The sequence below is a fragment of the Apodemus sylvaticus genome, chromosome 2 (assembly GCF_947179515.1).
Source record: "Apodemus sylvaticus chromosome 2, mApoSyl1.1, whole genome shotgun sequence".
NCBI lineage: Eukaryota > Metazoa > Chordata > Mammalia > Rodentia > Muridae > Apodemus > Apodemus sylvaticus.
This window is the reverse complement of record NC_067473.1, coordinates 58,572,527-58,644,615: the sequence shown is the minus strand read 5'-3', so window position 1 is coordinate 58,644,615 and position 72,089 is coordinate 58,572,527. Positions and strand designations below refer to the sequence as shown.

General features: G+C 44.1%; 1 protein-coding gene across 1 annotated transcript; it reads right to left on the bottom strand.

Annotated features, from left to right (window-relative positions):
- Positions 1-29,403: 29,403 nt before the first annotated feature.
- Positions 29,404-62,498, bottom strand: Bpgm (bisphosphoglycerate mutase). The gene is made up of 3 exons (XM_052173412.1): positions 62,381-62,498; positions 49,434-50,094; positions 29,404-31,099 (listed from the first exon to the last, which is right to left on the bottom strand). The coding sequence occupies exons 2-3, from the start codon at positions 50,032-50,034 to the stop codon at positions 30,921-30,923; spliced, it is 780 nt and encodes a 259-aa protein (XP_052029372.1). The 5' UTR covers positions 50,035-50,094; positions 62,381-62,498; the 3' UTR covers positions 29,404-30,920.
- Positions 62,499-72,089: the final 9,591 nt, after the last annotated feature.

Genomic DNA, 72,089 nt, shown 5'->3' with positions numbered 1-72,089 from the left:
CTTTTTCTGTTTGCTTCTTTGTTTTGATTTCGATTTTCAAAAGACAAGAGTTTCTCCGTGTAGCCCTGGCTGGTCTGAAACTTGCTTTGAAGACCACGGTGGCTTCAAACTCAGAGATCCACTTGCTTCTGCCTCCAAAGTGCTGGGACTAAAGCTTGTGTTCCCACGCCCAACTTCTTCCTCCCTGATTAATCAGCCCTCTCAGTTCAAGATGTTTCTTTGTGTCTCCTGGAGTCATCTGAAAGACCAGTTTCTACTTATTTTCTTAAATTCACTAAAGTAGGCATGTCTTTTCCAAGCTGCTGCCCTAAGGACTATCTTTTCAAAAGGGGTCAAAGAACCCCATGTGGGATTAGTCTGAAGCAATACCAAAAATTAATGGCTTTCTTCACTGTAGGGAATTGAGACTTTTCCATGCTAAATTGGGATAGGAGAGATACCACCCCAGGAAAGATATATGTCATACTTACTACATTCCTTTAAGTTCAAAGTTTTCTGTTCTGTCTTGGTTTTGTTGCAGCATACCTGTTTACATCTCCTGAGGCTCTCATTCCATAAAAACTTGGAAATACTATAATGCATCTGCACATGCAAATGTGTATATCTATATTATATGTTTTATTATATACACCATGCATAATACACATGCTTAGTTATAATTTACCATCATTTCCACAGTCAGAAGGAATTAAATGTTGGGGAGACATTGCCAACTAAACTTCTTAAAAGGACATCTTCCTCCAGAGTTATTTCCCATGGTGTCATCCCAGTGATGAGAAGCAGAATCGGGGCAGGGTAATTAGAAATCAATAGAAAGAATAGACCTTAGGGAAGCACTAGGCAGAACTAGCAAAGGCGTAGTTCTGCAGAGTATCTAGGAAATGAGGAAGCCAGAGAGAGAGAGAGAGAGAGAGAGAGAGAGAGAGAGAGAGAGAGAGAGAGAGAGAGAGAGAGAAGACTGAAGGTAGGACCAAGGACCACTTGTCTCTCGGTGCTGCCCTGTTTGGAAATAATCATAGATGATTTCTAGAACTTCATTTATCAATGTGAAAGGTGGGCTCCTTCTACCCATTCTGCCTTTTCACAAAATATAAACTTGATCATCCTGTTTATTTTAAGCTGAATTTTGTGAGTGAGGGAGTGAGAAGAATTCAAGACAAACTGTAACGCAGGAAGCGTTTGCTTTCCTCGCCCCCAGGTCTCCATGCTTTTCCTCTTGTCACAGTCTCCACACTATGAAAACCTCACACTCAGACAAGCCTAGTCTGGTCTGAAAGTGCTTTCTTTTCCAACCCCAGAGGCAGTAATTTCAATAAAGGTCCCATCTTAGTCAGAAGATTGTCCCTCTGACTGGAAAGAAGGCAAGAAGAGTCTCTTGAACATCAAACTTCCCAGAGGGCTACAGTGGCATTGTAAGAGAGCTCTTTTCCAGAGTCTGAAAAGGAACAGCACTAACACTGTGAGTTGCTACCTCATCCCCTTCTGTTTCTATTTTTGTTCCAGAAGACCCGGCTAGGACTATCCTGAGGGAGATGCTTTCTCAGGGACGCATCCCTGGGACCCTAGACAAGAATGTGACTGTGTCGTGGGTGATTATGGTACATCCTAGGGATGGAAAGCAATATGACTAATCTAGTGAAACCTGGATGCGAGTCCTGGTGGCCAGGATGGAGCTGACTGGCAACCTGGGTATCAATCTTTCTGGTTCCTTCTCTCTCTCACTAATCCATTATCAAAGCAACACATTGTGGATGTGCCAAGGAAGAGTCTGACTTAATATTTTAAAAAGGAGATCTCATTGCTCAGGCATCAAAGTGACATAGATGAGAGAGGTGTCTTGTGAAGCAAAGAGTTTGGATGACATTGTAAAATACCTGTGTGTGTGTTGATTGTTTTAAATGTATGCCGAGAGGGAGCACTGTGCACTACCTCAAGGATTAGGAAAAGAAACTGACAACCAGAGCAGAGTCTTGCTTCAAATCTCTCTGGGAATTCCCTGTCTACATCCTCTTTCTTTCCTCCCCTCCCTTCTTCTCCTTTCTCTCTTTGGGTACTTACCCATCAGCAACTGTATTTGGGCTACAAAGATAAGGAAAGGTTAGTCCCTACTCTGAGTATATCCAGTAATCCCCTTCTCTTCCCTTTTTTCTCTCCTCTTCAGACTCCATGGGGGCATCTGTCTTCTCATTTGACATGTCTGCTTGTTTTTTCTGGATTTGTTATGACTTTCTGGACCAATCAGAGGTTTCTAGAGTCTCAGACCAATAGAAAATAATGTTCTGTCTGTCTGTCTGACTTACTGAGGGACTGACTGAACGACTGACTGTCTGTCTGTCTGACTGACTGTCTGCCTACCTCTCCATCTACCTGTTTGCTTGTATAAGGTTGATATTTCTTTTTCAGAGGTAGGCCATGTGAATGCAGAGGTTGCCAAGTTCAGTATCAGTAAAGCAGGCAGACAGTCTGGCATCCCAGAAGAGTTGACATCACTGCTCAAAGTCTGAAGTTAGTATGCTGATAAAATGTACTCCCCTTGGGAGGACATCAGGATTTTTCCCCCTCTTCATCAGCTGTCCACTGATTGAATGATGCTCGCTCACACTTTGGAGGATAATTTACTCAGAGTCTCAATGTCTGAAATGTTAGGTATCTAAGAAATACACAGTGGCGTCTAGACTGTTGTTTGGCCAAGTGTCTTGGCACCACTGACTGTTCTATTGATATGGCAAACAGAAGACTGCACCTCCTACCGGGATCGCCTTGATTTCTCCTTGTGACTCTTCTCAGGACTTAACACCACCTTGTTCCCTCATCGAGCTTTCCTCCCCACTCAGATACTGAAGAAACAATGATCCTAGCTGACATTCACTGGTCTCCACCCATTTGTCAGGCATTAAGACATTTTATAAGGGTTTCTTAGTCAGTTTCTATAGAACCTCTGTGAATATTCTATCTATAATTAGACCATCAGAATTCTATGCAGTCCTATCTTGCCTCAGCTGGCAAGGGTATGAATCCCAAGACTTATTTGGTGGTCTGTGATAGGATAACAGTTCGAATACAGCCAGCCTGACCTCAGAGCCTGGGATGCTCACTCTTGGACCAGACTGCCTCGCTTTGTATGCAGGATAACTCCAACCCCAAACAGCCTCCCTGATTTCCCTTGAAGACTAATTCGAGACTATAAAGGTCTTCAGTAATGAGACACTACAACTGCACATGTAGTGTAGCCCAGGAGCAGGACAGGGAACAGCAAGGCATGTCACCCCTCCATGGGATGCGCTCTCTAGAACACACATTCTCCAGAGCACAGAGTGGGCAGGCAAGTGTGGACTCCATGTGACTGGTGGAGGGCTTCCTTAACTCCCAAGAGAGCACAGCAAAACTCAGTATGAAAGCGTATTCTACAGTCACTAGAGGAAGACTGTTAAAGATGTGGAGAAATGCTTAGGATGTGCATTAAATTGACAGTTCCAGGCTGCAGAGATGGCTCTGTAGATAAGAAAGCACTTGCTATGAAACGTAAGGATAGGCATTTGAATCTCCAGAAGTCACATATAAAGCTGAGTGGGTATGGCCGCTGTCTGTCACTCCAGTCTTCAGAAACTGAGAGTGGATCTCTGGGGAAAGCTGGCTAATTAGACAAATCTATGTAAGCTCCAGGTTCAGTAAGAGACCCTGACTCGATAAATAAAGTGGAGAGTGGTCAATAAACATACCCATTGTCAACCTCTGACCTCCACATACATGTGCACGAGCCACATGTGAACAGGTGGCCACATACATGTATGTATACCACACATATACATGCAAGAAAAGACCATTCCTATCCACTTGTAAATATGAATTTATTGATCATGTATATTACATATATCACATATATGATACATAAATATATGTTTACAAATATATATTTGTATAAGTATATATACATATATATATATATATACCTACAAAATAGGCTCAATAGAGTATGAAGATGGGTAATTTTTATTTTGTTCTTTATGCTTTTCTTCATTGTTCGTTTTCTACAATAAATATGTAAGCATATTTTATAGAAAAATATACAATATGATTCTTTTGTGATTGAAATATGTAAACATATTTTTAATTAAACATACATGTATTCTACAGAAAGATACAAAATGTTATACTTCTGTATCTAGAACACAAGTTGAATATGAAGGCATGTAAGTGTTTGTGGGCAGTTTAATCTTATCGCAATCTAGTTTTTAATTTGATTTCTAGAAACCTACAGCTTGGAGAGATTACTATACCGAAAACCCTGGCTGCAGGTGGGTGTTGAGTCTTGGCCTTGCTGAGACAAGACCAAGCTGGGCTGCCTGTGAGGAACTTAATCCAGTAAAGGTGTTTGGCCTCATGACAAAACTTCATTGCAACAGGATTTTCCATTTTTTAATCAGAGACTAATCCTAAAGAAATTTCTGATGCCTGTCATGGTACTTTCCGTTTTAGATTTGCACCTCCCATCATTCCCAGCCTCAGTGGCATCCCTGTGCTTGTAGATGTCGAAGGAACAGCTAGAAACTACAAGGTCTTTGTCAAGTTGCCAGCATTTTCATGGATCCCTCCAATCGTAAGAGTGTGTCTCGGTGTTTAGCTAGCACTATAAGACAAATAAGAGCTATTTGCTTTGTGAAGACAAGACAGCTTATCCCAATTTTACATTCATGGCCCTGAACGTATTTAGAAATCTTTATTTGATCAGGCTATGTCTAATCCTTCAAATATCAATAATATGCAACCACACTGTGCACCGAGATTTTTATACATTGTTATCTCACTCCTTATCAGAAGAACCTGAGAGATCCAAATGACTTCTATGGCGTAAAGTAACTAAGGCCTGAGGAGGTACTTACCCAAGATCACATAGCTGGTGCAAAAAGAGAAGAAAGTCTGATCCTGTGTAGAGTCTTTATTCACCCCCCACATCTACCTCATTTTGAAGATAGTTTGAGTTATAGAAAAAGCTATAACCACTTAGACTAAAGTCTTATGTCTTTATGTGAAAGGGTCATTCAATCAATAGCCAAGTCATTGAAAAAGTACTCAATGGGTCTGGAGAGATGGCTCAGTAGTTAAGAGCACAGACTGCTCTTCCAGAGAACCTGGGCTCAATTCCCAGCATGGCAGCTCAAAACTGCCTGTAATTTCAGGATCCAATATTGTCATACAGAACACTGATGCATATAAAATAAAAACAAACAAAAATTTTAAAAGAGAAATGTACTGAATGGACTGTGTCCAAGTATAATATGGTATTCCCTAAAGGTTACCAGATGAATACCTAGTAGTCCCTATTATCACCAAATTATATTGATAATATTGGGAGTTTGTTTTACAAAAACAAAGTCACATTTAAAGATATTAGTGGGGGGGTGAGCAAACCTTTTCTGAGGACCACATTAGCAACTGGCTCCCTAAAGGTAACAAAAACTTTCTAAATGTCAGACAATGCATGAACCCTAATAAATTCATTGCTTTCCAAGGGGGGAGGGACTTAGGTGGAGTTGTACTTTTCTTTGTTTGGGGAATGCTATGAGTACAAATTTTCACAACAGATGATTTTGCAAAAGGAGACATGGTCAATCTTTTGTTAGCTTCCGCATCCCCAACTTGAAGAATGAAGCTATTCTGGCACATAAACTCTAGAAGGCTAGGTCCCTGGCTTACAGAACACTCAGATGGTGGCAGCTGCTTTTGCTGGATCTTGTGACTCACTTCTCAGAGGAACTACTGCCTCTGAATAGTACAATGTTTGGTATCAGGCACTCTAAAACTGTAAACTATTTTGTTTTATATTCTTTTCCAAAGAACTCCAACAGAGACGTAAGTGCAAGAGGACCAAGAACAACACCCCACCACCACCACCACGTTTTCCTCCTTCTGCTGACTATTAGGAATGATCACATCTTTCTGGCAGAAGTTTCCCAAGGGGGCCTAAGGATGCAGGGAAGTAGGAAGCACTGGCATTCAACATCCAATGCTGAGATTTCTGTAAACTCATACGTGCAGAGGCCTTCCTACCGATGTAACTGTGCTTAGCGGGAAGGAGCAGCAGTGGAGGAAGCGTTCCTGCTCACACTTTCACCAGTGCTGCAATCCTCCATGATCCTGAGCACTCTACCGTGCTCCTCTTCTGACTTCACAGAATTGTTCAGCCAAGGGCAGAGCTCCCGCTGGCCCAGGCTGCTGTGCATGGTAGCTGCTGAAAGATGGGCTCTGCTTCTGCCTTGGAAAATTGGCAAATGTTGGTAGAGGGGAGGTTGTCGTTTTTTTGTTTCAGATCCTTATTGTTTGCATGTCCAGGTCTACAGATTGCTTGACTGCTCCAAACATTCCTGGGCACTTCACTCTCTACTCTCTTGCAACCTCCCTTGAATGTAATTCTTAACATTTGTCAGTAGGCTTAGGAATTGGCAAGTCTCAGTGAGAGAAGTTGGTATTTTCAGTTCTCAGAGCTCATTGACTGTGTGTGTGTGTGTGTGTGTGTGTGTGTGTGTCTTGTGTGTGTGTATCTGTGTGTGTGTATTCTCCCACCCTCTCTCTGTACTCTTTACTAACCCACTTCTTTGTTTCCACTCTAACAATAAAAACCTCAGCTGTTGAGTGTTAGGAGTCTTCTACATTCAAGAAACGATGTTGGGAGCTCAGGGCTCCTGTTAACTCAGTACTGATCTGGACACTGTGAGTGGATGTGATTGGCCTTACAGATAGGGAATCAGAGGTTCTGAAGCATTCTTCAATAATCAAAGCATCATAGTACTTTCATGATTGCTCAAAGATGTTCCCTTGGCACTCACTGACATCACATACTAGTGTGGCTTTGGGGGTCTGGGAGGCATCCACTTGAACTCCAGTGCCACCAGATCACTTTAGTGAGACTTTGAATGAGTTGCTTAACTCTCCTAGGTCTGTTCCCTCGGTGCAGTATGTTCCAATGCAATCTCACTGGTGAGTACTGGGGCATAAGGGTTTTCAGGAGTCTGTCTGGTTCTCAGTCAGCTCTTTCACTATTACAGTGGTAAGATTGTTCTCAGTCTCACCAAAGTCTCCAAGAAGCCTTCTGTTAATCAACATTCTACCATCCTTAACAAAAGTGTGTGTGTGCGTGCATGCGTGTGTGTGTGTGTGTGTGTGTGTGTGTGTGTGTGTGTAGTTTGGAAGGTAATACATTGAAGGCAAAGAGCAATATTAGCTGTCTTCCTCTGATTCAGCTAGACTGGCTGGTAAGAAAGCTCATGGGATGCTCACACCTCCATCTCCCCAGGCACTGGGATTATGGGCTCATTCAACTACCCAGCTTTTTACTCCAGCGCTGAGGATCCAGTGAGGCTGCCATGTTCCGCAAGTGCCTTACCTACTGCTCGCTCCCTCCATCCCAAAGACAATCCATTTATTTGAGGGGGGGAAAGTTTATTTTGGCTCCCAGATTTGAAGTTTTCAGTCCATGGCCTATTGGCGCATGTGTTGAGCCTGTGGTGAGATAGACATCATGCTGGTGACATGGTGGTGACATGGTGGTGACAAACTGCTAACCTCAAGGCTGGGAATCAAAAGAGAGGAAGAAGAAAAGACCAGAGTCCCACAGTCCCTTTTAAGAATGTGTCCTGAATGACCTGAGGAATTTCTACTCTCAAAGATTCTATGGCTTCCTGAAAGCACTGTCGTGAGCACAAAGACTTTGACATATGGGTCTCTGGGATGCTTTCAATGTACTAACTAGAGAAAAGTTCTTATCAGGAACGGGCCTATCTTGGACTTTTTTAAAAGGACAGGGGTGTTTTGTAATTCCCAAAATAATTCACATTTCTGAACTACTTTCTAGAAGGGCTCTCCAGCAGCCACCTCAAACTAGGTGCTTAGGAGAGTGGTACATTGCAAAAGGTTGAGCCCTTCTCTCTGCTTTGCTGAGCAAAGGGGTCTCCTTACTGGGTAGTTACCACTGGGTTATAGGTATAGCCTGAGTGTTCAAAGCATTACCATACAGTGTTTGCTAAGTGGCCAAGAAAATCTAGCCAATATTTACAGACAGTGTGGAACAGCATCACAGGAAGGCTTAGTAAAGGGCTCTTTAATTTCCGTGCTTCAGAAAAGTCTCTAGAGAAAGGTTACTCCTGAAAGTTCCTTGGTTGTAAATATTTAAAGTTCCGAGCACACAGAATGCCAAATTTGTCTATCCACTCTGCAAATAAGTTGACCTATTACTTTGCTGTCTGGTGTTACATATTTCCTAATTTATACATGTTCCAAGTCAAGTTGACCGTGCCCTAGACAGGGGTCTGACTACTTCCAGGGTACCTAGGGCAAGCCAGCCACAGAGAAGGCTGCTCCTTTCATTTGCAATTCATTCTTAGTCCTTGACCTCAGAAAAAGGCTGTCTGGAGAGTCTGGACCTCTGCAGAGTTGTATGAGGCAGCTGCTTCTGGTAACTAAGCTGTTCAGCATCATCCTTGGGTGTGGAGGCACCTTCTAACCCACAGCATAGGACCTGTGAAGAGCCAGGCACCTCCTCTGCTACCTTCGTCCTTTACTAACACCCGAGTCTCCTTTCACACCAGCATTAACACAGTCTGCAAAAGGAAACCAGACAGGCTCGAGCCTGAGACCTGGAACACATGCACCCTCTCTTTCTCCAGTCTACTCTATGCTGACTTCCTGTCTTCCTGGGATGATGCCTCACCAGGCGGAGCGATGCTGGGCTTGGTTTCTTCTTACAGGGAACAGGTCCAACCTGGAATAAAGAAAGGAGAGCTAGTCCTTATTGTAAGCAAGAGGTTCTAAAACTCTTCCGAAGTGCTGATTAAGAACTCAACCCCTTGGTCCTTCCCCTAGAGACCTGGGTTCTTAAATTCAATTGGCTTCTGAAGTAGTGTTGAAGTGACCCTGGGGATCACTGGGTCCTCACCAGTTGATGCAGCCCGAGATTTCAGACCTTGTTGATGTCACTATTCCTGGTTTCTGCCTGAATACCTGATAGGAGTCTCCTTATCATGTTTTGATGAAACCTGGTCTGTGGCACTCGTCTACCTTAATAGCAACAATTCAGTGTTCCCGTGTTCCTCTTCTTCTGTGATCTGGCATTCCCAGAGCAAGGCCAGGAGAAACAAGAGGACAGGGCTTGCATCTGAGAGAAGTGGCTTTTCGGTCACTTCCTCACCACTGTGTGCTTATGGAGAGCTGGTTCAATCCCCTTAGTGTTTATAGAGAAAGCTATAAGATAGGTAAAGGAACTGTGATAGGTCTGGGTGCCACTGCTCTGACCCCGGCTCTCATGCCTGTAACTATGCCCTACAGTTATAGATTTAATGGGAAGGCCAGACATAAAGCATGGAGGGTAGACTGTAGAACAAAGGAAGACACGTGTCCATCTGGGCATCAAAGCACACCTTATGCTCTTCTTGTAATTTAGTTCTACAAAATCGTCAGCATTAGGGTAGAAAAAGAGGCAAAGCCATGTGCTATCCTGATGATGTGTGAGCACCAATTACATCACAGAGAGGATTAAAGCCCCAGTTGTGGATCACTTGGTGTCTCTCACTTCATTCTTGCCCATAACTCACAAGCAGAGGCAGGCCATGCAGGCAGGACAGCAGCCCCTTTCAATTCAGCAGCCTGCTTCCCAGCTGGGCGGGGCACATCACTTCCCTGGGTAGTAGTGCTTTGTCAACTGGGGCCACTTTTCACTGTGATTGCTAATGGTGATGGCCAGCAACTGAGTGGGGAGGAGAGTATTTTGCGTGGCTTTTTATGTCCCAGAGGATGAGGAATGGTCTGATGACTTATGCCAACATAGGATTGTCTTGGGTTGGTGCCTATGCCCACTTTCTGAGATGGAGAACCTCCACAGTTCTTGCCCTCCCCTAAGCATGCACAGCAGAGTTCTGCCTGTGTCAGAGTTCCATATTGTCACCTGGCTGCATGTGGGGACACGGCCACCTGGGGTCACCCGAGAGTATCGATAAGGCATCCATCCTTCTAGGAGTCTCTCCTCTTCTCTCCAAGAAACCATCAGAATTCAACAGGCAGAGCTCAGTGGCCCTGTAACCCTGTCATCTGACAGTGACAGAAGGCCATCTCTCTCTGACCCTTGGAGGCTGCTCCTCCTGACTCTTACAGATACCTGGTCGGAGGCAAAGTATCAGTCATTGCTTTGTCACTGGGTAGTCTGGGGCCCCTCTGGGTTTTCTTGATAAAACAGTGTCTTAAGATACATAATCCCTATTTGTGATAATAGGACTTTGTAACTATCAGTCTGTCCCATGTCTTCCATGGCACCATATTTACATCTTAGAGGGACTCATCCTTTTTACAGGTCAACTCTCGTCTCATAAAGCTATAGAACAGTCTCTAGAAACAGAGCCCATGACAACCATGTGAGGAGATGTCATACATTGCTGCATGGGAAAGACTTCTGGCCAGAGGTTCATCTTCCCAGGTAGATGTTATAACAACCAGACTTGGGAAAGCAAGGCATCCATACTCCAAGAAACTTCCGAAGGCTTTTGCCACCTGATAGCACAGAATGGTTCTCATCCAGTTTCAAAGGTCTGAACTTTGGCCAAGGCCATAATATTTATTAAGAATTAGTTGAGGCTAGGAAGATGGATCAATCAGTAAAATGTTTCAGAGGGCCAGGCAGTGGTAGTGCACACCTTTAATCCCAGCACTTGGGAGGCAGAGGCAGGTGGATTTCTGAGTTCGAGGTCAGCCTGGTCTACAGAGTGAGTTCCAGGACAGCCAAAGCTACACAGAGAAACCCTTTCTCGAAAAACAAACAAACAAACAAACAAACAAACAAAAAGTTTGAGAGGCCATGAGTTAGATCCCCTGCCACCACCCCCCAAAGTCCCACAAAAGTAGTTGTGGTGAGGTACACTTGTAAAGCTCACAATAGTGACCAGTTAGCTTAAATCTACTTGCAAGTTTCGGGCCAGTGAGAGATACTGGTGTGTGTGTGTGTGTGTGTGTGTGTGTGTGTGTGTGTGTGTGAGAGAGAGAGAGAGAGAGAGAGACAGAGACAGAGACAGAGACAGAGACAGAGAGACAGAGAGAGACAGAGAGACAGAGAGACAGAGAGAGACAGAGAGACAGAGAGAGATAGAGAGAGCCAGAGAGAGAGAGACTTAGAGAGACTGAGACTCGTTATTTTAAAACAAAAGAGAAAAAAGAAGGCAGTAGGTGGTGGGTATGGGTAGGTATGGGCACCACATGGTGAGAGAGATCATGTAGGGAATTCTGGGGAGAGAGAACAGGAGTGGGGGAGACTATGATACACTGTATACACGTATGAAATGGTTAAAAAGTAAAAAATTTAAAAGTTATTAAGGTGGACTGTGCCAAAGGAAAAACACCAGTGTGCTAACATACATGCATGCATGTGTCCAAGCATGTATACACACACACACATACACCAGCTCACTGAACCTCAGGCCTTCCTAAAGAAAGAAAGATTGAGGGAAAGATTAAAGGCAGAGGAGACAGCGCTTGGCTTAAGCAATAAAGGCAGGGAGAGAGCGGGGCAATGGGGAGAGCGCGCGGGCAACCAGCAAAGCACCTTGACGCCACCGCTTTTAAACTAATAGTTCCACACCGACTGTGCGCTTGGGTGCCCCATGTGCATGGAGATATTGCGGTGTAGTTAGGCTGCCTTAAATTTCAGAGACACCCATGTAAATATCAAACTTTAAGGTAATAGGATTAAGATATTGACAGGGGACTTAGTGTGACATAAAGCACACACAGGAAAGACCATTTCCAGTTTGAGAAGGATTCTCTGAAGCCTCTAGAGTCTTTAGATTGGATTATGTCCCTGGGATTTCTGAACCCTTAGGAGTCTTCAAACTATTCCCAGTGGTTTCTTAAAGGCCCACTGAAGCCGAGCTCTGCCTGCTAAGCCCGAGCAGGCTCACGAAAGTGCTAAGGCCTGCTCGCTTTGAGCTGCCACTCCATGAGGCCAGGCTGACAGCGCTAGCTCGCCCTGTCACTCAGTTTCCCTACTTGGTAAGATGAGCAGGTATCTTTGAACAATTGTCTTAAGATTATGGAAACATGGGCCGATGAATTAGCAGTTGGTAGCAAATTCTTACGAAGCAAGGAGAGCTCAAGCAAGCAATGGAAGGCGTCTGTGGTGAAGGGAAAGTGGGGCTTCCCACACTGAGCGCTGGGCCCTTCTAGAACAAAGAGCTCGGTAGACTCAATGCAATATTGTTTCCTTGCAAGACTAATGGTAGACAGATAATAGCCGGTAACTACGTCTGTGCCTAGACTGCAGCTCACTCACATGACTCATGACCCACAGGGAGAGCTTGGGGAGGCTGCTTCAGTGAGCCAGAGCTCTCAGGTCAGAGGCCTTCTGCTGGGACAGCCACCGCAGCAATGCCGTTCATATTATACTCCACCTGGAGGGTAGGGAGCCCGGCCTGGCCCAGATGACCTAGCTTTGAGTCCCAGTCCTGACTCTCATGCTTCTGACATCCTTGGGCCTCAGTTTCCTCATGATGAAAATAACAACTGTGTCCCTGGGCTTGCTATAAAGACAAACTTGGCATATAAACCACCCAGAACCATGGCAGGAACAGAAGGGGCATGGACTCCTGGCCTGTGCCAGGCTTGTACCATACCTTACATCTTGTACACACCCTTTGCTGTCCCCAGAACAATCATTCAGGTAGACATTGTCTTTAATCCTATTGTTTAGATAATGATCTGAGAGTTTAAGGAACTTGGCCTGCATCACTCAGCTCACCAACAGGAGCTTGACAGGACCAGCTACATCTCACCATGAAAGCCGTGCCCTGGAGGTCAGAGGTCAGAGGTCAGAGGTCAGAGTGCGCTCTCTTGCTTCCTCTCTCCATCCTTCTCTCTCTCTCTCTCTCTCTCTCTCTCTCTCTCTCTCTCACTCACTCACTCTCACTTTCTCTCTCCTTTCCTCCTCCTTCTTTCTCTCCCTCCCTTCCTCCCTCCCTCACTCATTTGTGGGCCTTTGGGCAAGTGGACTAATAAAGCCAGATTTTTAAAGTTTTGATACTATACCATGGTTACGCCTGGCCCTCACTAGGAGAAAATCAGGGTAAGGGGGTGGGGCACAGCAACCATCTGCATGAATTTTAGCAAACTTAAAAGTTCTTTCAAACTAGAAAGTTTAAAAACCCACCGTGGAGATGGAGATTAGCCATTTCCCTGGCATCAGGCATTTAAGCGGCATTTAATAAATGCTTTTTAAATTATGTATGAATGCTTGGCCTGCATGTACTATTCATACTGTAGGGATGCCTGGTTCTTGCCAAGGTCAGAAGAAGTACCCACACCACCGGTGCTTGGGTCTTCTAGAACTAGAGTTACAGATGGTTGTGAGCACCCTTTGGGTGCTAGGAAGTGATCCCGGTCCTCTGCAGGAGAGGCAAATACCCTTAACCGCTAATCTTTCTATCCAATAAATACTTGAAGTGGTTTGGTTTCTAGATGATTGGACATGTGACCAGCATGGAGGAGATTGTTTTAGGTGACAGAAAATTTGAGTGTCGCTATAGTCTCTCAATTTAAATAGCAAACTAAATAAATGAAAAATCATGGCAGCATTTGACTCTTGAAAATAACACAATAGCTCAGAGTTAGGGGGTCGCTCAGTTGGTAAAGGCTACACGAGTCCCTGATTTTGATATCAAGCACCACATGAACTGGACAGTGCTGCACACTTATCACTGCGCTTGATAGTAGAGTCAGTTGGAACAGAAGTCCAAGATTACTTCAGCTACAATAGTGAGTTCAAGGCTAGCTTGAAATATTTAGGTGTTTCTTAAAAATTAATAAGTAAGTACAGCCAAAGACATGAGACTAGTGAGGTAACCTGGGCTCTATTGTGAGACCCTGCCTCAAAGAGAAAATAAACTCTCTCATAGTACTAAATTTATATACTCAAAGACGAACTGGAGGCTGAGGTAGAGGTCTAATTCAGAACCACTATGGACTGAAGAAAAGGTAGGTAACTCCTTCAAAATGCGTGAGCAATATGCAGGAGCAACCTCAGCAGAGGTCGGGTGATATTTGTGTGATATGGGCTGCTGGTCATATTTCCAAGTTCCTTTTAGTTTAGACACTGCCATCTTTATAAACACACACCTTCCCACACATTTTGAAATGATTATTAGGTCACTCATATCGCCTAATACAATGAAAGCACTGTGCGAACAGGTGCTGTGCTGTGTGTTTAGGGAACAGAGCTCCGAGAGTCTGCATGTGTTCAACTCAGACATATTCTTCTGCACATATATTCACTCCAAGATTGGTTGGATCAGTGGCTTTGGATCCCAGAATATGGAAGGCTGACCATGCTCTTATATCCAGTTTGCAGCCCAGAAATAATAACTGGGGGGTCACCGGGAAACGCTGAGAAACCTTCCTGCCAGGCGTATTCTGCCTGGTCATGTCTCATCAGCGTGAAAGTAAGCAGGGGCTGGGGGAGCTTCTGTGAGAGGAGGCGGGCCAAGATCTGGGCGGGGCCGCTCCCAGCAGCATTTCTAGAAAGAGCCACAAAAGGATTTCTTCAAAATGTTGTTGTTATTGTTGTTGTTGTTGGATTCTTTTGGTTTGACACTCTTACAGTCTGACTGTGCTTTTGCTTTGGACAGAGAGATCTATGCCCAATGGAGGACAACTCTGTAACTCAGTTTACTTATCTGCTCTAAGCTTCTCTGTGGGGAGGACATTTTATATCCTGGGGAGGGAGGAGAAGGGAGGAAGCAGGACAGCAACAAAGGGACTCTTTTTTTTTTTTTCTTATTTCGATCTGTGGCTAAAATGAAAAGCGGTTCATTTTTTAAAACTCAGCTGGCAGAAGCCAGCCAGGGCTGGTGGGGCCCAGGACCAGGCTGACAAGAAAGGAACTAATGCGGTCCCTTCATAAACATCTCTCACTGGGAGCTGCTCCTCACGGCCAGGCCTCCTGGGTCGTCCTGGGCAGCAGATGGAAATGATTTGGGCATATCCGGTATGGCCTGAATTTGATCCTTAGGGTAAGATTTGAAAAAAGAAAAAGAAAAAGAAAAAGAAGGCAAACCATTTCCCTTAAAAAAAAAAAAAACTATGCATACGGAGCGCGTGATATTTAAGGCTTCCCCCCTTAGAGCTGTATTCTTAACTCTGGGTTTGTAAGACACAACATGTTTCCCCCTAATCCTTCCAAAAAATGCATTCCATAAATTGTTAGCATCCCTGCCAATGGCCCCAGTAAATTCACATACCAGCTTTAAAGGCAGTCGGTTTTAAACCTGCGCCACTAGTCCCCTGAGTTAGGGGATATTATTTCCAGATTCCTATAGCTGCTGCTTTCTCCCCCTACCCCTCTCTCCCTCCCACCCCCCTCCTTTCTTCCTTTCTTTTGCTTACTTTAGCTGCAAATGTTCACATTTCTTTGTAGCTGTTAATTTTAAATGAGAAATAGACACATTTCATATAAGTAGAATGCTCACTCTGTTCAGAACCTCTAAGCACGTTCTCGGCCCCCTAACCCCACACCACCTAACTCCTTATTCATGGGCTCCTAAGGGCTCCAGGATCCTCATTCAAAAAGTGTGAGAAATTCTGACGTGTGTTACTGAACCTCTGCTGTTAGTGTTTTTATAACACAGACTTGGTTGAAGCATTGTGTTTGCGGCATCCAGAGTCACATCACCCAGACCAGATTTGAAGCTAAGCTGTACCACTTGTGTGACACTAATACACGCACACGCGTGTGCTCAAGCAGCGCTTGCACAGAGCAAGCTCCACTCACATAGAAGGCCTGGGCGCCATGGCAAAGGTTTGCTTTGGGTAACTGGGAATCGCCCATGATTTTGAATCATCAACATGAAAGATTCCAGAATGATCTGGAGACAGACTAAAATGTATGCAGAGAATAAGGGGAACTCGGGCCAGTGTTTTTGTGACTCTCCTACAGACATTTGGCTTGACCTTCTCGGAACGGCCGATGAACCCGGGCTGCCCTAGGAGCCTGTGGCAACGCCTGGGTGTGTCTTCCCTTCTATGTACTCCTTCTTTGGAAGCCCACAGTCATGCTCTCAGTACGTCTTACTTTCTTAGGAGCACCTCTCTTTCTCGTAAGTCTTGTGTTGAAACTTGTATTAAAATATCATTATTAAGCTAGGCATGGTGGCATACATCTTTAGTCCCAGCACTCAGGAGGAAACAACAGGCAATTGTATGATTTCATGTCACTTATTTTATGTCACAATATTTATGTCACTTATTCTCTCTGAAGCCAGTCTGTTTTGCATAGTGAGTTCCAGGATAGCCAGGGACTCTGTAGTCTCCAAAAAATTATATATATATATATATATATATATATATATATATATATATATATATATATATATATATAGAGAGAGAGAGAGAGAGAGAGAGATACAGATACAGAAACAGATATAGATATAGATATAGATAGATAGATATGTATATAGAGCTATATATGTATATGTAGATAAACATATATATACACACAAATGCATACATATTATATACATGTACACATACATACACACACATATGTATCACAGAGAGAGAGAGAGAGAGAGAGAGAGAGAGAGAGAGAGAAAGGGCTGAAGGAGAGGAGGGAATTGTAGACTGTCTGGGTCAGGGAATGACCCAGGCTCTATACCCATCTAGAACCTGGTGACAAACTGAGAGCAGCTTGGGGCTGGCCCTGGGTCTCCTGGCCCTGGCCCTGGCCCTCAGGCTTAGTCCTTCTCCTTCCCTTGGGCTCTCTCTCCTAGGAAAGGCGGCAGTGCCTGAGCCTGGGCCATATCACAGCTTATGTTTCTGGGTAATGTAACACAGGGAGTTTGGGCTTTCTCCTTCTTTATCTCTCTTTTGCAGAAATCCTTTTCCTCAAAAAACAACTTGGTCTTCCCCCCCCCACCCCCCGACATTTGAAGGCCTGCTGGCTTCTCTCTCATGTGGGATGTGGCTTTTCGTGATTGACTTTCACAAGAAGAAAACCAGTTTTGTAAGTTTCGATTTTATGTCACTGATTCTCTCTGGCAATTAATAACTAAACTTTCCAAAGGGTTGGTTCTGAATAAATAAATGCCCATTGTCAACAGAAGGGACAGAAGCACAGCAAGCTTGATTGACACATACAAAATATCTCCAAAATTGCATATTAAGAGGAGTCAGCAAGCAGCCTCAGGGTTGAAAGACATTCCTCTCTCTATTCTTTGCATATCAGGAACAGGCTAGAAAGGGGTGGCACCTCTACCTAGGTGATTCAGGAGGTGACTATATTCTGATAGTTGAGCCAACTGTGGCACACAGTAGGAATATCACAGGCTGTATTATCCTGTGAAATGGTAGAGAAGAAGGGACCTGCGGTAGCCAAAGGTATCAAAAAAAGATCCAATTAAGAAGTCTGGAAATCATGTGTAATTTGTAATTAATTACATTGTAATCATTGTAATTAATAAGAGTTATTCCTAGTCAGAGAGCTCTTAATAAAAATGTCAGCGCTCTGTGCCCTCTGGCAGTGTATGCATCCAGGAGAGAAAGTCTCCATTGTTGGATGAGCCCAAGGCTCTCTGGCATCAGTGTGTCCTGGCTCCTGTGTATGGGACTTGGGTCTGCTCTACAGCAGCCCAGCGGCCTCTGAAGTCTGTGGGTGATGCCCGAGATGCTAGCTGGAGGAAGCAGAGGGCGTGTGGGAGCTTGAGTCACCATCTGCCTAAGGGTAGAGTTCTGAGAGCCTCTGGCTTACTTCTTAAGAGAGTGCCACAATTTGGGGTGGGGGTGGGGTGGAATTATCTAGGGCTACTGTGCTCTGTCTGTCTGTCTCTGTGTGTGTGTGTGGGGGGGGGCATGCGTGTGCATGTACTTTATAGTTCTGCAGACTAAATGGAGAACCTACACATGCTAGCCAAGTTTTTTATCACTGAGCAAACTCCTCCCTCCATTTTCACTTTTTAAATCTCAAGAGCTATTTTACTACACGGAAATTCCCTCAGAAACATACATCCCTCAATTAATGATGCTATAGGACATACTGGGACCTGACAGACATTGAAAAAGAAAGCACGAAAGTGCCCACAGGAGCAAACACATGATTATCTGTCCCTAGCAGTTCACAAAACAAAGGTGTCACCACACCCAGTGTGGCAATATCTTGTTCTGTCCTTTCCACCCAAGTGAAGATAAGCAAGACCAAACCCTTGTATAAGCCTCTGGCCCATGACTTGGTTTCCCAAGCCTTTCTTCAGCAGCACCCGCCCCCCTCTTCAGCATCCTTCTTTGTCACAGGAGGGCTGTCACTAGCAATTCTGTCTGTGCTCCAGCTGATCACATTCCTTATATTCATGATGTTTTTCCCCCTCACACTTGATGTCAGAGTTGTATCTCTAAGGGTGAGATGGTTCTGAGGTTGAAAGCACTTGCTGCTTTTGCAGAGGACCACGGTTCAGTTCCTAACACCCATATAACAGCTCATGACCTTCTGTAATTGCAGTTCCAGGTGATGCAACTCCTTCTCTGGCTGCTGCAGGCACCACATGCATTTGCGCATATACATACATGATGGCGCATGCGCACACATATTAATAAATTAATTAATTAATAAAACTATTTCAGGTGTCTGTGGTAGTGAAGGGAAAATGCTTTTCCTAAGGCTGGGGAAGATCTCCAGATGCTATCTGTCTGGTGTTAAATCAAGGTATCGTTGGGTAGTTTTAGGACTGATTCCTGTTTTGATATTTTAAAGACAGAAATCCCTCCTTCTTAATCTGGACCTATGAGTACAATGTGAAGCATCCTTGGCTGACTGTTTTGGTGGGGGCAGGGATAGTGTGCTTAGGTCTCTCTATATTCAAGCGTGATGCTGCAATCCTTCTGCCTCAGCCTCCCTGGTGCTGGAATTATAGGCATGAGTCACTGAGCCCAGCTCTCAAAATCAACTCCATTCATTTTACCAGAATTCTGCTTGGTCCAAAGGAGCATGAGGTAGTGGTGCCACCTTCCACCCCACCCTCTTCCCATTTGACTGAATCGTAACTTTCTCCAGTCTCTGCCAACTCCCCTGTGGTCTTACGTATTGTAGAAGTGAAGAGTCAGGTCAGTCTTCATTTCTTGCTTCAAGGAGATTGAAGCATGAGATTCCTCCGTGTGCAGGGTGAGGAGTAAATTCAGAGAACTGGGAGCTTAACAGAGCCTACACTTCTCATCCTCTGCCTCCCCTCAGCATAGCTCGGAGACAGCCAGGAGCCTGCCTCAGCTCCTCAGGGCCTCCCAGAGCCATCTCTCTTTCCCCCTTTCCTCCTGTCCTCCCCGCGCATCAACGCTCTGCAGCCTGCTGTCCTGCCCCAGGGCTCCTACATTCCTTCCATCTTCTGGTGGGTGGGTGTGTGTGTGTGTGTGTGTGTGTGTGTGTGTGTGTGTCTTATTCCGTACTTAAGAATAGCTCCCATTCTCTCTATTTTTTTAATTGACTTACATTTGTATCATATAGTCACTTTGGGATGAAGGTTTGCAACAGAGCTTGCTTTTTGGTTAATTGCTTCTCATCAATTTCATACTTTGTAATTGTAATAAATTGTTCGTCTGTTCAAGAAACAATTCTATCTCGCTTACTGGCGCTCAATTGCAACCACAAGCTGGAATCCCTGCGTGCCTGTGCTAGGGTTCTGAGGCTCCTGGCTTTATGGGGCAGGATCTGGTTGTAGGACCTGAGGGGAGGGGTCAGCTTCGATCTTTAGATTCCCAGTCCAGATTTGGCCAAACACAAGCTGAATTTCACTTTCTCAGCCATACACTGTTCTGAATCTCAGTCTTCAAATCTACAAGCCAGAATTAGAAAGGCAAGATGTATGTGTTTAATAATACGTTTACTTTAAAAGTCAGTTTTTGGAAAACCTATATTTCTTATAATGAATAGGGTTTCAAAAGCAAGAAAGAGAAGGGAAAAAAATCATACTCACCAAAATAGAGCAGCAAAATAAATCCCAATGGAAACTTTGTGTCTCTCTGTGGCTAGATTCATTTGGTCAAGAATATGATGAAATTACAGATTTCTGAAAAGGGTGTGTGTTCTGGAGTTACTGAGGTCCAGGTCTCAGCATGAGCCTTGGGCAAGGCAGGCATTTAAGTCTGAATCGGAATAAAGAGAAGGAAGTGGGCAGAGCCAGCATTTTTTTTTCCACCATGGCTCTGCCTTTGAGGTCTAAGCCTACCCGTGAGCAAATTCATCTCATTTGGAACTGAGCACCCTCAGAGCCCGCACTACCCAGTACCTCTTGCTAAGAAATTTAACTTTCAACTTTCTAGTTAAAAAAAAAAAAAAAAAGTAGCTGGAAAAAGCAAATGGCAGTTAGGAGCTTGGGGGACTCGGAGCAGCTGGCTGGACTTTGTGCAAAGAACCTGTGTGCGCGCGCAGCAGCTCTTAGCCGGTAGGTGGCGCTCTCAGGGAAGAGGCGTCTGCCCTTGCACACAGCCCTGCTATTGGCTGGCATCTGCATGGTCCTTTTGGTAACTAGTACTGGCCTTGAACTAGCATACAGGTTAAAAGTCCCCGAGTTATCGGAGAGGACAAAGTTCCAGAAGGGCAAGTGGATGGGCACAGGATAGAAAACGGTGTGGCCATTTTTATAATCACTGCTTTAAGAAGGTGGCAGCAGTAAACTTGTAGAGCCAGTGCCCAGCACGGCCAACAGGAGGGCAGTGTGAGTGCCTGGTACTTAGGGTACTGAGTTCTTGCTGGAGCAATCCCATGCTGTGGTCCAAGTCTTGCAGCTGCGTGTCCTTCCAGGCTTTGCTCTCTGGCCATCCCCAAGAGTCTGTGAGCCACCTAACATCCTTGTCACTTTAGACCAACTAGTACAGCGTCAACCATTTCTCTGACACTGATGTTTCCTGAGGCCAGGCTTAAGGCCGCTCACCCTCCATGCCAAAGACAGCACGGTTTTACTCTGTTTTGTTTCCCTTTCGGAATGTCAAACATTTTGTACATCTGCTTCTACCTATTTCAGTGTTTCAGTCAGATTTAAACACACCATGCTCCGGATTCTCCAAACATTGAGACAGACATCTCAGGAAACGCACAAAAGCAAACTCACATTTAGCCACTTAGGAACGCATCAACTTAAATTCCATGTGGAAGAAAAATCTCAGCTCTCTGGCTCCACACAGTGTCCTGCGGGACTTGAGCAGCATTGTGCCAGTTTGCAAATGAATATGTAAAAAGCAGCATGCTCACTGTAGCTTCACCTTATTCTTTCATCAATCTCGGGTGGGGCTCTCACTCGCCACCAGCCCCCTTCCCACACACACACTAAAAACAGTACTAAGGGCCGGTGAGGTGGCTCAGCCAGTAAAGAAGATGTTCATTACTGACAATTTGACAAGCTTAAAGATCTGAGCTTCCCCGGGATCCTGGTGGTAAAAGGAAAGAACTACCTCAAGTTGTCTTCTGACTTCCAAATGCGGTATGGCATGTGCATGCACACAGAGACAGACAGACAGATGGACAGATTCTCTCTCTCTCTCTCTCTCTCTCTCTCTCTCTCTCTCTCTCTCTCTCTCTCTCATTTTAAAAAGCTCTCTAAGTGTTCTTAGCCATCAGGCTATCTAACCAGCCCCTAAAATCAAGATCTTAAATAAATACTTTGCTCTAACTTCATGCGAATGGTTACTGCCGTTTCCTCGCACTGGGATGCTACTCAGAAGCGGTGTAGCTAGAGGCAGGGAAGTGTCAAAGGTTCTCTCTTAATCTCCTTTTAAATATGGTAGGACTTCCAGTTCTCATAGAAATTTTAACTTATAATAGAGGGATAAGATCGTATGCTGAGAGGAGGTCTGTATGCTTAGGTGATGATCTCCCTGTTGGCATAAGGACTTTGGGCTACCCGGACTCTCCTCTCATGAGAAAACCTGTCTTGTCTTCCATGCTCAGTTTGCTTTGGATCTGTCCAATCCATCCCATCACATGCCAGTCAGACTTCATTACTGTGCCCAAACTACTGATTTTTTTAAGCAAGGTCTCTCTCTCTCTCTCTCTCTCTCTCTCTCTCTCTCTCTCTCTCTCTCTCTCTCTCTCTCTCTCTCCATAGTTCCTGCTGTCCTAGAAATTACTAACGTAGATAAGGCTGACCTTGAACTTGGAGATATCCACCTGCCTCTCCCTCTATTGAGTGCTGAGATTAAAGGTGTGTGTCACCACACCTGGCCAAAAAATCTTGATCTTAACGATTATCTATTTTTAAAAATTAAAAAAGTTATTATTTTATGTGTGCATGACTATGTATATGTAGATGTATGAATGCATATACACACATTGTGGAGATCAGAGAACACCTTTGTGAAACAGATTTTCTCCTCCCTTCTTTGTGGAGATTCCAAGCATCGAGCTCAGGTCATCCAGGTTTGCAAGCCAAGGGCTTTGACTCCCAGGACCATCTCTCTGGATTCTATTATCTGATTTTGTTTTGATTTTGTATTGTTAGGGATTGAATACCCAGAGCCATTTTGTTCTTAAGCACTTTTTGTCTTGGAGTTCCTGCCTAGATGTGATTTCTTCAGCCACGTGTACACACAAGCATGCATACAGATCACATAGGTGTACTGTGGCTGAACTCTCTTCAGAGAATCCCACCAGTGGTAGCCATATACAGTGGCTTTAGTTTAGTTTTGTGTTTTTGAGACAGGGCTTCCCTGACTGTCCTGGAATTGCTCTGTAGACCAGGCTGGCCTCAAACTCCCAGAGATCCACCTATCTCTGCCTCCCAAATGCTATTATTATTTATTATAGAAAAAGACTTCGAGTACTGCCTCTGTAACATTTTAAGTACTATCCAAACAATAGAAGAGCGTTCAGGTGTAGGGTTCACTTGGATAGAGCTCTGAAGCACAGAGAAGTGCTTTTGATAAATAACGCAATATAGAACTCAGCCATGTGAAACATGTATATAGAAATGAAGTGGTGCTTACTAGGGCAAACTAGAGAATTCCTTCTGCTCACAGGATATTTCTATTGCTATGTACACTCTGTAATTTAAGGACAGCATGCCAGGTCTCTGTAAATAACCTGTTTCTGTGGCACTATAGCAGCTGCCTGAGGGGGAACTCCTCTGAGCTGATTATATATTAGGTCTCCTTTGCTCTCTTGAGCACCAGCAGCAGGGGATCATCTCTACATGGAGGATAACCAACCGGAGTCTAGACAGCAAGGAGGATAACCAACCAGAGTCTAGACGGCATGGAGGATAACCAACCGGAGTCTAGACAGCGTGGAGGATAACCAACCGAATTCTAGACAGCGTGGAGGATAACCAACCGGAGTCTAGACAGCGTGGAGGATAACCAACCGGAGTCTAGACAGCGTGGAGGATAACCAACCGGAGTCTAGACAGCATGAAGGATAACCAACCGGAGTCTAGGCAACATGAAGAATAACCAACCTGAGTCTAGACAGCATGGAGGATAACCAACCGGAGTCTAGACAGGCTAAAGATCAAGGACTGGTTATAAGCAAAACCTTAAAAACCAGGGAAATTCTAAGGTCTCTCTCTCTCTCTCTCTCTCTCTCTCTCTCTCTCTCTCTCTCTCTCTCTCTCTCTGTGTGTGTGTGTGTGTGTGTGCGCGCGCGCGCGCGCGCGCGTGCGTGCCCTGTGTGCATGTACATGCCTTTTGTATCCAGACATGAACTCATTCACTTCCCTGGCCAGCCAGCCAAAGAGACAAGCAAGCAAACAAGTGAGCTTCTGAGAGAGTGAACCACGGGGCTGCCTAACTTTTTAGAGTGATGGTGCTTTCTTGTATAAATCAAGTTTCCTAGGAGAATTTAAAATAATTACTATGCATCAATATTTTGCATTTATGAAATTTTCTCACCCACATCATTTGCCCTGTTTTTATCCTCATTATAAATGGGAAATTGTGTGGGGTTTTGCCCAATCAGTCCTGAAGGATGAGCAGACAGGAGGCAGCAGATGAGAGGGGGGAGGCGAGGGATGGAGTGAAGCTCCTGGAAGGACACCCACCCTCTGGGAGTCTGCATGAGCCTCTGTGGAGCAAGACGAGGCAAGAGAAGTGACAGGAGAGGGGCTGAAGTACCTCTGGGGGAGATGAGGGCTTTAAGAGCAGCAATAGGTACGGAGAAGGAATACAATTGTGGAGATGACACCACAGTCAATCAAGGGAAGACAGGGGTGGTGGCCAGGATGCTGGCTGAACACCCAGATATGGCCAATGATGCCAGGCAAGTCTCCAGAAACCAGGAAGGACTTGGTATTAGTTTCTATATTAGATTCAAAACTGCCTCTTTGCCAGGCTAAAGTCCCATGGGGATCGTGTTTCCAGCTCCGTGACCACAGGAAGAAATAGCACAGGGGAATCCCAGGCCCCCCTGTGTACATGACCAGTTGTAGCAGATTGCCCGAGATAGGTCAGAGGCAAATATCTATATCTGCATTTGTGAATAAATACTGACCCCCAGTGTCCATGTGCAGAAATCAAAATTAACAGACCCTCCTCATGCTGTACATAGGCCCTACTATCCGAGTCAGGATCCAGGATTCTTCAGAAACACACAGCAAAGCAGTACACCTACAGCTCGAGGCTGCTGGTGAAGACTCTGGGCACAGTATGTCAGAGCAGATCAATGGCCTCAATTGTGAGTACAGCTAGCTTTTCCCTTCTGGTACAGTGCTGATACTTGCCAAGGCCCAATCTTAGCTGCTTCTTAATCTTATCAGCGTGAAATAGTAGATTGACTGATAAAAATCCCAGCTGTTTGACAGCCCACCTAGTTCAATAAGGCTTCTAGTGAAATTTCCTGAGATGCCAAGGGAGGCACTCGGGCAGATGTTCCCTTTTCAATTGGGTGGCAGACTCTACTCCTCCACTCATAGAAACTTCTTAGGCAAACTGGGCAGCAGCTGCTTCAGCTGTGGGGGCTTCCTGAGGACAGCAGCCATTTAAGATCCCGGCTAAGAGTCAGCAGGGCTGCTCATAATGGCTCCTACTTTTGGGGGCTGGTTCTTCGGTACTTTGGATGTACACTGGTGTCACATCTAAAGAAAACAGAGTTCATTTTCATAGGCCCCAGTTTTCAAAGTGAGAATGCTTAGATGTTACAGTTTGGATGTGAAATCCCCCAACTCACCTGTGTTAAGATGGAGCTTTGGTGAACAATGACAATATCAATAATTACGCTAGTGATGTGGGAAATCTAACGGGACGCCAACCCTAGACTAAGAACGCCAGTCAACGGGTGACTGTCGAGAGAGGGAGAGTCAGTCCTCTTATTGGTTATACACCAAGTGGTCAGCCCTGAAATCGGGTATATATGAGCTCAATAGGTTGTATTTACATACTTATGCATTATATAGCCATATGTATAACTATTTAAATAATAGATAAGAAATAAAAAGGAAATCAAAGTTTAAAAAAAGATGGGGCTTTGGGGGAAGTAAATGAACTGTAAGGATTCCGATCTAAATAGATGAATGCAGTGAGGGTCTTAAAGATATCTCAGCGGATGAAGGCGCCTGCTGCCAAGCCCTTCAAGTGACCTGTTTGAAGTCTGATGACCCCAGTGTGATCCTTGCGACTCACATGGTAAAAGAGAGAACCCAGTCCCCAATGTTATATGCACGGTGGCATGCATGTATCCCTGTAATAAATGTAATAAAAAATGTTGAGTACTTCTCGAGCTCCCATTCTGTACATTGACTAATTGTGGGTTTCTGTATTAATAGCCATCGATTGCAAAAAGAAGCTTATTTGATGAGGGTTGATACATGCATCAACTTATGCGCACCAAGTACAGTACTAAACATTGGGGGCAGGTTAAAACTATGTATACTTAACATACTATTTGTATGTTCTCCTCAGAGCCCATTATCTACCCAGTCATGGGTTCTTGGCTCAGTTAATGGTTCCAGGCATGGGTTATATATTCTGGAGTGGGCTTGGCATCCAATCAGAAAGTGGTTGGTTTCCTTTATAACATTTGTACCAGTGTTGCTCCAGTGGGCATATTTTATCAGGTCAAATGCTGCTGTAGGGTTCACAGCTGGGTAAAGCTGTTATTTTTTTTTATCCCCCATAGTGAGCATAACACCTTCTATCATTATGAGAGCTAAGCCAGTAGGACTAAAACTCCCAGATCTGAGAAGGCATGATTGCTCCAGGTGCTATAATTAGTATGTGCTGCCTTCCTTTCCTCTCAAGGCTTAGAAATCACAAAAGAGGAGATGGAAAGATCCTACGAACACAGGCAATTACTGACCTCAAAATCACCATCGTGTTTTCTGTACATAAGAAGGCGGTGGCACACATGAACACACAACATCTGGGAGTGTACACACAAAATCAAACAAAAAATGTCCTAACGTGGGTGGGTGAGGGAACCAGGAAATCCCTTCTCTTTTAGGTGACTAATAATGAAATTTCTTTCCTGGTGCAAATATTATTTTTTCTCTCCATAGTATCTTGAAGTGACAGGACTTCTTAAGGCTATTCCATGGCACTACATTCTATTTAATCTGAGCTCCCCACATCAGATACCTCTCAGATGTCCCTTCTGTCCTCAGCTCAGTGTCATAATCAGCTTGAATCTAGGTGACTAGGAAATGTTATTATTAATCAACTAAAAGATGCCAGTCATATTTCTGATGAGTTACATCAGCAGATAAGCTAGTTTGGTCTGATACATATCTGTAGTTTCAAAGGCAAAAGAAGTAACAAGACGATGCAGCTATTATATTTTTTAGCATGTATGTGCACATGCATGTGCACACGTGTTACAGCATGTATGCATGTGGAAGAGAACTTTGAGGAGCTTGTTCTTTCTGCCCACTATGCCCCCAGACTTAGCAGTATCAGACTTTACTATCAGAGCTATCTCATCAGCCTGAGTATGTAATCTATACCCAATTAATAAAGGTTAAGACGTCTTCTAGCTTCATTATCTACCAAGGACTGAGTTCAAGACAAAAGGGACAGAAACCAGCTGCCTTTATCTGGCCACTTCATACAATAAAGCAAATTTCAGGGCTGAACTCAACACAAAGCTGTATGTATCAAGGGTCTCTTCCTGGCAATTATTTTTACATTTTGGAAAATTGTAGCATTCTGATCCTCTCTTTAAAATCTATGATTTCACTGTTTATTTTTAAAATCTCCTATAACCCATTACCACCAGCATTGTTTTTAAAATTAATTTTCATAAACTGTTCCAAATTTGTACCTTCAGGCCAGCTATTCTATCCCATCAGTCCCAGGAAACATCTCTTTTCTGCTGGTGGAGAAGCTTCAGGCTTACCTTGGTCCCCGTCTGTTTCAGATCTGGACCCATTACCCTAAATACCCCCAGTTGTGTGTAAAAGGACTTAGGAACGAAGATCAAAGGGCCTTGGGTATGCTTAAGATTAGTGGGCTAGGGCTGCTAGGCCCTTTCAGAGGATTGAGTTGGCAGGGTTGGTAGCAACAGGGAATATACACATGGAAATACACACCCACGTCCAAACATGCCTCTAGGCCAAAACATTAGCAAAGAGGCCATCTTTGCCTTCTTCTGTCGCGTGTCTCTCTTCTTCCATGATGTCTTGAGATTTATAACATTGGTAAGTTTATTCACCTTTAATCCTATGAAGACATTGCAGGATGCTGGTCTCTATGCTGCCATCTGGAGGCCGTCACAATGTTGCATACAAATCACACACAAGCTAAGGGCTTCTCTGCAACATTATCTCTGGACACATTTCTTGTTGGCGGGAACTGCATGGTCCTCGAGAAGCCACACATAACAGGCCGAAAGGCCTCTCAGCAGCAACCAGAAATAATACAGACCACACGCAGGTCAAACCTTGAGCTGCAGTTCTTCGGCACAGCTGCCTTTGGCTTCTGCGGAGCACCAGGAAGGAACTCGCACCAAGCAACTTCCACTTTACCTGAGACGACCCAGCTCTTTGTCTTTTTCAAGTATATCACCCTTGCTGTTTGTTTTGTTTGAACGTGGTCAGTGGGGAATGGAGGACAGAGATGAGGAGGAACACAGTGGTGGCTGGAAGCTGGCTCAGTAGCAACGTGACCACCACGAGAACTCTTCATGCTACTCATGTTGTCTGCTTACACGGATACTACATGCTTTGTTTTGAAAAGATTTTTAGTGTATTGGCAATTCACGATCAACGGTTAGCCCTCAGATGAGAGATTAAGCTGTGGTTTTACTGTGTGTACACAGCAGCGGTGCTGCTCTCCAGTCTGCTTTTAAAACTCTGTCAAAGTAGAACTTGGGAGATAGTGCAAGCGATAAGCCTGAGCCATAGAACCCATGGGAGGAGGAGGAGGAGGAGGAGGAGGAGGAGGAGGAGGAGGAGGAGGAGGAGGAGGAGGAGGAGGAGGAGGAGGAGGAGGAAAGGAAGGGAGGAAGGAAGGAAGAAAGGGAGGAAGGGAGGGAGGAAGGAAGGGAGGAAGGGAGGAAGGGAGGGAGGAAGGGAGGGAGGAAGGAAGGGAGGAAGGGAGGGAGGAAGGGAGAGAGAAGGAGGGAGGAAGGAAGGGAGGAAGGGAGGGAGGGAGGGAGGGAGGAAGGGAGAGAGAAGGAGGGAGGAAAGGAGGAAGGGAGGGAGGGAGGGAGGGAGAGAGAAGGAGGGAGGAAGGGAGGAAGGGAGGGAGGAAGGAAGGGAGGAAGGGAGGAAGGGAGGGAGGAAGGGAGGGAGGAAGGGAGGGAGGAAGGAAGGGAGGAAGGGAGGGAGGAAGGGAGAGAGAAGGAGGGAGGGAGGGAGGGAGGGAAGGAGGGAGGGAGGGAAGAAGGAAGGGAGAGAGAAGGAGGAAGGAAAGGAGGAAGGGAGGAAGGAAGGGAGGAAGGGAGGAAGGAAGGGAGGAAGGGAGGGAGAAAGGGAGAAAGAGGGAGGAAGGAAGGGAGGAAGGAAGAAGGGAGGGAGGAAGGGTGGGAGGAAGGGAGGGAGAGAGGAAGGGTGGGAGGAAGGGAGGGAGAAGGAGGGAGGAAGGAAGAAGAGAAAGAGGGAGGAAGGGAGGAGAGGGATGAAGGAAGGGAGGGAGGAGAAAGAGGAGGAGAGGGAGGAGAGGGAGGAGGAGAGGAAGGAGAAAGAAGAGGAGAAAGGAAGAGAAGGAAAAGGAGGAGGACATTTCTGTTACCGTGGTTACCACTTATAAAGCGAGGCTGATTTAGCTCGTGGTTCTGGAGGCCAATGGACCAAAAGCATGATGCTAGGAGCTGGTGAGGGCCTAGCTGAAGATGGCAGAGCACACATGGCAGACTGGAGCCACAACAATAGTCCAGGCCTCTCTTAAGATACAGCCAGCAAAGCCACCAGCAGGCCGCACTCTCCTGACTTCATTTAATGGCCTAAAGGCCCCACCTCTAAAAAACATCAACACGGGAAATCGGGGGTTAAGTTTTATTCAACCACAGCACTCCTGAATAAACACAACTATCAGTTATAGAAGCACTTCAGTTCAACTTTTAATTCTGTCAAATAATTTGCCATTAAAGATTGGATAATTAAACTCATCTTTTTCTTAAGTTCCATATTTGCCTTGGATTCAGGGGCCACTATTAGATCTCCTCGGAGACAAGGCAGTTTATTGCAACAAATGCATTAAATGAGTGAACCCAAAATTTGTAACAAGCCAGTCATACAAAAGATAAAATCAGAAAATATGACCAAGCTTCCGCAGAAGCCATCCATCAAAAGAAACACATCAATCAGCGGCAAAGATGTGTCCCAGCGAGCAAGCCAGGTCCGCAGCCTGCTCTGTTAAAGAAATGGTGGGGTGATTTGGAGGGGAGGAAAGCTTTTTCCCTATGGGGAGCTGAACTTTGTGAAGATTCTTACGTGTCACCACAGGATAAAAATGGCTAAAACTGACGGTGTGGATGAGAAGTCTTCTGTCTTGTAAGGCTGCTTTCCTCTGGTTCATTTTGTCAAAGTTAGAAAGGAACTAAGAAAATAAAGAACTACAACTGCAGGGTACCAAGTGTCTATGGGGAAGGTGGATGGATGCTGGATCCGAAACCTCTGCTAGAATAAACCACGGGGCCAACGGGAAGATACTACATTTCACTAAGAGTGGGCAAGAGTCTAAGGTGAGAAACAGCTCACCCACCGACTGGAGGCAAGAATCACCTTGGCAACAGATCATGCAGGGGTTTTTTGTTGTTGTTTTTTGTTTTATGGGTTTTTTTTTTTTTTTTTTTTTTTTTTTTTTTTTTTGCACATTGTTGCTGAGGCAAAACACACTAGAAAGCATCCTAGCTGAGAGTACGTCGTTATCTCGGTGGCAACATTACTCTTGGTGTAAAAACATTTTCTGGAACAGAACTCCTCTGAAGAGACATGTCTGTCAGGTCATGGGGTCGCTCGACTCAGCTAACATCCCGAAGGCGCTGCTGCTCTGGCTTCCCCCATCTTACCACACTGAACAGAGCAGAGGGGACCTGCCAAGCTGGCCCCAGGGAGCCCACAAGCCAAGTGGCTTACTCCAGGGACACTTACAGAGAGGCTGTCTTCCTAAGCTTCAGAAGAAAACCTTGCTCATGTCTGTCCCAGTTTCAGAAAGAGACCGAGAGCAGGATGCAGGTCAGACCCAGTTCCAGAAATCCCAGCTCCGCGCCACCAAGGCAGAGCCGACTGCTTCGCTGCTGGTCGTGAGGCTGGAGCATCGCCGCTGTTAACATTACGCTTAGGTAAATTCACCCCCACAAATATCCCTTCTGCTCACATATATTTCAGTCAACTCTCAAAAACAGTAAATATCATGATAAATTACCTAGTTATCTACACAAACTCTACCACAGCCTTAGGGAAAGCAGGCCAGTCGGGGGAGGGGAGAAGGCCGCAGGGACCCACCCACGCCACCACACGCCACCGCACGCCACCCCACTCGTTCCTGGCCACACTTTATTCTCTGCCTTGTCTCACTTTCCCTTGATCATCCACTTTCTTAATGGCTGCCTGGATGGCCTCCTGGTTGCCCAGGAACTGGTGGGTCCCAATGGCACGCAGGTTCTCATCCAACTCCACCAGAATGGGAACTCCAGTGGGCAGAGTGACTTTGATGATATCCTCGTCTGAGATACCTGTAGCGCAGGAGAGAAGAAACGAGGTGTTAGATGACTTGGCAGGGCGGTCTGTGTAACTGTCGCACTGCATACTGAACTTGTCCCATATTAACTGTGAGCCCCAAACCATGCCAAAAGCCACAAGGTCCACCTATAGTTCCAGAACACAGAAGTGTAACAAAAGAGAGAGGTTAAACAGTGCTAGGTCTTGGGATTGTGTGATCCTTCTGAGGCGGCAACTTGTCCCTGACTGCTGCTTCTCCAAACTGAAGAGAAGAAAACAGACAACTGTCTTCTGAATGCTAGTCTTAAAATGAGGGCTTTTCATCAAGCACTGAATCTAACTAATTCACTTGATTAGAATGCGCTTGGTTTTCTAATACCTAGTGGGTTTGGGAAGCACAGGCCAGGGGAGTCAGGAGGAGACTTTACAGGATGTCTATAAACAAGGCCTCTCTCTCCTACTGCCCTGAACATCTCCAGGGGCAGGGGAAGGCGTGTGTGTGTGTGTGGGGGGGGGGTTAGTTCACATTTAATATTTTTTAATATAAGATAGTTACAGATATCCCCCTTTGACTACAGGAGTAGGAGTGGCAATAGTGGCTGTGATTGTAAAATTTTACTTTTACAACTACTTTTAACATAAACATCTAAAATCCTGGCAACACTCTACAGGACAGTACTTCTCTAAGCACTTTCTATGTTATGTGTAAATAACCCATGTATTCCCCACTACCACCCTATGGGAAGTAATGAGGTGTGGCACAAAGAACTTAAGATCGAACACAGTGTATGACAGGGCCTGGATTCAAATCTGGATATCTGTACCTACCAAAATCTAAGTTCAAAACACACACACACACACACACACACACAGAGTTGGAGACCAGCACATTGAAAGGCAACTGAAAGTTTTCACATCATCTACTGTAAGAAGACACACCATACTTCTCCAGATATGTAGACTCTAACCATTGGGCTCTCTTCTGCACTAATGGCAAGGAGCTAGGTGAAGTTCTGAGCAGGGGGCAAGGGCTTGCCTTCACTTGGTGGTGGCAGAATAAACTATTATCAGTTAGTTATAAATGTGCCTTGCTATTCTAATTAGTCCCTAGTCAAAACTGCGTGCACCAGCTGAGAATCTTGGAATCACTGCCCTGGGTCGTTTTAATGGAGTAGCTCTTTATTCTAATCTCATGTCTAGGCCCAGAAGAGCTACCTAATGACGTCTATGCACAAACTACCCACATATGCACAGCTACGAAACAGTGGGGATTCCTGACTTTAGAAAGCTGTGTTTCATCCAAGCACACTGCCCCAGAGCCTCAACATGGTGAGCGATGGCTTTTAGGGAAGGGGCCTTTCTGAGCCCCTGACATTCCAGTATCTCAGTTAAGCATTCATAATCAGATATACACATCCGCTGGCTCATATTCATATTCTCTCTCTCTCTCTCTCTCTCTCTGACCTTGCATTATAGAAAGGTTGTGGGGAGAAGACATAGCTTAGATGAGAATGATACTAGAAACAATGTAGGAGTGTTTTTCCTTTCCCATCTGGAATCTTCTTCTAGACAGTTTTTAAACAGAATGTAGCCATCCCACTGCTGAGCCGCACGGAACCGCTGCCTCACAGAGCAACGCCACTCAGGATTGCCACCACAGGCAGAAGCTGGCAAGGCAAAGGCACTCGGCCCAGGCACTGGCTGTTCAGCAGAGGTGACAGCCTTAGGTCTGAGAGCCCTGTGCTTCCATCAGGAGAAAGTGGGCTGGCTAGCTTTGGGGCAGCTGCCACATGCCTCCCCTGGAGGAGGGCAGGAGAGCTGGCCCCACAGCATGTGGGTCAGAGCCAGAGGACCACCGAGGCTTTGGAATCCATTGCCCCTCACTCCCAGGTCCAAGGGAAGCTCTGGAGGCTCTGGAGACCAACTTGCCCGGCCCCCTCCCCCCCCCCCCCCCCCCCCCCCCCGTAATCAAAGGCCTTTCATACAAGCTGTATTCTCTTGGCAGGCTTTGACCTATCATTAACTACTTTATTATAAAAGGAGAAAGGGTAGTCTCTTTCAATACCAAAAAATCACTCTATTTCTAAATAGACAAGGAAAGCCAAGTGTGGTTCTCAACCTGTGGGTCATGACCCCTTTGGGGATCCTATATCAGATATCCTGCATATCCAACACTTACAATTCATAACCGAAACAAAATTACACTTATGATGCAGCAATAAAAATAATTTTATGGTTGAGGGTCACCATAACATGAGGAACTGTATTAAGGGGTCACAGCATTAGGAAGGTTGCCAACCCCTGCCTTAGAGGCACGGAATCATGGGGATATTAAGGAATGCTTCCACTCAGCTGTGAGGTATGGACCATGACTCATTTTTCTAATCAGCAAGCACATGGAACTGAACAGAAGGATTTACAGACTTATCTAATCCATATATAGTTCCTCTCTATAAATCCATTCATAAGTTGATAGCTAGTGAAAAGGTCTGTGCATGATCAAAGTCTGTCAGGAGGCACAGGACTGTGTGTGCATATCAACCAGCATCTCACAGGCACACAGGTCTGCAACTAGTGCCCCTACTGAAGTTCTAGAACACAGGACCTTTAAGAAGACTAAGCATCTGCCTTGCACTAGAAAACGTAAATAAAAAAATGAAGTATCAATACCATACAGTTTTTATCACTATTGCTCTAAATACAGCTTGAGGTCAGGGATGGTGATTCCCCCAGAAGTTTTTATTGTTGAGAATAGTTTTTGCTACCCTGGGTATTTTGCTATTCTAAATGAATTTGAAAATTGCTCTTTCTAACTCTATGAAGAACTGAGTTGGAAGTTTGATGGGGATTGCATTGAATCTGTAGATTGCTTTTAGCAAAATGGACATTTTTACTATATTAATCCTGCCAATCCATGACATGGGAGATTTTTCCATCTTCTGAAATCTTCGATTTCTTTCTTCAGACACTTGAAGTTCTTGTCATACAGATAGTTCACTTGGCTGGTTAGAGTCACACCAAGGTATTTTATATTATTTGTGACTATTGTGAAGGGTGTTGTTTCCCTAATTTCTTTCTCAGCCTGTTTATCCTTTGAGTAGAGGAAGGCTACTGGTTTAATTATATATTGAGCTATTTTGCTGAAGTTGTTTATCAGCTGAAGGTGTTCTCTGGCGAAATTTTTGGAGTTACATTATCAGATGATAAGATACTATCATATCATCTGCAAATAGTGATATTTTGACTTCTTCTGTTCCAATTTGTATCCCTTTGACCTCCTTTTGCTATCTAATTGTTCTAGTTAGAACTTAAAGTACTATATTGAATAGGTAGGAAGAGAGTGGGCAGTCTTTAGTGGGATTGCTTCAAGTTTCTCTCCATTTAGTTTGATGCTGGCTACTGGTTTGCTCTATATTGTTTTTACTAAGTTTAGGTATGGGCCTAGAATTCCTGATTTTTCCAAGACTTTTAACATGAAGGGGTGTTGAATTTTGTCTAATGCTTTCTCAGCATCTAATGTGATGATCATGTGGTTTTTTCTTTGAATTTGTTTATATAGTGGATTACTTAATAGATTTCTATACATTGAACCATCCCTGGGATGAAGTCTACTTGATCATGATGGGTGTGTTTTGATGTGTTCTTGGATTCAGTTTGCAGAATTTTATTATTTTTGCATCAATATTCATAAGGGAAATTGGTTTGAAGTTTTTTTGTTGAGTCTTTATGTGGTTTATGTATAAGTGCAATTATGGCTTCATAGAACGAATTGGGTGGTGTTCCTTCTGTTTCTATTTTGTGCAAGTTTGAAGAGTAAATATAGTCAGAATGGCTAAGATAAAAAATTCAGGTGACAGCAGATGCTGGCAAGGATGTGGAGAAAGAGGAACACTCCTCCATTCTCCATTACTGGTGGGATTGCAAGCTGGTACAACCACTCTGGAAATCAGTCTGGTGGTTCCTCAGAAAATTGGACATAGTACCACCTGAAGACCCAGCTATACCACTCCTGGGCATATACCCAAAAGATGCCCCAACATGTAACAAGGATGCATGCTCCACTTTGTTCATAGCAGCCTTATTTATAGTAGCCAGAATCTGGAAAGAATCCAGATGTCCTTCAACAGAGGAATGGATATAGAAAATGTGGTACCTTTACACAAAGGAGTACTACTCAGCTATTAAAAACAATGAATTCATGAAATCCTAGGCAAGTGGATGGAACTATAAAATATGGTTCTGAGTGAGGTAATACAATCACAAAAGAACATACATGGTGTGCACTCACTGGTAAGTAGATATTAGCCCATTTTATATTAGATAAAAGCTCATAATACCCAAGATACCATTCACAGACCTCATGAAGCTCAAGAAGGAAGACCAAAGTGTGAGTGCTTTGGTCCTTCTCAGAAAGGGGAACAAAATACTCATGGGGGCAAATATGAAGAAAAAGTGTGGATCATAAACTGAAGGAAAGGCCATCCAGAGACTGCCCCACCTGGAGATCCACCCATTCCATATACAGTCACCAAACCCAGACACTATTGTGGATGCTAAGAAGGGCATGCTGACAGGAGCCTGATATAGCTGTCTCCTGAGAGGCCCTGCCAGAGCCTAACAAATACAGAGACGGATGCTCACAGCCAACCATTGGACTGAGAATAGGGTCCCCCAATGGAGGGGTTAGAGAAAGGACTGAAGGAGCTGAAGGAGTTTGCAACCCCACAGGAAGAACAACAATATCAACCAGAACATCCCCCCCGCAAAGCTCCCAGGGACTAAACCACCAACCAAAGGGTACACATGGAGGGACCCATGGCTCCAGCAGTGTATGTAGCAGAGGATGGCTTTGTCAGCCATCAATGGGAGGAGAGGCCCTTGGTCCTGTGAAGGCTTGATGCCCCAATGTAGGGGAATGCGAGGTGGGGAGGTGGGAGTGGGTGGGTGGGTGAGGGAACACCCTCATAGAAGCAGGGGGAGGGGGAGGGGATAGGGGGTTGGTAGAGGGGAAAAACCAGGAAAGGGGATAACATTTAAAATGTAAATAAAGAGAATATTCATAAAACAAACAAACAAAGTAACAGCCACCTAGATTAGAAAATAAGTAGATCTATCTGCAGATTACAAAACCACTACCACCCGCCCCACACACGAACACAGAGCAGGGACAACTATAGTGTAAACAAAGTGAGCTGGCTCTGCAGGCTCCACCATCAATACAGATACCCAACAGGAAAGCGAAGTTACTCACAGAGTCACAGTAGTATCAGAATCAGGGTGAATTTTAAGCCAATGACTTAAAAAATGGGACTCTGACAATGTAAGAGCATATGATTTGAATTATCTCTACCCAAAGAAATCCTACATTTATGGATTGGAAGACTTAATATTAAGATGGTGGCTCCATCTGTAAAGTGCTTCCCATGCAAGCATGACAACCTGAGTTTAAATCCCCAACACCCAGGAGAAATGCTGCAGATGGCAGAGGGTGCTGGAGGGTGGGGACAAACTGATCCCCAAAGTCAAGTCACTGACCGGTGACTGCCTCAACTGTCAAGTCCAAGTTCAGTGAGGGACTGTGTCAAAAAGTAAGGTAGAGGGCAAAAAGGAAGACACCCCAAGTGTACACACACACACACACACACACACACACACACTGATATCAATTTTTCCTAGGTTAATGTATAGCCCCAACACAAACCCTAACAAAACTTCAGCTCTTTTTATAAAAATTGATACAACCTTAAAACTCCCAGGGAACCCCAAGCACTCTGATGACAGCGAAGGAATCCAGTTTCAGCTCTCAAAGCTTGCTGTGAAGCTCTAGGACTCCGGGGAGTGCAGTCCTTGCAGGCGCTACGTGGCTCTCACAGTAAGGATGGACGACAGATCACCAGGAAAGCAGCAAGAGCAAAACTAGCCTTCGCATTTTCAATGAATTAATTTCCGAGACATGGACTGAAGTACGTGCAAGGAAGTGTAAGAGGAGCGCCTTTTCAAGAGGACACGCACCCAAAGAGACACGGGGAAGAGTAAAATACTTCAATTAGGACAATGGCTTCTTAGACACCATGAGGAGAATGTATAAAATTGTCGGGCACCCTCACTACACATGTGGGCTGGGACTATAGCCCAGTGACAGCGCTTGCCTAGGGTGCACAGGACCCAGGATTCCATCCTCAACACCACCAAGAAGATAACTTACAAATAAGATCTTCATACAAAAGATAAAAGAAGACACAGAAAGATGAGTGAAGTGAGACAACAGGCAAAAGATCCGAACAGACATTTCTTCAAGGATAATCGGGGAAGCACTGGTGAGGACAACCAGCAGCCTTGGTCTTTCTGGAGACGCAGTTCCACTCCATAAGGGGATACCATTTGAAGTCAGATCATCAACAAGCATTATCAAGGATGCAGAGAAGTTATAATTATAATACAGAAGGACATCAGGGGGTCAGAAGGCTATAGCCTCTTTGGAAAACAACCTGAAAATACTTCAGGCATATGCCTAACAGAAATACAACATATGTCCATATCAAAAGTTATATATAAATCTCCACAGCAGCATTACTGTTAATAGCCAAACTACAGAAAGAACTGAAATGCCTGTCAACTCGTGAGCAGATGAATATGATTAGGCAGGATGATGGGATATTATTTTGAAGAGGGATGGAGCACTGATAAATACTAAAATATGGAAAACATTGTAGTAAAAAACAAAAAACAAAAAAAGGTGCTAAGGATATAGCTTCAACGATGCTTGCAAAAAGCCACAAGGCCTTGGGTTCAGATCCCAAGAATAAGTAAATGGTTTTTAAAAGACCAGTCCCAAAAGACTACTTATTGTATGAATCCATCAGCAGAAAGTGTTCAGAGCAGATAAGCCCACGATGAAGTGCATTAAAGTGCCCAGGCCTGGGAAGACCAAACACTGTCGGTGGAGGAGCAATTTCCTTTGGAAAAAATTAAAAAGAATCTATGTTTAACTCAAGTTAAATATACATTACATATTTTATCATCATTTACTTCTTACAATAAAAACATTCAAAATCCTTTCTTCTAGTTTTCTGAGCAATCCTGAACATGAGTGAGTTGCTGTTGTCCTACTATGTAAAAACACAACAGAATTTCTTACTGTTACAGCTGTAACTTAATATCCCTTGATCAACACCATCTCCGATCCTTCTAAACACTGTCAATGGATTGATGACTGTGGACATCATCAGTCACAGCCACTGAACACTCACTCACACACGGATTCAGTCAGTCACCAATGGAAACTGTTGTCTAAACCTTTCCCCCTTGTCATTCCCTAAAGACAGTGCAAGGTGCCACGATCAATCTGAGGAGTATGAGACGATATCCATCAGCTGTACACAGACATCATGCTGCTTCACACAAGGGACTTGAACACCCATCTACAGACTTTGGTAACTGCATACTAAAAACCACTCTCAGGGGCAGTTACATGTGGATTTTAGCTCTGTACAACTGTTAAAAAATACTAAGCAGATGCAAAAGGCCTGCTCAAGTCTCAAGGCTATACACATGAACTGTTCTAACACTCAGTACTTAAACCCTGGTCATTTGCCGTGTACACTGCTGTTTCTTACACTGAAGTCCATGAAAGAAAATGTTTTAAGTTTTCCTCAGCTCTGGTAAAGGCTGGGTGCTAACTGGACATCAGTCCCAATGTTCTCACAGGAAACGGGGAAGAGCAAGTCTGTCTGAGCTTAAAACATCTAGGCCCAGGGAGCAGATGGGCCAGGTCTAGGGGGTCACCTGTGTGGTCCTAGAAACACATTCTAGATTTGCATCAGGTAGCTGGAGCATACCACATGGGACTCAACGGTTTGACTTAGTTGCAACAGGAACCAGCAGCAGGCCAAGTCCTTGCCCAAGGCTTGCTTTTACTTAATGACTCATCCGTATGTGAGTCCTCCAGACTATAGCATCCCACTAACAGAAAGAGAGCTTTAAAAAAAAAAAAGTATGAGAACAAAATGTTTCCAATGAAGTTAACATTCTATTTTAATAATGCCTCAAGCTATTCACGGAGTAAAGCAATTACTTACGAATACTTAAAATACTTAGACTGGTTACTAATCAATGAGACCTAAGCAGCTGACATTTTAAAACAGCAAATTAAGAAAACCACAGGGAAGCCATTGCTCCATCCTAAAATCTGGCATATGCTAAATGCTTCACCCTAGGAAAGCTAAGTCAACAGAACTCCCAAAATTAGAACTAGGACACCACTGAACTGCCCCAAACCAAACTGGACCAGCACAAAAGATGCCATTATACTCTTAAAAACCCATCCACTGGGACATCAAACAGAAGCTAAAACGTGTAGTCAGCTATCACACCTCCTGTCTGGGAACTAGTTCAGCTTTTGATTTATTTCTTTAAAATAATCACAAGGTCTCAAGTAGCCCAGGCTGACCTTAACCTCACTTCGTAGCTGAGGATGACCCAGAATTCCTGATTTTCCTCTTTGCAGCCCCAAGTGCTATGAGGATGCATGCACCACCACACCCAGGTTTTGCAGTGCTGGGGGTCACATGGCAGGGCGTCACACACTCCAGCAGAGCACCCCAGTCTCTAGTTCACATTTAAGCGAGTCCAGGGACGCTTTCGTGGAATGGCACCAGGTCCTTACTCTCTCTCTACCTTCTTTCCATCACGGTCCCTCTGACGCCATCTCTTATACCTGGTATCTTCAGCATTTACCTATATGGCACAGGCTTGCCTTGAACTGGAGATTTTCTACCGCAGCCTCCGCAGGGCCGAGACTACCACAGGCAAGGACCATAATACCTACACCTTCTTTAATTCTGAGACTCTGTGCAGGAGCTTCTCAGAAGTCACTGCAACTACTGCAAATGGTGGAAGCTTTTCAAATAAGGAATAATGGACGTTTAGGAGAAAACCAAGTGAGTAAATCCATACCCAAAATGGGAAATTTAAATAACTTATTTTCTATATGTGGGGAGTAGCTTCAGAAAGTCAATTTGCACCTGCAGGCACCCCCTCTAAGTCATGGTAACATACTAGAACACGGAACACTGTACTTCAACCACAACGCCCCACTCAACGCCTTCTGGGAGGAACACTTCTGCCAGGATTTTGAGTTCTATGAGAACTCTGCTCTGTGACTCCAGCTCTTCCGGGCAGCACCTCACCATCCTTACAAGGATATAACCAGCGTTTGGGCATCTGTGAGCAGTGAGCAGTGCTTTCAAAGGTTACCTGCTACGAGGCAGAGAATATGGAGATATATGGTCCACCAAATACATTAGGTATGTCACCACTGGATCTACCAAGAATGCAGTTTTTACATGTGATGGCAGGTTATAAGGAATAAAGGTTAAAGATTCCGCAGCAACAATCTTTTGCATGAGAGCATTCTAAGATCTTGCCAGATGTGCATTTTTGGTGACATTTCTGAAAGATTAGAAGGGACATATAAGATACACCAGAGGCAGGACCTGTGTGTCTCACTCATTCAAGTGGACTCTAGCCCCAGGGCCAAAAGCAGGACTTGAATCACTGGCCCCTGGGCATACAGTTGAAGTGAAGGAATTCTTTCTTGGCATTCAAGTCTAGTCTTTATTGTTGAAGCCTTGATTAAAGACTTTTCTCATTATGAACTGAACAAGAAAAGGGGTGCATGGGGACTGGGGGGTGCATTAAACAGTTCTTAGTCTGGAATGAAAAGCTGTTTATACGTAGTGCTAATCAAGCACAAATTAAATGTGTTCTGTGTGTTCTCTGGCTTTTCTCTGAACTGCCTACAAATCTTTTAACAGCAGGAAATGGGAAAAGAAGCATTCAGAGGACATAGAAGGATTTGCTACAGGACAAAAGGAAAGTCCATATTTTGGGATTAAAAACAAAGACAAAACTCACCTCCAGTGAACCCGGTGACACTCAATGGTGAGATCCTGCCCACCCCTTTGGCCCGCACTGGCCTTGTGGGAAGAGAACTATGCAGTCCTATATTATTGGTAAGGGCTGAAAGAATAGACTGTACATTACAGGTGACTGTACAAGTAAATTTAATTTTAGGCCTTTAGAACTTTAGTTTTGCATACATACAATTAAAAGATAGCCTGGGGGAACCAAAGAAAACAGGGTATTAAATACTGTAGCCCGATGGCAGAGTGACAGCTGCTGATTGAAAATAAAGTGAAGAGAGAAATGTATTTACCTTTCAATTTTAGTTAACTTTATTCACTTAAATAATTTATAATTTAAATAATGTATTCAAATAATCATAATTTATTTAGCTAAATTATATTCAAAATCTTATATTTAAAAATAAATGCTACTATGGATTTTGTAGGTTTCCATAAAGGAAAGTTCAACTCTACCACTAAGCAGTTATTTAGTTCCCAGGAAAGAGGGCTTCAACTCCATGACTCTGAAAATACCATATTAAATGCCAAAGGTGACAAACACCTCAGCCGCCATCGGCAGCCAGCTCGGCTGCCCTTTCTTCCCGTTTCTCTCATTTCACCCTGTCACCTTGTGTCGGACTCGCTGTGTGTACAGCTGCACCTACTTCTCCAGGGACAGAGTCCAAGTCTTACACAAATTTCTCGCTGCCACTCTTTCTCACCCCAGTCTTGCAGCTGGCTGACCCCGTGCTTTAACCCAGACTAAACAATCGACTTCCTCTGGCAAGGTGCAGACCACATCCGACACGCAGTTAGGTACTGGGCTTTTCCTTCAGTGTGGACCCACAGGAAACAAGCAGGAAGTGACTGTGCCAACCACAAGAAAAAGAGACACACGCCTGTCTGGAACTGTGCAGAACAGGTTGCCTTTAGCTCTCCCGCTGGCATTCAGAGTTCTCTTGAACTTCATGAGAAGCATTTCTGAGCCTGTCAGAGGTGAGATCTGCTTTAACCTGGCCTTACTGGCAAAAGTGTAGGCAATTATTTATGGTTCCAAAACAGTGACATAGTCCCAAGAGGAATTTTCTTACTATATGATATCCCTTGCTTTGTTCGTCTTCTTAAAGTATCAAGCATTCTCAGAATTAAAATAAAGCAATCTCAAGATTATATACGATTTACAAGTCAAGACACTAAATAAATAAGTTACTTGGTAGGTTACAGGCCAGGCTCATCAGACAGGGAGCCTGTCATAGATGTTGCTCCCAGGATCCTTGACTAAGAATGTTAGCTAACTTCCAACCAGCAACATTGTCTTCAACTGTATTGCTCACACACATTGACTCCAAGAGGTTCATAACCTACTTCTAGATGAGATGATGTTAGAAGCAAAAGTGTGTGTGTGTGTGTGTGTATGAGAGAGAGAGAGAGAGAGAGATTGTGCATGTGTAATTGTGTGTGTCTGTGTGTCTGTGTGTACATGTGGGAAGAGCAGATGAAAGCTCTGCTCATAGGTCTGGGATTGAAAGACCATTAGAAGGCCTCACAATCTGCATAAGTAGCAATGGCAAGACTAACAAAACATATGGTTGGGCTAGGGTGTAGCTTAGTGGCGGGGCGCTTGTTCGGGAGGTGTGAGGTTCTTGGGTCAATCCCCAGTTCCATAAAAACAAAAATATAAACAAACTCTAGCAGCATCTAATGTGTAACATCTCATGAGGGGACTTTAAAGGGTGCCCCTGTGCTGCCGATGGCTTAGACACCAAAGAGTCAGCACCGCACAGCTCCAGAAGACTGAAAAAGCCTTAACAAAGCCCATGTGAGTGTTCAAGGAACATGTGCTGAGCTATGTTCATCGAATTCCACTGTGTGGATGTGGAGAGAGCAGACAGAAGCATGTGGCTATAGAATATGGTTGCGAATCAGGGGTCCTGGGTCTAGGACTGAATCACACCCAGATGATTGCTCTGTGGAACACAAACTAAGGTCCCAATTAAGGGCACTTCACTGACTGTCTACACTGAATGAAGCAGGTCTCTTCTGAGATACCATTTTCACTCCAGTAACACTAAAGCATCTACCAGCCAGCTCCGTTAAGTCTTGCCTATAAAGGTATAACATCTGCAGTGACAATAGATACCCAAGAGCCTGGCACCCCTGCCCCCGAGATGCCTTGCGGCCATGCAGCCTGCCTTTGCCACTCAGCTCTGCTTGGTCCTCGAAGCTTGGTTCCCTGCCACGTGCCACGTGCACAGGCCGAGAAGGTACACAGCATTCTCGGCCAAGGTTTCCTCACCTAGCTTCACCCAGCATGATGTAACGCATTCATTCATGGTACTGGAGTATGAAAAGCTTGCTGGTGCTAATTAAGGCAGCCCATTAAGTGATTGATCCCACAAAATAAAGGAATAGGATATGGAGACAGTAAACAATAGAGTAAAGCCAAATATTGACCTTTCAAGAGAGCTAAAAGCCACATTCAGGTTTCTACATGAAACAAGATATCTTTGTAAATTGTCTAGGACTATGCTTGGCAGGAAGTGTGAGCTCCAAAGAAAGCCTCTGTGTACAGCTGTGCCAGGAGTGCCATTCACAGGCATGGTGTCACAATGGCGGCAATAATTAAAGACTCATTTCCTGGTATTAAATTACCTTTTTAAAAATGGTTTATCTGCCAGGGATGCTCTTGACTCTGCTGCTTACACTATAGTGTTCTGGATAAAGGAGAAGCAAGGAAAGAGCTATTTTTCAGGGGGGAAAACTTAAAATGAAACAATCCTGCTTGCAATCCTGCTTAGAAGCTGAGTAACTTGGATTTGGGGCAGAGGTGACAATTCTGACTGAAGATTATGGTCATCGTGGCCAAGCCATCCGTGACCTTCCCGGGTGTTTTACACTACACTGGGTCCTGTCTTCTAAGCACAGTCAGGTTCTGACTGCGGTAATGCCACAGTACCATAGATATGAGAAGAAAAAAGAGCATCCGAAAGTCAACACTCCAGCTGAAGTACACAGAAACTGCCCTTGTAGACCAGAAGGTGGGTTAATGTTGGGAGTGTATTAAAGAACAATATTATACTTACTTACTTAACTGGAGTCACCACTATTCCCACCTCTGAGTTCTTAAACAGTTAAAGTAGTTTTATAATTGGTAACTGTTTGTCAAGTGGTTTAAGGACAACATGGGGAAGGTTCCCTAGTCCTTAAAAGCCCTACTTTATAGGGGAAATTTTTACATAAATATTTATTCCTACAGACAGCATGAGTTGGAATGAGATGCATCTACAAAAAGAACTCACTTTTTTTTTTAAATCAATGTAAGTTTGGCAACTTTTGTGTTTACAGGAAGTATACACTTCCAAGACTTGATTCTAGTGAATTCTGGTTAGTCATTAAGTCTAAAGAAAGCATTCATACAGTAAAGTGACTTTGTAATGTACTGGCTGATCTGTGGTAACTCTAGAAGTTAAGTAAAAGGTAACAGTAATTACATCAAGATAATTAGGATACATCAGAGATGGATCCTGGGGGGGGGGGGGCAGACAGCGGCAGAATGTAAACTGGCAATATGGTAGATTTTCATAATAACCAAACATATTGTACACTCTGATTCCTATGAGAGAGTTGAGGTGTCCCCACCCCAAGTAGAGGAGAGTCATTCAACTTTCTGGAGAAAAGTTAGCTTCTAGAGTCAATGCAATATTTTATCAAATAGCACACAAAACCCTATAAACTTAACCACCTAAGTTGGTGTTCCTATGTTGGTGAGTGACTATGTCTATAACAAATATTAAAATGCTGAAATCTCATCAGATTAACAGAGGTGTTACAGAAGAAACACTCCCTATCCTTCAGAACTCCATTTCTTCAGACCCTGGGAAAACAGTCATGCTTAATTCTTCCTCTCATGTTCAAAACCAAGGCTGCAGCGAAGCCACGTAATGCTCTACTCCAGAGCCATTATGCATTTAGATGGAAATTAATTTTGTTATTGTTGTGCACTCAGAAAACTCTTCCTGTTCCCAGACTTTGAACAGCCTCACCTTGTTACAGGTCCTATGTTCAATTGCTTATGGGTTTCTGATCCCCACTTAAGAAGCTGTGAGAGCATTTGGGCTTTAAACGGGTGGAGACAAGTGTTTTGAGCACTCCCAGAACAACAGGTGGCTACTTTATGAAGTAAACCAGCCTACTTCACACACATAACTTCTCCACGTTAGGTAGTCGGTCCACAACCGGGAGGCATGGTTATATCAAAGAACTCCATGAATCTTAACAGTGGTTTCAACAGGGGCTACTCCAGCCCTTTTTTTTTTTTCCAAAAGAAGAAAAACAAATCTCAAAGGATGTGCAAGAGCCAAAACCGTAAGCTCCCTTTACACTTTCCTATGGTCAGATTTCAATCAGCGCATCCACTATGCTGTTGCCTGAGTTACGGACTGATGTCTCCCTGCATCTTCTGGCTTCTGTGCATGCCCCCTAATGGGAAAGCCCTCTCTCCCTTGCACCAAACCCCACCACTTCTATGGGCTGGCTCCTTTACACCTGTCTCTGCAGACATCTTCTACCCTTTGCCTTTCTCATGACCCCACACTTCCTATGTAAGTCTTTTCTTCTCATTCCAACTCCACTGCCTTAGATCAGAATCACAAAATAAGACCATTTCCTAAAGTTATCTACAGTGATAAGGACTGAAGTCATAACGAGATAATTTCAATTTTGTTAGCCTCTGAGAACTCATTGAATCTGATATGGCCGACTTTTAGGAAGGTATTCAGGAGTGCTGGAAGCAGTCTGTGACCTAAAGCCTGCTCCTTTCTGAGGAAGCCCTGAAAGTCCTTTTCTGTCTCAGCAGTCAAAGCTAAGTTTTTACCTCTCTGATTATATATTCATTATCTATGTATATCTGTTTGTCAGAGAATCAAGTCACTCACCGCCCTCACAGACTCCAGGCATCCCAGCCCTGTCAGTATGCACAGGTTCTAAGTTCTGTCTCTAGATTTACACCTATTCTGGACATTTCTAAAAGATTCATTTTTATTTATGTGTATGCATGTGTGGCTGCATGAATATATGACACCCATGTGGTGGCCTTCAGAAGCCAAAATAGAGATCTGATCCCTTAGATCTGATCCCTTAGAATTGGGATTACAGGCTACATAGGTGCTGGGGGATGAACTCGGTCCTCAGGAAGAGCAGGAAGTACTCTCAACTGCCAAGTCATCTCTCCAGCCTCTACTCTGGACATTTTATAAAGAATCCTTTGTGCCTTTCCCACAATGGAATGGTCTCAGCATTCATCCAGTCCAGCACATACAGTGCCTCAATTCCTCCTCACTGCTGAGAAAATCTACTCTATGGCTAGAAAACATTTAATTTGCCCATTCGTTAGTTGGACATTTGAGTTGTTCTACTTTTTGGCTATTATGAATCTGCTGTTATTAAAGTTTGTAAACAAGTTTTAGTGTGGAAATTTTCATTTCTCTTCAGTGTTGAACTGTGTGTTCCTGGAGAGAGGAGGGGGGGAGGGAGGGAAGGAGAGAGGGAGAGGGGGTAGAATGAGGGAAGGAGAGAGGAAGAGAGGGAGAGAGGGAGAGAAGAAAAGAGGGACAGAAGAGGGAGAGAGGGAGAGAAGGAGAGAGGGAGAGAAGAAAAGAGGGACAGAAGAGGGAGAGAGGGAGAGAAGGAGAGAGGGAGAGAAGAAAAGAGGGACAGAAGAGGGAGAGAGGGAGAGAAGGAGAGAGGGAGAGAAGAAAAGAGGGACAGAAGAGGGAGAGAGGGAGAGAAGGAGAGAGGGAGAGAGGGAAGCTTCAACCTTTAGGAATTCAGAATGTGACCTTAGTTGAAAATCAAGTCTTTAAAAGAAATAATCAAGTTAAAATGAGGTTTTTGGGCAGACCCCATCTCAACAGTATATATGTCTCTACAACACAAAGACATTTGGACAAGGCCCCTAACCCCAGGTTACATGGAAAGAGGACAGGCACGGTGGTCTACAAACCCAGGGAATAAATACCAAAGACCTTAGCAATCAGCTTACAACCTGGAGTTGTAAGCGGGCCAAAGGGGCAGCCACACCCAGCCCTTCAAACTTAAGACTTCTAGACATAGCATAAGGTGAATTCAGGTGTCCTGCTCTGGGCGTTTCACAGGTACACTAGGGCACTAACACAAGTGTGAGTGTGAGAGTGGGGTGGCTGGTCTCAAGTGGAGTGCACTGGACCCTTTTAGGAAGCTGCACATTGTTTTCCAAAGCACATTACACTGCGTGACTGGATAATTTTTAAACAAATTATTAATACATTAAAAATTTCCCTTAATTGTAGACAAGTTTTTTTGTTTTGCTTTTTGTTTTTGTTGTTGTTTCTGTTTTTGAGACCATTTCTCTGTGTAGCCCTGGTTGTCCTAGAGCTTGCTCTGTAGACCGGGCTGGCTTGCCTCTGCTTCCCAAGTTCTGGGATCAAAGGCACACACCACCATCACCTGGCACGCAGACTTTTTAAAGGTCTAACCTCACCTTCAACAGATATTTTCCCTTCACGTCTACCATGGTGACTGCCTCTCACCACAGGTGGTGTAAGAGAGTTTTTCCTAGCTCCCTTACAAAGATCATTCACAAACGGCAAATCATTACTGTGCCGTTATGGGTGTGAGGTGGGGTGGGCACCCGGGGCTACAGAAACATCTTAAAGAGATGTAACCTTGTAGACACATGAGGAGAAAATGGTACTCAACAGCAGGAGAGGACTTCTTTAGGGCTCACTCGCCTACCTAAGGGAAAAGGGAACCCCCTGAAGAAGACGGGTAGTTTCTTTGGGGAAGGGAGCCTGGCTAAAACATAAATTCCATCTGTGTAAAAGGGGTTGCATGGAATATAAATTCTGTCAGAAACATTGAAATTTTAAATTTCAATTTGTGTTTCTAACAAGACTCTCAACTCTTTTTTCCCCTTCCCTTTTTCCTCTCCCCCACCCCCACTCCTGGCCCTACTTGCTGGGTGGGGGGGATAGGTTCTTTATTTATTTCTCATTACCGATGGTTGTGAGCCACCATGTGGTTGCTGGGATTTGAACTCATGACATCCAGAAGAGTAGTCAGTGTTCTTAACCGTTGAGTCATCTCTCCAGCCCTGACCATCAACTCTTTTAAACAATAAATAATTATAGTCTGTTAATGATACTGTTACATATAATTTAATCATATTTTGATTTTCATGAATAATTAAGAATAGAACCTTATATATACTTGAATAAACAAGTTTTATAGAGACACAAAAGGATAACCACCATGGTTGTCTATAAATTCAGTAACAGCTAAAGAAGTTTGTAGAGTCTAGATCTCTGCATGACTAGTGGATGTCAGGTACCCAAGTGATCACCAAGTGATCAATCGGGTCTAGATAACGCCGTAACGATTAGGGCCAGCCAGCCGTATGGCAACATGTTCACAGTGGCATCTCCTACACATCACATCGCTCTGTGCTCAGCCACCCAGCCCCGCTTATCTCACAGAGCTTCAGCCCTTCCAACTCTGTGGGAAGACATGGTGCACAACAGTCAAAGGAACAGCTGTGGGGTGAATGAAGGGAGAGCAGGAGTGGGGAGCCTCACCCTCAGTCACTAGCACCCCAGAGTCCCTGTGTCAGAACTCAACATCAAGCGACTGAAATAAACAGACGCTCCTGGTCTTCTCCAAGCCTGGAGTGGGGAGCCTCACCCTCAGTCACTAGCACCCCAGAGTCCCTGTGTCAGAACTCAACATCAAGCGACTGAAATAAACAGACGCTCCTGGTCTTCTCCAAGCCTGTGGCAGAGATACAGAAATGAGCCGCTTGTTTGATTTTCCTCCCGTCTAGCATTCTCATACGCAGTGACTAAGCCTGGTCTGGAAAACTGCAACTAAAGAATTGCTCAGGAAATCCACGTCTGAAAACACAGTCACAATTGTTTGGCATGGGAAGAAAATACACAAAACTGGATTCTAGATGATGTACTTAAAAGGCTCAAATAAACTTGTAAAACTGCGTCCTTTCTTAGCCTCTCCTCATTACAGCAGAAGGCATGTGACCCCCCTCAGATCAGAGCTCTTTAGAGAGCGGAGTCCCCAAAGGAGCAGTTATCACTGTAACTGCTCAGAAACGCAAGGTCTTAACTGTACCTCCCTGACTCTGAAACCCCAAACCCCACCACTCTGTCCCACTGAGCTCCCTGCAGGAGTGACGGGCGCACAGAGGTGTCTGAGAGTCTCTGCTACAGTCACAACGAGCACCAAGAACTACAGGGGTTTGGGTTTCTAGAACAATGGCTTCTTAAATATGAAGTAACAAGGGGCGTGAGGAAGGAAGTGCTGGAGGGTGGGTGGCAGGCACACTGTAGCTCAAATATCTAGAGTAAGACCCAACCACAACACTTGACAAGCCCTGAAGCACACAGAAAACCAGTACCTTCCAGATGTTTCAGGAGGGCTCTACTGCTATTCCCATGAGCAGATATCAGAATCCTTTTGCCCTTCAATATTTCTGGAGCAATCCTTTCCTTCCAGTAGGGAAGAAGTCTTTCCAGAACATCCTTCAAGCTTTCTGAACGTGGCAGTTGATCCAAGGGCACATCGCACATTTTGTACCTCCGGTCACTGTAGATCTCATGGAAGTAGGGATGAGACTCCTCAATAGGAGGTGGGGTCACGTTGTAGCTTCTTCTCCAGAGCCTTACCTGCTCTTCACCATGATTCAAAGCCATTTTCTCCCTGTTGAGACCAATCAAGGCTCCATAGTGACGCTCATTCAGACGCCAAGAGCTCTCCAGAGGCACCCATTCCTGCCCCAGCTCTTCCAGGATGAGCCAGGCTGTGTGAATGGACCTGTTAAGGACGGACGTGAAGACAAGATCAAACTCGAAGTTGAGAGCTTTGAGTTGCCTGCCACAGTTCCGAGCCTCCTCCAGTCCATCACTGTTAAGTTTCTGGTCCACCCAACTACAGAATCGGTTCTCCTTATTCCACTGACCCTCTCCATGTCTTAGTATAATAAGTCTGTGCTTGGACATGCTGGTGGATGAACTGCCCTGGAGTTCTCAATGGGATGATGCTCAAGAATAGCAGTATATCTAGAAAGAGAAGACAAAAAAAATGCATATTATATCCCTTCCTCAAATGACTGCCCATAATGGAGACCAACTGTACAACAGCCCATTTCTAAGATAAACTGAAATTCCTTTGGACAGTTTTGACGTCAAACAGAACTGGTGATCATACATACAAAATTACAGACAATCTCATTGCCTTAAACTTTCTGATGGCTAGATAGAATGTTAATTGTATGATATAAAATGACAACACTTCATTCTAATGGTGTGCTTCTACCCAAGTAGGCAGCATATGCTTATTAAGGAGAGGACAACACAGAATGAGTTACAGATCTTGAAAAGAATGACTAGTAGCAGGGAACGCCCAACTTCCGTTGACTTGACACTGAAAGAAAGCATTCTTCTCTCTTGGGATTTTCAGTGTCTTTCCAGCCTTACCTCATGAACATTATAAAACATGTTAACTCAATGAAGTACTACATCTATGTCACACATCTTTCTGACAGGTGGCAACCAGCTCTCTGATGCTACAGGCTCATAGATCTAGGGTATGGGAAAACTCTCAGACACTATATATAAGGTAGAGTTCAGCATTCAAATAGAATTATAAATGCTATAAAGTGGCCTTAACAAGAGCAAATGAAGTAGTCTCTGAAGCTATTTGTCACCTGTTGTTGGCAGGAATAAATCCGGGTGCAAAACAAGCTATCAAATGTAAACAGTTGAGAGATGCCACCTGCAGGAACAGATTAACAGAAACAGGTCCTGTCCAGTGCCGGGAACCACACTGATAAGGTGGCCTTGCCTCCTCCTCCTCCCCCATCCTGCAGAAACTCTACTCAAATCAGCCACATTTCTGTGAGGACAATCTAATAAAGTTGGACAAGCAATCCTAAGCAAGGCAAGTCCTAACTCCCTTTTGCTGCTGCTCCTGTCTCCTCTGTCCCCAGAGAAGCTGGAGAGTTGGCGGCCTCAGTCTGCCTCTGAAAGAGCGCTTCTCCACTGCCCAGCTGTCACTTCCCATCTCCACCCCAGGGTTGCTTGGGTTTTTTTTTTTCCCACACTGGGAAGCAAAGATTATATGAGCACCAGGGCCTGCCTGGCTTCTGCCACTCTTGGCAACTTCCAGTAACTGGAGATGTCCCATCCTGCTTCAGCTGGGATTCACCCAGTTACATAACAACCAGCGACAGAGTTCAGTGGACTCGACCTGGATTCTACTCTTTTTAAACAATTCCTGGAGATTCTGAAGGGGAAACACTCCCATTAAATAAGGCTCTGGGAATGAGTAGTGGTGTCTGAAGTGGTTTGCAAGCAGGTGGAAGGCTACCAGGATTAGAGTCCATTCTCTTTCTGGCTGTGCATCAAGTTTGGCATTTGGTGTATACGGAGAAGAGATACACCCAGGGCCTAGAAGAACCAAGGCTTGGGAGGAAGCACCTCCCAAGGCAGAGATCACAGGGTGACAGAACAATGCCTGTTCTCTTGGCCTTAGGGGACACTGAGGTAGCAGAGAGAGAAGGGGATGAAAATCTGGGCAGCGTTTTGCCAGGTGACTCTGCCCAGGGGATAATCACACTGATAAAGCTCCCGCTTCACCTGGGAAAGATCAACCAAAGAATCCATGTGGATGTGTGTGGTACATAGACCTTTATCTGATGTGGATGTTCTGTCAGCGTGTATGTCTCTGGCTGGTACCACTAAAGGTCGGAAGAAGGTGACAGATCCCTAGAGCTACAGACAGTTGTTAGCCACCGGGCAGGTGCTAAGAATAGAAACCAAGTCCTCTGGAAGAGCAGCCGGTGCTCTTAATTGCTGAACCATCTCACCAGCCCCAAGAAAGGTATTTTTATGTTCTTGTTTTCAAAAGTCTCTATCAGCCAAGTAATAGATGCTCTAAGCCTATTGGAAACCATAGTCAATCGTGTAAACCATGTGTTTTGTTTCGTGGGTAAGAAATGAGAAGCATGCTATCAACCGTTCCTCTACTTCAGCCTTTAATTTGACATGCCAAGTAAGACGCCTCCTGGCTCAACAGCTAGTGAAGGTATTTTCCTTCAAATGAAGACCAGCGTTGTCTTAGCATTAGCTGTCGACCTGACATTCAGCGTTGCTTAGATGAGATGGGCCTCGGAGCATGCCTGTGGTATGACCCGGACTGTGTAACTGAGGTGAGGAAGACTTGGCCACTGTAGGTGGGGGCATTCCCTGCCTGAGACCCAGGACTATATGAAAACAGAGAAGGAACACCGGTACAGTCGCATCAACTCTCAGCTCTCTGTTCTTGACTGTGGATGTGAAGCGACTGCTGCTTCACAGTCCTGCTGCCTTCCCCGATCGGCTTCATGTGATGAACTGAAAATGGAATCCCGAGCTAAATAAACCCTTTCTCCTTCAATTTGCTTTTATCTGAGTATTTTATCACATCAATGAAAAAGAAATGAAGACAGGTGTGGAGACAAATTCTATAAGCAAAAGCACTTCTCAATCAGTCTTGGATTACAAATTATATCAAGGGAACCAAACAAGTATTGATGGCGTTAGCAGTACTCAGACACCTACCACCAAGCTTCCCAGTGTCTTAATCTGCTACAACTGCTTCCAGGGTTTTGAAAAACACAATTCTCATTTTCTTTTTACTGAAAATACATGTAGTGTAGCAGAACAGTTCTACAGCTCCAAACCTATGCCAACACACTTTTTCCTTCACGCTGACATACAGGAGGTGAACACAGGATACAGTACTAAACTACAGCATCCATCTCAGGGAAACTAAACTTTCTACTCTCTTATTTGGTCCGACTAATTTCCTATTTAACTAGCTGATGAACATGTGCAAAGGCATTGCTGAGTTTGTAAGCTTTAAAACAGCTCTTAGCATCTGTTGAGGCTGGCCTACCAAATGTTTAGCAATAGATACGAGACACTTGTCAGTTTGACAAGTTCAAGGGCAGAGCTACAAACTCAAACATCTACACCAGTAAGGCTGGTGTACAAGTAAGGCTGGTGTGTGCTGGAGGGGCCACTAGACAGCAGGCAGAGCAAGAGTGTTGACTTCTGAGGACTGTGTGTGAATAATGGAGGCAACTCTTAGACGAGACGGAGCTTTTCTATAACCTGTGTTCTTTCTTCCTCACCACAGGGTGTGTGTGTGTCTGTGTACTGCAGTCTTAGTTTCAGAATCTAGGCATCATGGATTTCACTTCACAGAATCACCGCCAGTCACAGCTTGTCCCATAAGGTCTACACAGCCATTCAGAAAACGCACTGAAACACAGGAATACAGAGGGAAGCTTAGCTTGTCACGGCTGCAGATGAGTCTCATCAGGCCAAGCAGCCATTGCAACCTATGGGAAAGCTACCTTTGTAACTATGGTACATTCCTCTCCTCCCAAATTCAAACCCATCCCTGTAAAACCTCGCACTTCACTATTTTGGGTAAAGCCACCAGCCTGCAGCTGGTTCTTATGGCCGCTGCTTTTATCTCTCGGCGAGTTCCTGACATCAAAGTTAGGCACTAATTTTTCAATCAGTAATTTATTATCAAAAAAGGCTGCATTGGTTATATTGGGTTATTATTTCCTAGAGTCTTCCTTTATTATTTGATGAGTTTATTTAATGTGTTCTGCCTGAATGTCTACCTCTGCACCACATGCAATATGCCTGGTGCCCACTGAGGCCAGAAGAGGGAGTCAGATCCCCAGGTCTGGAGTCACGCAGCCGTGAGCGGCCATGTGGATGCTGGGAACTGATCCCGGGTCCTCTGGAAGAGCAGCCCGTGCTCTTAATTGCTTAGCCATCTCTCCATACTTTAAGAGCATGGTCCACCTGAAGAAAAGTTTACTACACCAACATAGTTTTACCTCCCCTTCCTTTCCCTCCACTGCTTTCCTGCTTCCCAGACATTTCCTTATTGTAGTTTATGGTTGCATGTGTATATGACATTTGCGTGACTGTAATTTTTATTTTCCTGTAGCAACTGGTCTCTCGGAGGCTTACTGCCTCAGTCTGCTAATGGAGTCCAAGTCCTGGAAGTTTCTAGACTCCGTACAGTCTTATCTAGGCCTAGAATGTTTTCAACCTCTGAGTCTTGCTGAATAAGCTCACCCTTTCTAGTTATTTCTGAGCTCTGGCTGGCTAATTCTACTCAGCTGTTCTGTGTCAAGCTCCTCCTCCAATCTGACTGAGCCAGTCTGGCTTCTCTCTCTCTCTCAGCCTCGGTTTGGCTTCAAACTAATTCCAGCAATCTGTTCTGATCTTCTGTCTTCACCTGTGCCTAACTAGCTCTCTCTTCAACCTGTTTCTGTGAATCTGTCCCAGTAAAACTGCCTCCTTCCCCTCTCTCTGCACTGCTCTCTTAAGTAGCTTCCCCCTTCCTCTCTCTTCTTGTGGAAGCTGGGCATACCCTAGTCTGACTCATTCTGACAAATCTCTCTCTAATTCAACGCTGTGTCTGCCACTCAATTAGAACTCACTTCCAGACTAGGGTGCTTCCTTCTACAAACAAGCCCTACCTTTCTTGTTTGGGATTAAAGGTGTGTGCTAAGGGCTGAGCCACACCACAACTAGAAACAGTTGGGGTTTTTTTTTTTGTTGTTGTTTTGTTTTTTTGTTGTTGTTTTTTTTTAGTAAATGACACAATCTCAGGGTTTACAGTATGATCAAATATCCTACAACACATGTGTACATGCTTTATATATGTGCACAAATACGTGTGTGTGTGTGTGTGTGTGTGTGTGTGTGTGTATACAGGCCAGAGGTTACTGTCCAGGTGTTTTCCTCTATTGCTTTTCACATCATCATCATCATGAGATACATATTAAACCTGAATCTTACAGATTGAACAAGACTAGATGTCTAGGAAGCCTCAGGGATCCCCTTGTCTCAGCCTCCCCAGTGCTAGGATTATAGGCATGCACCCCAAGCCTAGCTTGTATGTATGCGTGTGTGTGTATATACATACATGCTGGGGATCCAAGCTCAGGTTTTCCTATTTGCACAGGACTGTGCCACCTCCCTAGTCCTAGACACTGTTTTCTTTGTCCTCTGACTATGAGGTACCTACCTGTGCCTTGTCTACTCTACTGAAGTGATTTCTCAAAAGACCATGATTACTCACTTCTACGTGGAGACCATCTTCTCTCAGGCACATGCTCCTCAGATCCTTCTCGAGCCAACTGTTTCCTCTGGGGAAATCCGCTAGGAGTTCAGTCCTGCATTTCCTCCAGCTTTCCTACTTTTACACTCTGGTTTTGGATCTTCATCTTACCCACCCCAGCTATCTGTGGTGATGGCAGCAGCAGCAGCAGCAGCAGCAGCAGCAGCAATCTTAGGCACAACAGTTTATTCAGAGTGCATGTTCGAACCTTCAACTACCATCCATGGGTTTCCTCCCATTGTGCCCATTTTACAGATGCAGAACTGAAAGGAGTAACTTGCCTAAAGCAGCAGAGGTTGTAAGTGGCAGAACTACAATTCAGTCTCAGTTGTCCCCAAGGATGCACCCATGCCCTGAGCTGCTCTGCCACACTGGATCCCAAGGCTCTGGCCTCAAACCTCGAAACCTCAAAACCTCTTTTTTCTTCTCTCATTACTTTCAACACATTAAAGTGAACGATTTACACCCTGCAAGCCAAGTCCTCAGCAGCCTTCCCAGCACAGTCCATTGATTTTTTTTTTCAAATGTGCATAAATGCCACTCGGGCATAGCACAATGGTAAAAGTAAGCCTGTGAGGAAATCGGGCTCCGGCGAGGGTTAAGCCTTCAGAAGGTCAGTGAGGGAAGCTGGGCTGTGTGTACTTGCTGGAGAGTCGACAACAAGTGAAAGTAAGGAGCACTGGGAGAGGCTCCTTGACCATCAAAGAGGAAGCAGGCGGAGAGAGAAAGCATCCCCCCCTTCATGGGCACAGCGTTACTGAAGGTGGATCTGGAAACATATTTAAATTTAGGCTGATATAAAAAAAGAAATGGAGTTCCAGTCTAAGGTAACAATCAGGAACAGACACAGGGAGAGAACAGGAGGCCCATTCAAAATGGTGAGAGCTATAAGCAGCTGACTATTCATTCTGATTTGCCTAACACAGTATTGCTTTATGCTTTTTTCCTTCCCCAACATAATTATTACTAAGGCCCCTTTCACACCTAAGTGTCCCATTTGGAAAAGTATATGGTCATTCTGTTATGGGGTATAATCAGGAAGTAGGCGGAGACTAGACTAGAAAGATAGAACTGAATAGGGGCCTCTAGGAGAACCTCGGGCCAAAGAGTGCTGACTCTTCTATAAACACTGAGACATCACTAAAGGTTTAATAGCACGCATGTGAGGGCCAGCCAGCATTTATACTCAACAGAGAAGTCCAAATATTAGCTGTGAGGGGGGTTTGCAGGAAACATGCAATGACAACCTGGGCCAAGAAGATGGCTGCTGAGAAGGAGTAGGTGGAAGTGAGGAAAAAACTGTAGCTTGTTTAAGATGCTGCCAATATCCCCTGTAAAAGTCCAAGCAGTGAATTTTGTTTAGCTTTGCAGACTATATGATCACTGTCATAATGTGTACAATTGTATGATTTTGTCTCTGTACCTGCAAGCATCTGTATGCAACACATGAGTAAATGTGATGCAACTTGATGAGGGCATCAAAATTAGAATCACTATCATTTTCACATGATATATTACTAATATTAGCTATTGGTAGGCTAATCTCAACAATCTAAAATGAAAAACACCATCTATTTATATCTTGTGATTATAAAAGGAGGGGGGAACAGAAGGCTCTGGGTGTGCAAATCCCTGCCTAGCTAGACCCCGTATGTGGATGTGCTCCCAACATTATAAAATAGCCAGCTTATAAGTGAGACCCTATCTCAAAGAAACAAAACAACAACAACAACAAAAAAAAAAAAAAAAAAAAAAGTTAAACTCCCTGCTGTGCCCTTGGTCAGAACTACAAAGTGCCTTGCGGAGTGGAACCCCATTCACAGTTACTTGTATTCCTCACAGAAGCCATCATTGAGCACACTGAAGTTAGGGTGCCCAGTTTGTGTTTAATTCAGTCTTTAGGAACAGGTTCAAGCGGGGACTGGGGAAGGGGGAACTGTGGGAAATGATTCACCTGTTAACCTCAAACAAGCAGGAGCTCTTGTTTGACACACAACTCTGTAAATCATATTGCAGTGTTTCACACTAAAAGTGAGTGTAGATTTGTTCAGAAGCAGGAGCCATCCAGTTGTCTTAGTATTACAAAAACAAACAAACAAACAAACAAAAAACAAAACAGGTGTCTCAAAAGGCTTTTCACCAGTTATAATGAAGACCTTTCATTCTGTCTTGAAATTTCATCTCTATATTCCATATAGACTATATGTTGAAATTCCATCTAGATTATAAAATCAAAGGTTCCCCTCTCCCCTATAAATGCCACCATGAGGCTGTGCTTCAAACTAAGATTCTTGTGACAAAGCAGAAAGAGCTGACAGGTGAGTGATTAGCATGTAAAACCAATGGACCAAGAGACCTCTGCAGTGTAGAGCCTCCAGCTCTGCGGCACGCATGCCCGCCCGCCCGCCCGCCCGCCCGCCCGTCCTGCTACTGCTTCCTCCTCCTGCCCACCATCCAGCCGCACACATTTGCACGTTCTTTGCTCCTCCTGTTTACAAATTAACACCACAGCCAGGACTTGGCTTCCTCCTTCCCTCGGTGTTTGAAGAGTAAAGTACACCTAAGACTCTCATATCATAACTCAGGAAGAAAGAGAGAGATAAGTCACAGTGTAAAAGAAAAGCCCAAACTTCTCTTTTCTTCCATTTTCAAAATAGCAATAATATGTCAAGTGATATCAAATAAGGGACTTGGGACCAGAATCTCTCTTTTTTTGGGGGGGGGGGATTTGGGTTTTTTCAAGACAGGGTTTCTCTGTAAAGCCCTGGCTGTCCTGGAGCTCACTCTGTAGACCAGGCTGGCCTCAAACTCAGAAATCCACCTGCCTCTGCCTCCCAGAGTGCTGGGATTACAGGTGTGTGCCACCACCGCCCAGTGGGACCAGAATCTCTTAAACCCAGAACTTACTCTTAAGAATGAAACATTTAGGGGGCTGGAGAGATAGCTCACTGGTTAAGAGCACCGACTGCTCTTCTGAAGTTCATGAGTTCAAATCCCAGCAACCACATGGTGGCTCATGACCATCTATAATGAGATCTGATGCCCTCTTCTGATGTCTGAAGACAGCTACAGTGTACTTACACATATAATAATAAATAAATCTTAAAGAGGGGGGCTGGAGAGATGGCTCAGTGGTTAAGAGTCCCTTCTTCTGGTCTGAAGACAGCTACAATGTACTTACATATAATACATAAATAAATCTTTTTTTAAAAAAAAGAAAGAGAGAATTAAACATTTAAGAGTACTCTGAGATTGTCCTTAGTCCAGACCCTCACCGTACAGTTTTCAGCAGCCTTTACTTCCCTCTGCACCAAGCCGCTACCTTACGGCAGATGAGCTGCATTTGAGGACAACGAGAAAGACTACTCATCTCTCCAATCAATTTCAAAGGACAGTATTGAGCCAAGTGAAACCCAGTATTTAACTCCTTAGTGTTTCTAGTATCTTAACACGACACACCTTCCCCAGACGCAGGCTGTTGAAATCCATACCGAGTCCTGACAGCACTTAGGATCCCATCGCCTATCACTTCCCTAGAAGTTGTAGAGGAACTTTTCCATCTGTGTGTGCAGTGCTAAAACACCTCTGCACCAGACACTGCCTCTCACAGGCATCTCCCTTAAAACCCCCTCATCCTTCCCCCTTACATCTCTCTCTCTCTCTCTCTCTCTCTCTCTCTCTCTCTCTCTCTCTCTCTCTCTCTCACACACACACACACAGAGTGCGTTACAAAGGCAACAAATTACAGCAGGTAGAGCCCTCTTTACATGAGTGAGTCACACATGTGTAGTAGTGAGATTTGACCCACCTGAGCCGTGGTACTTGCGCCAGCCTGCTTGGAATCAGCAGTGCTTGCAACACCCACTCAAGATTCTTCTTTTCTATCTCTAGTTACTTCCCTAGGGTGGTAGGCTTGTCAATACAAACTGTGTCCATCAAATCCCAAAAGTTCAAAGTTAAAAAGCCTGCGCTGAAACACTGCTTATCAGCTCATTAACAGTTTGATAACGAACACATTACGTTCTTTGCACACTAAGTGCCATGTCCGTGAGAATAACAAAAGCATCACTCTCTTAGGAAATATTAAATGGCTTGTGGTGAGGTACTCTAGGCAACAGTGAGAGGCAGCAAGGGCTACGCATTAACTCCCTCATGAAGACGGGTAGAGACCACAGACCCATCAAAGTGACTCTACCGGGCTGATGGTATGGATACCCATGAAATCTAGGAATAAAGTAACATGAAGGGAGAGGTTAAACAGGAGACTTAGAAGAAAGCAAGCTGCAATCGAATGTGAGTGAAAGGGAAGGCGGGATGAATTATGCAGTCCTAGAAGCACACTATTAGAGTGTGCAATCCAAACGTGTGAGTGAAGAGGTCGATGTCACATTCATATTCTATAAAGTAGTTTATCGTCATATCTTTTTAATGGAAGGGTTTTACTATTGATGTCTTTGCATCCAGGGTCTCACTATGTGGCCCAGACATGCCATGGTCTTGCAGCAATCCTCTAGCAGCAACCTCCTAAATCCTGGGATTACAGGAGCGTGGCCCCATGCCCAGATGTCAATCTCTTCGTTCTCTTTGTCCATATATCACCTCACGCTTGATTTCAATTCCAAGAACATCCAAGAAGCTACCAGTGCAAGCATGTTGTGTCCTCTGTTCTCTAGGCACACAAAGCTGGGTGCGTGGATGATGAATTTAGATGTACCAACCACTTCTTAAAGTCAAACAACCCTATTAATCTCACAAACCATAAAAGGTAACGGGGAAGAGAAACTAAACACAAAATCGTCAAACACTAATAGTTGCCTCTGAGTAATGAGATTAAAGATGACATTTTTTTTTTTTTTGGCTAAATTAGATTTCTATCCTCTCCTTTAAAAATTTTTTTCTTTTACAATGATCTGCTTAGTTTGGTTCAGTTTAAATATGGGCACGAAAAAAATATGTCCTTGAAGCTGGACACTTTTATTTGCTACAGACTTTATACAGAGGTCAATACAGTGAGATTTTCCTTATAAACATGATAGTGAAAAATTATCTAATTATCTTTAAGTAGTCTTTAATAAAGGTATGGGCCTTGGAAATGTAACTTCTACCTTTTTAATAGATGTGGAAACTGGGCTGGAGAGTGGGTTAGGAACACTTGCTGCTCTTCTAGCACCTGCATGGGGCCCCATAGCCATCTGTTCCAGGGGGGTACAACGCCCTCTTCTGGTCGCCATGGACACTAGGCACTCACAGAGTAAACTTACATAACTCAGGCAAAAAGCTCATACACATTTAAAAAAATTTATCTCCTTCTGTGGGTATTTTTCCCCTTTCTGGTACAAAACCCAGATACTATTGTGGATGCCCACAAGTGCTGGCTGACCAGAGCCAGATATAGCTATCACCTGCGAGGCTCTCCTGGTGCATGGCAAATACAGAGGGGGACACTCTCAGCCAGCCATTGAAGTGAGCACAGGGTCCCCAATGGGGGAGCTAGAGAAAGGATCTAGGGGTTTGCAGCCCCATAGGAGGAACAACAATATGAGTCACCCAGTACTCCCAGAGCTCCCAGGGACAAAACCATCAACCAAAGAGTACACATGGAGTTACCCATGGCTCCAGACACATCAGCAGCAGAGGATGATCTTGTTGGACACCAAAGGGAGGAGAGGCCCTTGGTCCTGGAAAGACTTGATGCCGTAGTGTAGAGGAATACCAGGATAGGGAAGCAGGGGAGGGTTGATTGGGGAAGGGGAGATGGCTTATGGGATTTTGGGGGGAGGGGAGAAAAAGACAAGGGGACAACATTTGAAATGTAAATAAAGAATATACCTAATAAAAAAAATTTTAAATGTGCAAAGTGGGCTGGAGAGATGGCTCAGAGGTTAGGAACACTGACTGTTCTTCCAGATGTCCTGAGTTGAATTCCCAACAACCACATAGTGGCTCACAACCATCCATAAAGTGATCAGATGCCCTCTTCAGGTGTGTCTTAATACAGCTACAATGTACTTATATACATAAAATAACTAAATAATTCTAAATGAATAAATAAAAGTAAAAAGTAAGTCAGCGACCACTTAAGATTACTAAAACAGTAACGACTTCTGGACTAAAGCCAGTGTCATGGCTTCTAACCCACTCTGCTCTCAGTATGCCGTTTATTGGGGTTAGACTTTTGAAAATTCCAACACCATTCTGAGAGTATCTATAGTTTGTGATGTACTATGGCAACAGGTCGATGGGTAAAACCTAGTCACTGACTCACTGAGACAGTTTTACAGACAAATAAACAGGACTTCTCCTTTTATTATAGAAACTTTTGTACCTGCTGATGAAATGTAACCATTTACTTTTTATTTCCTTCTGAAAGAGTCTGAATTCAGTTAGTCAATATTCTAGGTACATCCCCCCTACACCCCCAATTCACAAGCTATAAATCCTTCCTAATTTAGAAGAGAGAGAGGGTTCATCCTGCAAAGTCTAATAGTAAACTTCATTGCAATTTTGCATTTCTTTTGACTTATTGTGGTGAAATATTTGCTCCTATTCCTTAGAACAACAACAAAATTACACTTTTCTGCCATGGTGGTGGTGGTGGTCGTCGTGTGTGTGTGTGTGTGTGTGTGTGTGTGTGTGTGTGTGGTGTGAGGGTGTTCCTCTAAACCCGGAATATGGTTTCTGAGATTTCTGAATATGCAACAACCTCTTTGCCTTCCACGACATTTTCCCCTTCCCCTTATTAACTTACATTTTTAGGACCTAGGTCCGCCTTCACCCTGCTACAGTGCAGAGCCCTGCTTCCTTCCAGGCAATCTATTAGCTAAGACAATTTGCCACACCTGAGCCGTCCAGGAGGTCGAGTTCAACTTTGCTAAGCCACCATCACTACAGCTCTGGGATCACACTCCGTCACTCCAGCCGACAGAACTCACTGTCCCTGAGAGATACACGCTGAGAAAGGGGCAGCTGAGACCTGGGGTATCTGCGAGGGTCCCCGCTTGAAGCGGGCATCAGGTTCCCACCAGATACTAAAGCCGGGCAGGGTAGCAACCGGCCTTCTCACGAAGAACACCAAGCCACTTAAGAAAAGAAGACTTAGGAAAGAAAAGAAATTCTCACAACTGTAACAATTACAACAAAGCCACTCACCTGCAAGGAAACCACCAGTAGTAGTAGCCGGTCCTCAGCAACGCCGTGCTGCAGACACCAGCGAGGATTCATAGCGAACGCCGGCACCGACGCTCTTTTTCAGCCCAGAAGCCAGAAGGGGCAGGACCGATGGCTCTGTGTATTGGAAGACAGAGTTGTCACTCATTTACAGCCCCGCCCTCCGGGCGGCGACTAACCGGGGGTTCTTTCCGGTTTCTCAAATTCCGGGGAAGAAGGGAAGCTATGATTGGTTTAATGAGGAAACAGACGCACGGATAGACCAATAAGATAGTAGTTTAGGCACAGGCAGGCGGGCTTTAGCCAGAGACCCAAACACTGGAGTGTCGCGGGGCAATACTTGGGAGCTCCGTTGCCTCCAGAGAACCGTTTGAAGTTCTCAAAATTGAAATACACCCGCTGTGAAAACGAAGGTCGGCAGACGAAGTGATATTTCTTTTAGTCAACGGAAATTTCCAATTTTTACCTAGACTGAACCCGGTTGATCCTCACGGAAGCTTGTTTGGCACGCGTCTAAGTCGAAAATAGAGATTAAAATGAGAACCTTTAAAGTGTCCTATTTACAATAGCTGCTCATTCTTACTTTCTCCTAACATTATGAAGGGAAGAGAAACGAATAATAGAATACCCTAAAAGTACAAGAACTGGCGAATGAGGTTAGAAAAGGAGAGAATAGGAAACTTGGAAAACCAGTTTCTGAAGGGAAACCTATAAAAATGTCAGCTTGTCACTCAGATCTGGCACCAGAGCTGGGAGCTTCTAAGCAGGCTTGAACTCTCACACAAGGTAGTTTGAAACGTGTGTCAAAACGTGAATGAGAAAGATAAGAAATGTTATATTTGCCTGAGCCCACGGGAAATTCCCCCTTCTTGATTTCTGAAAGCTGCTCTACTTAGTGTCTTCTGAACTTACCTAGTTAATCCTATAACTAAGTCCAGTAAGTTTGTGACCAGCTAATGGGTCCTCAGATCAGCTATCCATACATTTCGGAAGAGAATCTTGACACACCACGAACTGATGTCATCATGGCCTGCTTGTAGCAAGTTGTATGTCCCATCTATCCATTTTAGGGCATGACAGTTGCAGCTGCCCCTTTCTCACGGTGAGTCTGCCGGCTGGAGCGACGGAGTGTGATCCCAGAGCTGTAGTGATGCTGGCTTAGCAAAGTTGAACTCGACCTCCTGGACGGCTCAGGTGTGGCAAATTGTCTTAGCTAATAGATTGCCTGGAAGGAAGCAGGGCTCTGCACTGTAGCAGGGTGAAGGCGGACCTAGGTCCTAAAAATGTAAGTTAATAAGGGGAAGGGGAAAATGTCGTGGAAGGCAAAGAGGTTGTTGCATATTCACACACACACACACACACACGCACGCACGCACGCACGCACGCACGCACGCGCGCGCACACGACCACCTCTACCACCATAATTGGAAAATGTAATGTCAAAGAACAGACATTCATTATTCATTTCTGGGAGAATGAGTGCAAAAACTGGCAACTCCCCGTAGGTGATTGGCCATCTCTAGTGATAGTTGTAAGCTGTCCACGGTGTAACTAGAGTTCAGGTCAGAACAGTTGGAGAAGGCAGCTTCCCAATCTTACACACTTGCCCATCTGTCCTTCCTTTTCTTCCTGAGGGGAGGCGAACCAGAAAACACTTCCGCTGCCCTGTAGTATCAAAGCTTTTCCCTCGGGAAGGATAAGAGCAGCCATTCAAGACCAACCCTAACAGTCATACAGCATTTGACCTTTGGGCTACTCTGAACCTAAGATGCCATTATGAATACTCAATAACACTAACTTGTTATATAATACTTTAACAATATTTGTCTTTTAGAATTACTCACCAGGATCATTAACATGTGTATTGTTATTACAAAACAACTTTAGCAGTGATTCTCTCAGGTGGGAATTAAAAGCAGCTGTTGGGAGCGAGCGTGGTCTTTAGGACACAGGTGTTCACAGAGGTTAACACTGTTCAGAGTCACTGTTGCATGACAAGATTGTTCTTACAGTTATCTAGATAGCAATATCATATCCTGGACCCCGTGTTCTGATCTGTCCATGAACTGTTTGCCTCGAGAACATTGAAAGAGTGAGTTTGTGCCCACAAAGATTATCATAAGCCCGTTTAAGGCAAAGATGACCTTCAAAAATATTAGACTACTGCCTTACTTCACAGGGCTTTAGAAAGAAACCTACCTGGCTCCCTGTACAAATAAACTTAGTGATCAGCTCAGAAGTACTTGAGTATTTATAGGGGACTGAGAAAAAACCCAAGGCTGCTAATTTATAGTTCTGGGGAAAGTCTCTCTTCTTGCAACCCACAAGCAGTGTATTCCAGTCATGAGGAATTCAATTCTGAGGCTGAAGAGATGACCCAACAGTTATGATACTATAGTACCGCTACAGAGGATCCGAGTTCAGTTCCTAGCACCCACATCTGATGTCTCATAATGTTCACAGCTCCAGCTCCAGGAGTTCAAGCACCCTCTCCTGGACTCCGTGGCCACCTAAACTTATATGTGCACATCTATACACATAATTAAAAAATATGAAGAAAGCCAAACATAGTGATCCATGCCTTTCATCCCGGCACTCAGAAGGCAGAGGCAGGCATATTTCTATGAGTTCAAGGCCAGTCTGGTCTACATAAAGACTTCCAGGAATACTAGGACTATATAGTGAGACCTGTCTCAAAAAAGAAAAGAAAAATAGAAAGAAAGATAACAAGAATGAATATTTAAAACTTTTAAATGAGAAATTCCATGCTGATACAATACAGGTATTAGGAAAGCAAGTCCGTCTGGGCTCATTATTTCAAATTTTGATGTAGTCGCACTTTCAGCCAAATAAGTGAAACAATAATAAATTATTTAAACCTAATCATCTTTGTCTTTATTGTCTGTATATATTGAAAACTCAGTATCAGTCCATATTATTCCTTGAGAATTGTTCCATTAATAACCTGAATAAAGTATCATTTTATGGTAGCATACTTAGCTGGTGAAAACAATTTCACAACAATGTGCACAGAGGCCATGGCCTTTTCCAAACGGGGCTGAGCTGGTCCACGAAGCATGAAAACATTACCGCTGACTTAGATGGTTCTACCTTTATCTAGTTTAGCAGAACCATTGTCTTTCTCCAGTAAATTACAGAGTTAGTCCTATATCCCACGTACAGGACTGTCTGCTTATCTTAGTATCAGGACACATCATGAGCTGGCTGTTTGCTGTGAGTAGTCCCCCCGCCCCATTCCTTTCTTTTTCAACGTCAAGTTAACCTGGTACAATAAGCCCATGCCTATCCCCTACCATTGACCTGAGTACAGATTCCTCTTTCCTGAAACTACAGTGTGCATTCCTATAGGCTGTCAGTACCCAAGCCTAGTCTGCCATCACATTCTGTCTCCAGTTTCTCAGCACCCTCCTGAGAAGTCCCCCTGAACTTCCTTTCACTCTTCCAGGGCTCCAGACTGGTACTAGTAGAAAACCTTTGTGAATATGGCACAATTAATCTTCCTTGCATTCCACCAGCTTAGACGAATGACTTCCCACTGTTCCACATATAGACCTTCCTTTCTCCTATGGTTACCCTGTTGCCCATGTATTTGCATCTAAATTATATATATATATATATATATATATATATATATACATACTCACAATGTTAGCACCAAAGAAAACTGAAAAAAGTAATTCTGTTTATTTCAATTTGGGGTTGTTTTTGAGTCAATATTTGCTACCCAAGCTGACCTTGAACTCAAAATCCTCCTCTCTTAGCCTCCAAAGTTATGGGATGACTGGCAAGCATTACACCCAGCTTTTTAATTTACTTTTTAATATTTACCTTTTCCATTTCTTTAACTATATATGTATAATGAACACGTAATAACTTGATACATATATACAGTGTATCATGATAGAGTGGTAATTAACATTTCTGCCCTTCTAAATATCATTTCTTTGTGCTGGGGTCTTTTGGACTCCTTCAGTCTGCTTCATCATTAAATGTATAATAATTGTACAGTCACCTTACCATGCTGTAGAACACCTAACTATGTTGGTAGCGGTTTCTTAAACCTTCCATATCCTACCTCTCCTCACAAGTCTTCGGTAACTACTGTTTCACTCCGTACTTGTAGGACACCCACTTCTTTAGCTTACATGTAATGTGTGTTTCTCGTCGTAGTGACTTGCTTGGCATATGTCATGGCCTCCAGTTCCATCCCTTCCGCTCCCTCCTTTTACAGCTGAGAGAAAAGACAAGAGTGAGTGAAAGGACCACTCTCGTAGAAGAGCAGTTAAAGCTTAGGATGAGAGAGTCCTGCCTCCGGATGGATAGCAATGCAGATGTATTTCTGGTAATGACCCACTGGAGAAGAGCAGTGATGGCGGATTCAAAGATGTACAGCCGTATAGAGTGTGTGCTCTGCCTGGTGTGCACGCCCCTAGAACCAGTCTGCCTGGTTTCCGGTAAGGACAGTTATTCTATACTGTGTCGTCTGGGACAACCTGTCTAACATCTCTCATTTCATTATATAATGAGCATATTAATTGTAACCACCACGCAAAACTATGTTATTTAAAGATTATCTTCTTTGCATGGCAAGAATTCAATCGATTCTAGCATTAAAAAGTCTCAATCAGTCAGGGACTGGAGAGGTGGCTCTTGCAGAGGACTCCGTTTGAGCTCCCTGAACAACATAACAGCTCACAATCTTCTACAGCTCCAGTCCCAGGGGAATCTGACACCTTCTGAACCTCTGGAGGCACCAGACAATTAGGTTAAAATAATTTATTACCGTTTTGTTTATTTGGCTGAAAGTGGAACTACATCGAAATTTGAAGTAATGAGCCCAAACAGACTTGTTTTCATAATACCTATATTGTATCAGCATGGAATTCCTCATTTAAAAGTTTTACATGTTCATTCTTGTTATCTTTTTTTCCATTTTTCTTTTCTTTTTTGAGACGGATCTCACTATATAGTCCTAGTATTCCTGGAAGTCCTGAGACACAAACATGCAGGTAAACATTCATAAAATAAAAATAAATCTTTTTTAAAAGTGTCTCAGTGTAAATGACCCAGTTCAACTTCTTACATATATTGCCAAATCAACCTTGTTGATTTTCTCACCTTCTTCTAAGAAAAATAAGCAGAGTGTGTCACTTGGAGGCCTTCCAGGACAGTAAGTGGCTGGTCCTAACAGATAAGGTTCCAGGGGCTGTGCTCATAGAGAAAGGCACGTGATTATGGAGTCAAAATAAGTGCTGTGCCAGCAGATGTCAGTCAGGTAAGAAAACATGAGCCTTGGGGCCTTGGAACTTTCACGGTGAGATAAACATTTTAAAGACATGTAGAATGCCATAAAAAATCACAACAGGCAACAAATGTCTATCTATGATAAAATCATCTTGAGCTTAAGTGAGCTCTTTTAGGGGCTGGAGAGCTGGCTGAGCATTTAAGAGCACATGTTCTCAAAAAGAACCTGGGTTCAACTCCAGGCCCCCACATAGGGACTCACAGCTTTCCATAATTCTAATTCCAGGGAATCCGACACACTCTTTTGGCCTTCATGGGCACCAGGCACAGGCGTGTACAAAGGCAAAACACTTAGACACATGAAATAAATTTTAAAATTTTGAATTAAAAAAATAAAATAAACCTTTAACATAAAATATTGCTTCTTTGGGTGTACGCATTTGGGAGGATACGTGCAGTACCAGGTACTACTATTCTAAAACAGTTCCTCTACTGACTTGGAGAGCTGTTTGTTTATATTCTCCTGCCTCTAGGTACCATCACTGTATTCTGAGGAGAAACTGTTTTACCTACAGATCCATGTCTCCAGCACGGGGCAGACAAAACACATGCTTCCCAGCCACACCCTCACACAGTCCTTACAACATCAACCCTGGAAGTAGGTTTTATCTGTTGGTAAGTTGCTAAGGAAGAGAAAGCAAGAGTGCATAATTCATCACCAGGCTTGCCATCTCGTGCAAATTCAACATGCGAGGTTTGGCCTCTCCAGGCTGGGTGAGCATCTGACCAATTTCCCCGCACGGTTGCTCTGTGAGGCGTCAGATACAAGATCGACACATGTGCTGGCAACCACAGCCTGGAAAATCAAGGAGAAAGTTATTCTGAGACCCGTGCTGCATATGAAGTGGGAACAAAGGAAGTCTTCAAAGTCAGATGACACTAGGAAAGGTGGTCATGTTCCAAAACTCAGGTTGTTGGGATCCACATTCACTCTGACAGCTGACGCAAGAAACCACGATGCCAGTGGCCTAACTTCTTTGCTCCACTCGACACTGAGCACATACACAGAGGCCAGCGCAGCTGGGCTTCCCTGGAGATTTTGTTTCTCGTGGAGAAATCTGTTCAGAGCCCATAGGAAAGACTCTGTTCCCTCTACCAAAAAATCATTGTATTAAGCAAAACAGGAGTAGACCATTTTAACAAAATACTGCAGCAAATGCTTTCCATGTGAATGTCTTTTAAATTCACCTTTTTTTCCTTCAGAAATGTAGAAGACCCTATTTCAGTCAGGACAGAAAATCAATAATCAACTGCACCAAGGGTCACTGAAGTTTTGAAGAAATTAAGTCGCTACATAAGTTTAGCCTCTACATCAATCACTCTGGCTTGATGCACAGGGAAGTGCCCCCTACATTCTGAAAATCATCCTCATAATTTACAATTAATTAACCAAAAGGAAATCTTTAATTTAATTTGTTATCTGTCATCTTTCTGATTTTAAATGTTTAATAGAGCTGGCGGGACTGGAGACTCTCTTGCAGTGTTCTTGAGAACCATGTTTTCTGTGTATTGAAGATATGGACATTACATGAGTAGGAGAGACCCATTTCTTTGGTTGCTTATAAAATAAGAGATGGAGTTTCTGAGTCATCTTAAAAACAAATAGGACATAATTTTTACTGCTGCTTGCATTTCTTAAAAACTTATGTGGCATAAAAGAGCTTTTAAGACAATATATTTTATGATTCCATTTATATAAAACTAGCAAGATGCAGAGATAAAACACACACACAGGCATCAAAGAACATTATAAGTAATGGAAGTGTCTTCCTAAGTTGGCTTATTATGATGGCTTCATGTTGTGTTAAACTTTACCACTCTGTACTGAAAACGGCTAATTTACATCTTCAGAAACTTAGTGACCTCTGGCTTTGGAGGAACAGGCAGATATGGACAAACATTTGCCTTTGCCTCATTGAGAATAAGTTAGTTAACCTCTCTAATCTTCAGGATTCTTTTGTGAAGCAGAAATAATATCTAGCATTGGAGTGTTGGGAAGTTAAAATAGGATAATTCACAGAATTTGCTACATACTAGGTATCTAATATTTGCTAATTCCCTCTCTCTCCGGGGATGCCTGCAGAGTAATTGTATCCACTGTCCACCAGAGTTCTAGTTGCTGTGTCATAAAATGCAGCTGTAGCTTCCGGTGTCCGAGCCTTAAAGCATGACTGTTATCCCGCTACTTACTGTCCCCTTTCACTTTCCCTTCCCTGCCAAGCACCAACTTTTTTACCTAGATATACAATCATTTCTCTGTATTTCTCATATCCTGTTATTCTTCTCTATTGGGAAGGTGGTGTGTGTGTGTGTGTGTGTGTGAGAGAGAGAGAGAGGGGGGGGGCTGCACTTGATGTGTAGGCATGCATGTATAGGACAGAGGTTGACATCTGGATGTCTTCATCAATTGATTCTCCATCTTGTAATTTGCTATCTTTTCAGATAGGGTCTCTCGTGAAACCTGGAGTTCACCATTTCTGCTACACTGGTGAATTGGCAAGCCCCCAGGCACTGCCTGTTTCCATGCCTGAATACTGGGGTTACAGATGTTTGCCACCATACCCAGCTCTTTGTGGGTGCTGGGAATCTGAACTCAGAACCTCAAGCTTATGTTGCAGCCAATTTACCTACGGGGCTATTTCCCCAACCACTGAAATGGGCTTCTTAACCCACTCACTGAACTTATCCGTAATTATTATTTTGATTTTCCTAAAGTTATCTAATATTTCTAAGACTAGAGGATATTATGTGAGACTCAAATTTATCACATCCTAATGTTTTGTTATGCTTTATAACTTTTCAATTAGGAAATTTGTCAGTTAGTTTACCTTTTTTGGCAGTAAAGCATAGTGGAGACTAGATCCAGTCTTCTTTCCTTTCATAACATACACAATAACTGGCCATTTTCATTGGCAAGAAATGTTGTAGGCGTTGGGTAGAAGTGACATTATCGTCTTATGACATGAGACTGAAGAGCTTCATTTTATGGGTGCCTTTTCTACCATTAATAGTAATAACATTCCCAGTGCAGAGGGTATTCATCCATGGTTTCAGTTTTTGAAATGTAAAGCTACTGTGGTCAGTCCATCTAATGTTTAAGATATACCCATTGGGATTTTCTCCTGAAATGATGGGCCAAGCCAAACAGAGGGCATAGGTACAGAAAGTGCCTTTTATATTATCAGTGTGCATTGGTTGGAGGTTTATTTTGAAATAAAATATTGGGCCTTGGAAAGTGGCTCACTCAGTAAAGTGCCTCCTGTATATGCTGAGGGGCAGAATTTGGGTTTCTAGCACCCATGCAAAGGCCAAGGGTAGTGATGTGTGTCTGTAAGTTCAGGGATAGGGAACTAAGTGAGACAGATCTCTGGAACGCAATGGCTAGAGAGCCTAGTTGAATCAATGAGCTCCAGGTATGGTGAGAAACCTTGTCATGATGATGAGGATGGTGATGGTGGTGAGGATGGTGATGATGGTCATAGCGGTGATGATGGTGGTGATGATGATAAGAGAGAGCAACTGAGTGAGACACCAGATCTCTGGCCTCCATAAACATGCTCACAAATGAACAAACACATACATACACCACACATGCACACAAGTACGTACAAGACAATCAAAAGTCTTTGTCATCTTTCCCTTTAGCATTTTATTCTTTCTCTTTAGTCTGTCTGATTTTCCCTTTCCTTTTAGGTGACAAGGTTTCAACGTAGGCCAGGCTGCCTGGAATTTGTGGCAGTCTTCCTGCCTCAGATTCCCAAGTGCTGAGGTTATAGTTATGACCATCATTAAAGAACTGGAAGGCAGGAACTCTTTGTTTCATCCCTGTTTGTCTTTTTGTCTCGTCAGAGTTGCAGACTCTCTGCCCAGCCACAGCATCCACTATATAATGTAACGATTTAAATGATATGCTTTCTTTATGCATTGTTTGCTTCTTTATAGGATACTTTTCCAGAATTTTATTATTTAGCGGCAGCCATATTTTGCCAGACAACAGACGTGCCTGCAGTTCTGTGTTAAATCTCAGGGGTCTCGGTCTGCATTGAACCCTTCAGGGATTGTTCAGACACTGGTGAAAAGCTTTTTGAACGATGGCCACTCTCTTTCCTGATGAGACTTCTCTTTTTTGTATTTCTTCGTCTACAATTCTCTCCACCCCCTTTCCTTTGCATCAATCTTTCTATCGCCTCATTGGCATTTATTTTAGAATTAAAAGTCACCGCCAACTTGACTTCCTTCTTGTATCTTTTTCTCTGCCCTTTCTCTTGGAGACTCAGCCACTCACCAGTTCCTGCTGTTTGTCTTTTCCTCCTTTTGGTTCCTTTTCTTTCTTAAATGAAAGCCCAATTGACAGCAATCTATTAAA

What these genes read in the sequence shown, in the direction of transcription:
- Bpgm (XM_052173412.1), bottom strand. Translation starts at nt 50,034, where the DNA reads ATGTCCAAGCACAGACTTATTATACTAAGACATGGAGAGGGTCAGTGG. An exon ending in CCTCCTGAAACATCTGGAAG is followed by an intron (nt 31,100 to 49,433) that starts GTACTGGTTTTC and finishes CCTGCGCTACAG; the next exon opens with GTATCTCAGACGAGGATATC.